Source organism: Nannospalax galili, unplaced genomic scaffold (assembly GCF_000622305.1).
Source record: "Nannospalax galili isolate Female #2095 unplaced genomic scaffold, S.galili_v1.0 scaffold298, whole genome shotgun sequence".
NCBI lineage: Eukaryota > Metazoa > Chordata > Mammalia > Rodentia > Spalacidae > Nannospalax > Nannospalax galili.
This window is the reverse complement of record NW_008344488.1, coordinates 2,865,025-2,923,371: the sequence shown is the minus strand read 5'-3', so window position 1 is coordinate 2,923,371 and position 58,347 is coordinate 2,865,025. Positions and strand designations below refer to the sequence as shown.

The window sequence follows — 58,347 nt, the reverse complement described above, 5'->3', positions numbered from 1 at the left end:
TAGATAGATAGATGATAGATAGATAGATAGATAGATAGATAGATAGATAGATAGATAGATAGACAGACAGATAGGTAGATAGACTTTTCCAGATTTATTCCAGGGCCTTGCCAGTGATACACAAATGTTCTACCACTGAACTAGAAACCTAGCCTAGCCCTCTATATATTTTTTCACACTCACTGTCCTAAATTCTCTGTCCTTATTCCCAAAATGCTCAGTAGTAAATATTTCAGTTTCTTAAGTTAACTTACATGGCTCTTAACAATTTTTTTTAGATAAACTTTCACAGAGGCCTCAAACTCACAGTGATCCTCCTAAGTGTAGGCTGGGATTACAGGCATGGGCCACCATGACTTGCTAACATTTCTGCTTTCTTATTCTATTTATTTGGGTTCCAAGTCTATATTTCACAGAATTCTACAGACTAATCATTCAGTTAACACTTTAGCTGTGTTTAGCTGCTGTTAGTACATTTGTCAGTCTTTTTGGTTTTTTGTAATTAAATTTATTCCCAGGAACTCTAAATGAGTTTTAGTAAGATTCATTTAGAATGAATACTTAATAAATGGATGTTATGATTACAGTCTTCATGTCTTTATATTTTTGTTTTTGTTTTGAGACAGGAACTCAACTATGTAGCCCTGGCTGTCCTGGTACTTTCTATATAGATCGGGCTGGCCTCAAACTTGCAAAGAACTACCTGCCTCTGCCTCCTGAATGCTGGGACTAAAGATGTGTTCCAGTTTTTATGTTTTTTAAAGTCTCTCTGATCTGTAAACTCTGTTGAATTATCATGGAATGAATAATCGAAAACATAATGAAGAAAACCTTAACTTCAGAACTCACCTGATTATAAGGTGAGCACCTTTAATCCTATCTCATGGGAGGCAGAGGCAAGTGGATCTCTGTAAGATCGAGGCCAGCCTGGTCTACACAGTGAGTTACAGGCTAGCTGGAGTTACAGGGAGATTCTGTCTCAAAAAGTTAAAAAAAAAAAAAACAGCACTTCACAAAAAAGAGTAAAGAATAGGTCAGGCGTGGTGTGACACACAGGCCTGCAGTCCCAGTACCTGGGAAACAGAGGTGGGCGGATCTCTGTGAGTTCAAGGCCAGCCTGATCTACATAGTGAGTTCCAGGCCAGTGGGGGGCTACAGGGAGACCATATCTCAAAAAGAAAAAAAAAAAAATTAGAGATCAACTTCAAATATTTGATAGATCTAGTGATCAGCTTGGCTTTGCAGCTGAAATCTCTCATTAGACTGTCAAGGAATGCCCTTTAGGGTTTGCTTCAGCCTGCCTTGGCGACTTAGGAGTGGTAGAGTTTGGATACGCCTCCAGTTAAATCTACTAGTGGCTTATAAACTATGTTGGGAATGTCAGGCAACTTCAGGCACCACCATACCATCACAACTCCAACAGACACACTTTTCTGGCTTGGGACAAAGCCCTGTGCCACTCACTGCCTGGCACACCACAGCACTCCAACTTCAGTCCAGAGAACAGTTACCACAGTGGTTACCTACCTCATACTCCACACTTTCTTGAATCCTCCATCTCTGAAATTCAAGAACAGTGGTATTCTAAACTCCAGACTCTACTCTCTCACCCCAAATTTTACCTTTAGTAAGTTTTTGATCCTTACAGTTCACAAACGTAAAATAAAGAAATGGAAATGAATGACTTCTTATATTTTTTTATTTCTACTTAGAAGGCTGCATTGAGTAGTGCCTATCAACTGAATAACAGTCAGCCAGCCAACCTGATTCAAATCTAGGTTCAACGATTTGCTTCCTGAATGACCTTGGTCAAATTATTGAATCTTTATGTACCTAGCACCTGTTAAATGTGAGTAATAAGAGTAACACTGTTCTCTGGATGACTCAAAAGAGTAAGTGGCCTAATGGTTCAGTGCACATGGAGGTCACCGACAGGAGCACACAGGAAGCACAAGACCTGTTAGGTGTCTTACACTCCTAATTCAGAGACTTTCTGGCTACACTCTTATCCTGAAAACTGAAGCTTTTCTCATGTGCAAACCCAATATCTGAAACTCTGAGTTCTAATGAGAAGAAGCATAGCTGCCAACAAGTTTTACTCATTGTGAAAATTCTAAATAGCTACTTTTTTGAGACAGGGTCTCCCTGTAGCCCCAGCTGGCCTGGAACATACTATATAGATCAGGCTTGTCTCAATCTCACAGAGATCTGCCTGCCTCTGCCTCCCCGGTGCTAGTATTAAAAGCATGTGCCACCACACCCAGCTTTGACGGTATATTTTTACTGAAAGAAAATCTTTACTGGATTTTTGAGTCTGCTGCTGCATTAGGGTCCACTCAAACAGCAATTGATTTAATTTTAATATTTCTGATGTTTGCAGCACGATGCCAGGTGCTGGGATTAAATTTATGCATGCTTATATACAAGAAATACATCTGAGAATAATTTTCTATTGACATATAAAAGTCAACTTGACTATGAAATTCTTTAATCATATATTTTCCCTTTCTACCTACAGAAGAGGTTCATTGTTCTCCAAAATTCAACACAAAATAAATGTTTTTGGCCCACAACCATTTTCTTGACTGTTTAGATGCTGATAGGATTGCTTTCTCAAGTTTTGTTTATAGTTTCTCATCCTATCTATTTTTTAACTCTTTTTTTTTTTTTTTTGGAAATCCTTTATAATCAGGTGACTTTCCAAGTTAAGAGATGGGACTTCCATTATGTTTTTGATTATTCATTCCATGACATTCAATCTGCTTTCTTCCTCAGGAGTATCACAATCCTCAGGTTTGCTCCCAGTCTTCTCCACATGTGTATTTGCGTGTGTGTGCGTGCGTGTGTGTATGTGTGTGTGTGTGTGTGTGTGTGTGTGAGTGTGTGTGTACAGTGCACGGGTGGAGGTCAGAAGACAACCTCAGATGCTAGTCTCACTTTTCATCTCCTTTTGAGACGGAGTCTCTTTGTCGTTTGCTCCCACATTATACCAGGCTAGCTGCTCTTGAGCTTCCAGAATTCTCCTTTGTCAAATGCATCCGCTTGCATGACCAGCTTCATATATGTTCTGGGGCTCCTTACCCTTGCACATGTACCTGACCCTCTAAGTCATCTCCCCAGGCTCCATTCTTTCTTTATATCTACAACTTCCCTCTTGCTAGTTTCCGAATGTTCTAAGAGGAACACTCAGATTTGTTTTGTTCCACTAATTTCATTTTCCAGCATGTTATTTTTGCTTCTTACCTACCTTTAAAGATTATTTTAAAACTTATATTACATTTTTTTATTTCTCTAGTGGTTGTCTTATATCGCAACACAGTTTATATTCGTGAAGTTGTTTTAATTCCATAGAAGTCATGTCTACTTAAATCGTATTAAGTATCCAAAATGTTTTAAAATTTTCTCCTACTTCATTGTATAGTTTATTTCATGAGCCTCTTTTCTTGAGTTCACAGCATAATGCACTCTTTCTTAGCAATATTTTTTCATGATCACATTCTTCTTCCATTGTTTTCAACTTGAACTTGAGATGATCTGTTCAGAACTTGTGTGTTAACAAAGGATGCGTGGGTTCCCCTCAGCTCCATTATTGTGTATCTAGGTACTTTTTAATCCTTTTCATCCATCTGTAGCTAAAACTCTGATTTACCTGATAGACAACACTATAGGGAAAACTTACTAAATTACTCTTAGGAGCTTATAAATAACTAAATCTAGGAAACTGGTATTTCAGTGAGATATATGCATGTTTGGGAAAGTATTTTATCTTTATTGAGTAAGAAAAAAGTTCTGGCTTCTTTGGAGGAGTAAAAAGAGAAGAGAAAGCAGTTGAGGAAACGAGATTACTCTGAGTAATATGAATGAAGAAAATGTTTGCAGTTGGCATTCAACTACAGAGCAAAGAAATCCACTGAGCCAACCACACAGCTTCCCACTTTGCTGCCCCAGTTAGAACTGTCTTGGGTTAATGATATGGTCATTTTTAAAATACTATGCATGCGAAAGAAGTAAACAGCAATTAAGTGTGAAGCAACACGTTCTGGCTTGCCTCAATTCAAGAGGAAAATTAGGAAGGCATGGGGTGGGGGCTATGTATCAGACAAAGAATGAAATCAGAAAGAGAACTTAACACAAAATAAGGCAAAAAAAAATGAGTGTCTAGAGGGCCTGTATCCTCTGTATCCATGGTTCTCTTTCTAGCCACCTCTTTCTAGCACCCTGAACTTAAAAACGAAGGAGTTCATTCTCGTGACAATTTTCATGATCTGCTTGGTTTTCTAGCAGTTAAGCAGCCCACTGAAGTGAATGTTCCTCCTTCCCCTGGTGGGCAGGCGGGTGGGTGAGTGTAAATCTTGTCAATGTAAGAGAAGTGAAGCTTCAGAAGCATCAAGAGCTCTTTCCTGCTCCAAGTGGCCTCACATTTCAAATTGTTTTATTGCATTAATGAGCTTCAAAGATGAGGAGACTGTATGCAGAGCATGCGGGGGTCACAGCAGAAAGAAGTCGCTAGGAAAAAAGGAGCATATCAACATCGGATCAGGTAGAGTGAACTGCTGCAGCCACCTTACCCCATGTAGTGGCAGCGAGGAGGACAGCCACAAGGCAGGGCAGGTCATTGGACACAACCAAGAAATGCACTTGTCAGAAAAGAGACTGACCAGTTCTTCCTGTCGGACATACTGGATGCCATTCCAGACATTCAGGTAGAGCAGAGATAATGAACTCTGATTGGTGTTTCAGAGACAAAGCTGCAAGGACCCAGAATTGAAACACATGGGCATCCAGCTGTTAGTAGCCTGGAAGTTGACAAGAAGCCAATAGTCTTCCTGAAAGGGGTTTCTATGTGTATCATATCCAGATGGCTACTATCAATATAGGAGAGGGAGGGCCGGTCATTCACAGTGGTGGCCAGTTTCTCCCTCAGCTTCAGCAGGCTGAGTATTTAGGAGCAACCAGCTACAGATGGGGATTTTTGAAGGAGAGTAAAGAGACAGAGGGAAGTGCTGGATTCAGTAGGGGAAACCTACAGCAAACTTTTTATACCCTCTTGATACTTTCCTGTATCAGGGTCAAATTCATAACACAAAGGTTGCTCTCCAGTGTAAAACAGGTATTGGCTGGGAGATTCATACGTCCTTGGTCCTTGAGCTATCACTTACATAAATGTCCAGTTTCTGACTTCTCTGTAGTGCGAATGCCTCACAGGACACCTTCAATACAGTAGAAGATACAAAGGATGGGGCTAAGCATCTTGCCCAGTGATGGTCATGTTTAATATTTCCCTGGAAATAGAGCCAAGTTTCCCCAAACACATTCTAATTACATTGTCTCTTCTCAGTCCTATTTAAGTAGATTCTGAGCTTTTCATCTCACGAGGTAATCTAATGACAAACTTACAGATTTCCTTCCTAAGGTAACAAGTAAGACCAATACCATTCTACATTGCATTGACCTCCACATCATAGAAGATAAATTTATATGCTTGAAAGTTTAGGGTAGTAACAATTAAGGAGACAGCAAGGCTACTTCATTTTTGACAGACAGGTGAGAATCAACTTTCAGGTAACAAAAAACATCAGGACAAAATTCAGGGTAGTCTGGAAGAATTGAGTGTACAGTTGTAACAGAAGACAGTCAGCTTTAGATACTAGCAAAAACCTAAGTGCCTGTGGTATACAAGGAGAAGACTGCATTGCCATTTGCCTCTGACACCCAAGTGCTAGACAGCATGTCCCCTTCAAGGAGAGTAGATCCTGCCATAGAAAAGAATTGTTTGGGTTGGATTGTGTCGGATAACAAACAGAAAAGGGTGGTTGGCATTAAACTCCACCCAAGATGGCAGTGCCTTTTCTGCGCCAACAGCCCCACTGGTTGCAGCTGCCTGGGTACCCATTTCATCCACTTCCACAAAGCTCTTGTGGATAACTTTGGACAAGTGCAGATTGGGGCTCTGAGAAATTCCAGTAAGGTCAGCCTTTGTTTCATCAAAGATATCGATAATGCCCATGTCTTGCAAAATAGAATTGAGATCATAGCTGTCTTCCAGGTTGAACTGGGGGAAGGAAATGGCCACAGATTCTTCTGACATGTTTTCTGAGCTACTCCAGGCCATTATTTTTTCATGGGTTATTTTCTTTTCAAGCTACAAGAAGAAGAAAATAATATTTAGGATCAGATTATAAGCCTGCAAAAAACAACTCCATTACCTCAGAGTGCCTCAGTCCATTTTAAGTTAGTTATATACAATCTTCAAGATCGTTCTCTAAATCTCTAAATAGTCTGACTTCATTTACATCTCCTCCAAGTAAACCTTTTCCTCTCTAGAAGTTAATGAATAATTTAAGTCCCAATGTTCTTTGACATTTGGCAGGCTCATGTTCAAAGACCAGCAAACTTCAGTCAGGTGAGCTCAGGTAAGCTCTCTTATTCTGAAGTTAAATTTCATCTTCTATGAAACAGAGAAATGATGATAAGGTTCTCCCAATGAATAAATAAAATAATGTGTATAATATACTTAGCATATATTAAAGTAATGCTGGTATATAAAAAAATTTGGATAATGGTTGTTACTGTTATTCTAACTACTATGGTGAGATATCTAAGTATCTATCTATACTTTTGCCCCCAGAATAGTGTGTAACTGGGCCTCTCCCACCTTGATTAATTCCTGACCTACAGTATCAGCATCTCCACTCCTCCTCCCAAAGTACATATACCCCAAAACAAAATGCAGCTAAGAGTCTTTAACTTAACTATAGCCAAATAATCTGAGGCAGGGCCAAAAACCTAGATATTTAAAGAAAAGGCAGAATTCTCAGGACACATGGCATCCAGATTCTTTGGTCTGGAAAAGTGACAGTGGAAAGCTATAAACTTGAGAACAAAACTGTTATTTCAATATTTTTGGTGTTGGTTCTTCAGATTTAAACAAACAAATAAATGTAGAGTCTCATTCAGACTCTTATGTGGTCTTCAATATGTCTAGCTGAGATATCACCGCTCCTCAGGTTGATGCGTGCTAGTGTTGCTCCTAGGGATCTAGACTCTGTACAGATGTGGAAATGGAGCTCTACCTCTTGCAGGCTCTTCACGTTGTCTTCTGAGCAAGATGGCAGCAGGACGAACATGCTGAGCGTCCCCGTGGTGTACTTCATTTCTAGGATCTGTGCCTGCAGCTCCTCAATGAAGCCAATTCTAAACTTACCCTTCTGATTCATCATCTTTACTGTCTTCTTCTCATTCTGCAGTGGACATGAAGGAAATCACAAAATCACCATGGAAAACTCAAACACCCACAGCCCCAACACCTCTGAGAACAAGGGTTCTCTAAAATAAGAAAGATCTATTCCAGAAGTCTAGAGCCATGCCAGTGACTCAATAGAGTTACCCACCAATCAGTCTGCCCTTGCTTTGCCAACACTTTATCTGCCCATGACTTTATTTTTAGCTCTCAAGACTACTTTTTGGTAGATTTTCAATCCAAACACTTCCCACATCCTAGTCGGCCAAAGCAAGCCCAGAAAGTGCCCCATCTTCAACATTTGTCACACCTCAGCCCCTTGACCTCACTTCTTTCTCTGGCTTAGATGACTCTCTGTGATAACAAGGGGAGCCTCAGTTAAATAATAATTATCTGCATGTTAAATAATAGCACCCATGCCACAGGCTTTCTTCAGAGGAAAGAACACCATCCTGGATACCTCCTACTTTACAGTAACCTTGAGATAGGGAGAGGGAGTTCATCAATCAACAGATGAAGATATTCAGCACTTAGGAGAAAAACTTGCCCCCAGTTGCAAACCTAAATGGCTAATAAGTTCACTGTGGTCTGATGCCTGCCCTTTCCTCCAATTCTAAACAGTCTGGTTTAGAATATGAGATTAGGGTCTAACACAGATGTGAATCCTAACCCATGGCTGGTTAGCTTAGCTTTTACATCTTTTTCTTCAAATCTCAACTAGAAATCATAATATCCATAGCATAGTGCTATTTTACAGAAAAACGAAATAGGGAAAGGGTAACATTCAGGGACTATCTAGCCTGTCTGCTGCTTTTATTACTGGTGACTGCTAATAAGACTCCAGACCACTTTCCCTAGGAAACGTGCAGTTGGGGTGTTTTGAGTTTTTGACAAGGGGATGGGGGGAGGATAAATCTAGAGGAAGATGGTCAAAGGGGAAAGAAAACTTAGAGGATAAGTTGACTCATCTCATTTGTTGACCATTTGAAATCAGAAGCAGATTCAAAATGAAGAAGCTGGTCTGTTTTGAAAGTAGATGCATTTGTTTTGTTCTATGACAGAGTTTCACTATATAGCTTTGGCTGGCCTCGTATGCCCTATGGAGACCAGGCTGGCCTTGAACTTGTGATGATCCTCCTGCCTCTGCCTCTCAAATGCTAAGTTTATAGGGATGTATCAACCACATCAGTATATATGCCTTTTAATTTGATTAAAGATGTATACTTAGCATGTACAACATGATGCTCTGAAGTACGTGTATATTGTAGAATAGTTAAATGTAAAATGCTCGGTGAGCTTTTTGTGAATCAAAAAAATGTTCTTACTGTAATTGTAAGCTATAGCTCATAAAACTTTAGGCTTGAGACTATATATTATGAGTCACTGTTAGGTGACATTAGTAGTGAATTATCTAGAAAAACACTGATCTAATACAGTACCTCATTTAGAGAGAAAGGTGCATCAACTGTGTTCTCACAGTCAAAGTTTTTTTCCCACTTGGCCTTGAAGTAAACAGCATTCACCAGCACCAGCACAGTTGCATTATTAATAGCCTCCTTGCTGAACAGTTCCTTAATTTTACCTAGAGAAAAGGTAACAGAAAATATCATGGCCACATGTTGTAGCAAAAGTATTCATGGAGGCAGAATTTTTTCTTGCCCTGGGTTAGAGAATGTTTCATTCAAAGCTTACCCATGAAACCTAAGGGATTCATGTGATGGGTGGATGGAACTGAAGGAGGGGTGAGAGATGAGTGGGAAGAAAGACTCTCATTCCACCTGAAGGAGGATCCAATTCAGAGCAATAGAACCAGGGCACTGATCCTCTGTCACTTTGGTTAGTACTTGTCTAATACATAATTTATCTTTCACATTATAGTTGTATTCATCTGATTTTTTATAATTTACTGGCAATAACTATGATATTAATTTACTCTCTGATTCATTGTAGTATAGCCTGTGCTCACATATAAACAGATATACATGCATATGTACTTGATTGTGATTTAAAACCCATTTTGTAGGTTCATCCACTGAAGCCTGGTCAACCCACTAAGAGTCTCGCCCTTAAATGAGACTAGATCTCCTATTCCCAGCAGTCATCATTTTCCAGTGGTTCCTCAGATAGGGTTGGGGGTTCTTACTCTCCAAGTCTATGTTGAGGTTTTCTCTAGCTTGAGATTACCTTACGTGGGACTAGCCCATGCTGTTAGCCCATTACTGTGAACTCATGTGAGTAAGTGACTAGCTGTCTAGAAAACTGTTTCTTCGTGGCCATCCACCTCCCCTGGCTCTTACAGTCTTTCTATTCCCTCTTCCATTTGGGGCCACAAACCTGACCCTATAGGCATGTATACTAGAAATTTGGTGAAGGGTCATGGGGGGGATATGGGAGAAGATCTAAATATATCAAAATATATTGTATGAAATTCACAAAAAATAAATTAAAAAAAAAAAAACTTTTCCACATGCTCTCGTTCATTTCACCTAAAGGCAGAGTTCATTTGGCTTTTAAACTCATGCATTCATTGGTAGAAAGGATCACTCCTAAGCCCTACCCAGAGAATAAAACATGAGAAGTAGATTTAATTTTCTTTACTTTATGGAATAATAAATTACAGGCAATCAAATGCCAAATAGTCAAAAAGCAACAAGGTTGACTGTTATCAGTCCTGGGGCCTACCATCTCTTGATTCAGCTCTGGGGCTCCCTCCACGATAACAGGGCACTAAGTACAACAGGAAGCACTTCTAAGGATGACAGGAAGTAGTCCATGCTGTCATCAGGCAATGGTCCACTTCAAGGCATATTCTTTTCCACCTTGAACTATCAGATCATACACATGGCTAGAGATGGCATAGATCCTACAGAAAAACCTACTTTTGTCACACCATTAGACCATTATTTCTTACTGTATTATAAATACATATCCTTATATCTACAGACAAGTGTACCTCTCATCTCTCATCAAAGAAGTTTCTTGTTGCAACAGATGGAGACTATGGCGCAGTTCTACAACTGGTCAAATGTAGAGAATAAGTGACTATGAGATATCCAGTCCTAAGTGACACATGCACAATACAACTTCTATACCTAAGGCTCAGTGAACACAGCAGATCAGGGGGTAGAAAAATGTTAATTCATCTCTCAATTCTCACTAGCGAAGCTTCCTCATGCAATAGATTAACTCAGAAAGCCACAATTGGCCAAAGTATGGAGACTAAGAGATTGCAGAGAACTCTTCCTTGAACAGAGCACCTATATTAATCCTCTGCTACCCAAGGCTCAGACACCATAAAAGACAAGGAAGTAGAAAGACTGTAAGAACCAGACGTGGTTAATAATCACAAGGAAACAGTTTTATAGACAGTTGGGAAGTTACTCATATGGACCTGCAGCAACGGTAACAGCATGCACAAGACCCATGCAAGTTCAATCCAGACAAAAATCCACTATACAGTGGAGAAATGGGTAAGAAATCCCAACCTTAGCCGACAAACTATTGGCAATTGATCACTACTGGGAGAAGGACAGTTGGTTTTCTTTAAGGGTGTGACATTATATAGGTTAACCACACTACAATGGATGGATGCTCATCGAAGGACATTGGGGACACCAACTTGGCTCGATAGGCCTTAACATATGTGACAGAGTACATGAAATCTGGCAGGGGAGCTATGAGAAGGGTGCAGATAAGGGAAATGGGATAAACATGATCCAAATATATTGCATGATATTCTCAGAAATTCAATAAAAAAGGAAAAATATATCAAATTACTAGTCAATCCACACTGAGGTCTTAATGAGGGATGATCCTTCTACCTCAAGAAAGGCTGTATTTATATTCCATAATAATATATTATGCTGACATCAACTATACTATACTTAAAATACTCTGGGAGAGCCAACTCACTGAAGAGAAACTAGATGTTCAGGTTCAGTCAGAATTTCTTCACCAAACTACTTTCCTCTTGACAGCTGAATGCAACCTCAAAAGAGTAGGAATTCTGTGGCATGTGGAAGAAGAGAGGGAAAATAATTTAGGGAACTGAAGATCTGAAGATTTTCTCTAAAGAAATGTCAGCCATAAAGCTGGCCCAAAGTCGTGTAAAGAGGACAAAAGACAGGAAGGGGAAGCCTCCAAATGGAAGAGAGGAGCAGAAGGCATTGCATCAGGTACCAGAATCAAAGCAGAATAAATCAACTACTGTTCTCAGACTGTTGGTTACTCAGAAGGTGTAGAAAGGCCCTGAGTCAAAGTCTTACTTTATGATGGGGCACATTATATGCATTATGAAATTCTCAATAAAGTTTTTGTTTAAAAAAAAAAAGTCTTACTTTACAGGCAGGAGATGCAGTGTATCACCTTTCTCTTTTCTTCAAATTTTTCATTGCACATTAATGCCTCCAATCCTACACTGGTAAAAAGCAAATGCCCTCTACCAACCTTTAGGTCTGAGAGGAAGAGCTCAGTTTTGTAAACATACTCATGCACAGATAGAAGGGAGCCCTCTCTAAGCACCACCTGGACAATCAGGGGCTTGTATTTTGCCTTCTTTCCTGACAACTAACAGAACTATAAACCAGTCCTCCATGAAACCTAGACTCAGGCTGATTTGAAACTCTATCATGGTGATGGTGGGGGGAAAGTCTAGGAGATGGGACAAAGGAGCAAGTACATTCAAGTAAAGAAGAAAATGGAAAAGCAGTTTAGGTTTTTCTCTCTCTCATTGGCTGAGTTCAGAATCAAGTTTAAAATGAAGATGCCAGGCTCTCCATTTAAGGTATTTATTGTTTTAATTAATGAGTAGAACCTTTATATATACATAATAGAGTTTTATTCAGCCATAGCAGAGATTATAATTATGTCATTGCAGGACAAATGATGTTTGTGACTGTAATGCTCAGTCACAATAAGTAATCCACCATCTATCCAAACAACTGGGTAGAATCCTTCTTTCCCACTTTGTGGTACATCTCCAATCCTCCTCTCACCACCACCTCACTGCTGAGCCACCAACTCCTCTGTCTTGTTCTTCTGTCATGGTCCCTAAATGCCTCCTGCAAGTCTCAACCACATCTGTCCATTGACACCTTTTAAAAACTCCCCTGCAAAAAAGGAACACTTCTAAACTGCTGGTGAATTGTACACTAGTGGAGCCACTATGGAAACTAGCACAGATATTCCCCCAAAAAATCTAAAAACAGAACTACCACGTGATCTAACAGTTTTACTCTGAAAAATATACCCAAAGGATTCTGTCAGCATCCTACAGAAATTTGTATACATCCATGTATATTACAGCACTACTCGTAACAGCCAAGGTATGTAATCAGCATAAGTGTCCAGAAACAGAAGAATAAATAAAGAAAAATGTGGTATGCATACACAACGGGGTTTTATTTAACTACAAAGTAGAGGGAAAATTGATAGAACTGGAGATCATCATGGTAGGTGAAATTAGCCAGACTCAGAAAGACAAATATTACATATTTTCTCTCACATGAGAAATCTAGAGTTAAATACACCACACACACACACACACACACACACACACACACACACACATATGTATAGGTGTGTGAGAGGAAAGTAGAAGGGGGACTAGGAGGGGACAGGGGGGGTTTTAAAGGGAGAATAGAGGGGAATTAGAGGGTAATGGGGAGAAAGAAAAACAAATATTGCCTATTTTTTCTCACATGCAGAACTAAAGCAAGCATCTCCCCAAGGTCATTGGATTAATTGACTGCCTTCATACCCAGTACCATTTAGTTTCATTCTTGCATTTAATGTGAGCATGTCTGCACTTGAACTCTTACTTAAGTAAGGCATAAGTACTCCACAAAGAACAATATTATTCCAAAGCAGCAATTCATATGCTGTTTGGAATGGCCATGCAAATGCGTGTCCTAAGAAAATATTATGAAGACAGTTTAAAAGGAGGGTGTCGCTGAAGAATGCCCTTGGGGGAGGGGTCCACGGCATGAAAAGACTGTCAACAAGCAAGCTGGGGCAGCAGATTTTATTTAAATGTGACTGAGAAGAGATGAGCACTCTAGGACCCCCATGTTCCAACCTCATATCCACTTTGAGACTTGCATTTGCTGAGAAACAGAGTTGGAAGAGTTTTATATCAAAATATTACTCCATTTATGTTAAACTCAAATTGTCATCTCTGTCACTATCTCTATATTTCTCTTCACCCAGAAAATATCATATATCTTGTAAAACTTTGATCAGAATATTGTGATGGTTAGTTTTAATTGCTCTTGACTGTGGAGGTGATGTGACCAGCTGCTTGAGTTCCTGCCTTGACCCCTTGAAACAATGGACTATAGCTTTTTTTTAGTATTTTACTTTTTTTAATTTTATGTGTATGAGTGTATTGCCTGCATGTATGTGAGTGCACCTGTGTCATGCAATACTGTGGAGGTCAGAAGAGGGCTTCGGATTCCCTTGGAACTAGAACTAAGGACGGTTCATAGGCACCATGTGGGTGCTGGGAATTGAACCCGGGTCCTCTGTAAGAGCAGTCAGTGCTCTTAACCGCTGAGCCATCTCTCTAGCCCCTGGACTATAGCTTTAAATTGTGAGCTAAAGGAACCCTTTCCTCCCTGTGTGGCTTTTTGTCAGGGTGTTTTATCACAGCAACAGAAATGGAACTAGGACAAGTAATTATATGATTTCTGTGTCCCTCTCAGATACTAGAATTGATTCATAATCATGACTTTTCACTAACCCTTTGAAATTAATGGAAGGAGTTAACAACCTGTTGGCATTATATTTGGCTGAAAGACATTTGGCCTTTATCTATGTTGGAACAAAAAAGTAATAACAAGCAATAGAGATGCCCAAGTAGTTTAACTGATGTTCAAAATGAACACAGTCCACCTACGTGAGCAGCCTGAACAGCTGGGCTAGCTGGTTTTCTTTGAGATGCGAAGGGATGCCAGCTACACTGCTTGATTTTCTTACCTTGGCATTGATTTTCAACCCAGAAGTTAATCTCTTGTCTCGACTTTTCAGTATCCTTCCGAAAATCAATACTTTCAACCGTCGTGTGGTAAAACTGAATCACACCATCTAAGTATTCCTGTACAATTCAAATACATGAGGAAGCTGCAAGAAGATACTATAAAGATGCTAATAAGAAGAGTGAGACAGTGAAAAGACTCCCCGTGAGGAAAACGCACAGCACTCAACTTCAGAGGAGCGCGCCTGCCAAGATCTGTCCCCTGCCTTTTTTCTTTAATTTTTTAATTTTTAAAAATGTATTAGTAAAGTATAATTATTACAAGGACTATAACATATTTCAGAGGCTGCATATCAATTCCATATGAGTCTCAGTCAGGATATACAGAGCATTATGTTTTAATTTAAATGTTTTTTTTTAATTTCATGTGTATGTGTGTATTACTTGCATGCACATAAGGGCACCTGTGTAGTGCAATGCCCGCAGAGTTCAGAAGAGTGTGGCAAATCCCCTGGCACTGCAGTTAGGATGGTTATTAGTCACCATCTGGATGCTGGGAAATGAAACGAGGTCCTCTGCAAGAGCAGCCAGTGCTCTTAACCTTTAAGCCATCTCTCTTTTTCCTCTTCTTTTCTTTTTATTTTTTTTATTTTTAAAAAATTTTTTATAAAATATAATTTTTTAAAGGGCTAAAAAAATTTTTAGAGAAAATTGGCCCTTTTTTTTTTTTTTTTTTTTTTTTTTTTTTTTTTGTCTTTTTGAGACAGGGTCTCCCTGTGGTCCCAGCCAACCTGGAACTCGCTTATGTAGACGAGGCTGGCCTCAAACTCGCGGAGCTCCACCTGTCTCTACCTCCTGAGTGCTGGGATTAGAGGCATGCACTACCACATCTGGCATTAAAGTATAATTATTACAAGGACTATAATATATTTCAGAGAGCGTTGATACCCATTCTTATTTTAGCATTTAGGATTATAAAATAGAATTTTTAAATGAAAAATATAAGGTTATAAGCTGAACTTTGGGTGCCTTTCCTGTAGCATCAAATAGGTGGGACACTTTGAACCTCATTTGAATCATTCTTGAAACAGTGGCTCAAGCAATTGTTAAGAAGAAACATAACAGATTCAGAAAAACTCTATCCCCAGCTGGAATTAGAAAGTTGTTTCAGGGACAATGTAAGACACAGAGCCTTATTCAAGGAGCAGTCTAGAGTTACAGTGGCAAGAGACACTCCTACATAGTATCCCTTTGTTTATTCTACAGTTCTCTCATGGAAACGTCACAGAACAAATACTAACTTGAGAGACTTAGTTGTAAAATGCATCCAACTTTTAGATATTAAAACCCCACTTAATGATGATAGAGGTTCTGTTTACATGATGAAAAAGTTTCATGAGCAGATAGCGTACTAGTTACAGGGTGAATGCAATTAATGCACTGAACTTCAAATGTCACAAGTTAAAACGGATACTTGAGCTATATGGCTTTTAGCATAATTTTAGTGAATGATGTATTACCATGTATTGTACCATGTATTGCACACTTTTAACAGATGAATTATATATGTGGAGTTATATCTCAAGAACCTAGGTTTTTTAAATCTAATATAAAAATCTCATCCCTCTTTTAAGAGAAGTTGTTTTGATGGAAGAAAGACTCTCCCCTTCCCTGACTACCCCAGCTGTGTCATATTTGCCTCTGGTTACATCCCTCACATTTATTGCCCAGTTCAGTTCACTTTCTAGAGACTACAGCCATAACTGAAGCCCATCCTACTCCAGGTAAAAGCCTCTTAGCTACAGAGACAAGGCTTGTGGCTTTTAGTTCTCAGTGGGACCCAGTTCTGAGGCACCAAACCCATCCCTCAGGGCAGAGTGAGCACATTTCCCATGGGAACCACCTGATCTGAGGCACAAGTGATTTTAGAGTAGTTCCTTTAGGGCAGCCAACAGGCAGAAAAGCCACAAAATATGCCTACCAGGCACCTTGATTGGGAAAGACAGTCATGTGGGTGCTTACCAGCCCACTCAAGCTTCAAAGGGCTTTTACACACATGATCTTTTCCATCCACCTTGTGATACCTCCAAGAGGTCTCCTAAACCCGAGTTGAAAACTAGGGAGAAGGAAACAAATGCATGGGACCAAAGAAGTTAGGTCCCAGGCATTGCAGCAGTTCACAGCATTCCATCCTGTCAGAGTTCCATCGACTAGGCATCAGGTGAGCCGTCCACCTACTCACTTTCCAGTAGCATGTTCTGTGGAACTTTCGTCACTGCTCACACTCACCGGGCAGATCGGGAATTCCAGCTCTCCATAAAGCCTGTTGGCCATACTTAGAATATAAGAAGATTTGTCTCTATCTAATTTAGAGAGAAGTTTCCCAAAGTAACAACTGAGCAGATCGTTCTCATTTGTAGATTCATCCTAACAAAAGAAGAAACAAAAAATGTGGCCTTGAACATGAGTATCAGAAAGCTAAGCACCACCATTAAAAGGTCTTTTTACAGAAGCGAAGCAGAGCTGCTCTGGAGAACCTGTGTTAGCAGGTCTGGGGAGTTGGTCGGGGAGAGGGCAGACTGGGATGAAGAGAAGAATGGAGGGGAAGAAGTGGTCTGGTCCCCCTGGCAGCTCATGGAGCCCACAGCTGTGTCAAGTTCACCCAGGGAAAGTAGGTTTGGGAAATTCACCGGCTTTTAGTTAGATGCCTGTGGTTTTCTAAGTATGCAAATAGATGCAAGCAAGCCAGTTCTCAGTCTGGAAATGTATTCCTGCTCCTGATCTTCTAACCATAATAGTTTTATGTGACAACGCAGCTTTCAGCACAGTGCAGAACAGGCAGAGATGCAGAGATTCGGGATCCCATAACAACTCCTGGTCCTTACTGCCATCTAAAAGTCTGTGACCTGCAGAGTCAGGTGAGTAATGAGACTGTCTTAAGTTTCTTTAACATGAGCACAAGATACCAGATCAGACTCTTTAGAAAATTAGCTCACAACCTAAGTCATATAAAAGGCATAGTCAGAAAGAAATTGCAGATGATATGAGGTCATCACTGTTTGTGACAGTGATAATATTCAGAGCAAGCATTCATCATCAAAAGGTGCAGGCAGAATGAACAATTTGTGAAGAAGTGCTGATCACCTGCTGATCCTGAGATGCTAGCATTTGTTTCTGTCCTTCCAGAGAGCTGCCAGAAACTTTGCTTTTGCTTTTTGTACAGGAGTCAGGTTCTTTGTCTTCTTTCTGGGAAAGTTCATTGAAATGTAATACCTGCATGATAATAGGATAGGGCCTTTCAGATAATATGAAGGGTAGGAAGTCAACAAAATAATCAACAGTAGTTGGAAAAGTGGATATAACTGAGTACTACTACCCAGCCCTGAGACTACATTTAGGAATAGTAATATAGCTCGATTGATAGAGTGTTTTCCTAGCATGCACAAAGTCCTGAGTTCCATCTCCACACTATATAAAGCCAGGTATGGTGGCACACTCCTGTAATCCCAGTGGAGGTAGGAGAAAGAGAAGTTCCAGGTCATCCTCAGCTTCATAACAAATTTGGACTAGACTATATGACACATTGTCCAAAGTCAAAAGAAAAAACAAAAAACCAGAGTGAATATAGCCAAACTAAAGCACAAAAGGAATCCATGGTTATGTGCTGCTATCAACCACTTACTCATTTTAATCAACTAAAAGTAGAAAATACACACAAGGTGATGAGGACAATATGAAAAACAATGTAAAGTCTCTCATTAACTTTCTATATTGATTATGTGTTGATAAAATATTGTGGAAAGGTTGGATTCACTAAAATTTATCATTAAACTTGGTCTTATCCTTTGAAACTTTTTATGTGGCTACTGAAAGTATTTTCAGTTCCTGTGTGGCTTGAATTATATTCATGTTGAACAGCACTGAGATAGTGTCACATCAATCAGGGGAGAAGTATAGCAGAAGAAAAGTTGCCTAGAACCTCAAAGGAAGTAGGGGACAAGAGCCATGCCCACACCTGTTGGCAGGTGACCACCAGCTGCTTAGATAAGGAACAGAAGCTGGGCCTTGAGGATGCAAACCCCATTCTACAGCGAAGTGTTGCTAATGGAACAAGGGAACAATGATAAACGGTCGAAGCATATGCATAAGGCACAATGAACCTAAATACTGCCTCAATCTATGAATTCAGTTCTTCCACATTCAGAGACAGTAGCCTTATTGATAGGATACCTAACTGGTTTAATTTGTTCTCTGTCGCTGTGATAAAACACTGACCAAAAACAACTTGGGAAGGGAACAGTTTATTTTGGTTTACAAGTTATAGTCCATCATTGAGGGAAGCCAAGGCAAGAACTCAAAGCAGGAGCTTGAAACAGAGACCATGTCTTGCTTCCCCTGGCTTGCTTAGTTACCTTTATTATATAACCTGGGCCCACCTGCCTAAGAATTGCACCACCCAGAGTGGGCTAGACCTTCCTGCATCAAATAGTGATTAAGAAAATGCCTCATAGACATGGCCCAATGGAAGAAATTCCTCAATTAAAGATCCTTCTTCCCAGGTGACTCTAGTTTGTGTCAAGTTGACAAAAACTAACCAGCACAGTAACCCTTGTGCTGTATGCTAGAGCCGAGGAAATACAAACTCAGCCTCAGGTGCCTACCACTTATTTGGAGAGTTGTTCTTGTCACTTACATTCAGGCCAAGTGCTGTTGTAGGACAAAGATTCCTGCCCTCTCAGATATTATATGGTACTGCAGGGACCATACAAAACAATACACATAGTAATTAATTACTGTATGCAGTATGGTGGGAAGTCCTGTGTGGGTAAATGTGGCTAGGCTCCTTTATGGGCTTGGGAGCTTGGATGGAGCATTGGATAGGGAGATTAAAGTGAGCCTTTTAAAGGTGGTAAACACAGATCAAAGTCTTGAAGGACAAAGTAAACTAAAGGATTAGGTATATGAGGGAAGAGCCCCAGGGTGAAAGGAACCAAACAAAGGTCCGAAAGAAGGAACTTACTTTCTTAAGGGACCCAGTTGACCAATGTGACAGGCTAAAGAAAGAGGGGAAGGTAAGAGACGAAGTCCAGGGTGGTTTGGAGATTCAAATCCCCAGAGCCCCAAGGGCCAATGTAAGGACTTGGGTTTCTCTTTTGGGCCTCAAGAGAAGTCTGGGTTTTCCAGCAGCTAAGAAAAGTCCTGTACCTTGGGCCGCTGTGTTTGGAACATACTGCAATGGGAGCAGCAAAGCAGGCTGTCACAGAAGCAAGTTAGAGAATCAACATGGTTCAGAACGCAGAGTCATGATCCAGAGAGCCTGGATTCTAGAAGTTTATCAAAAGAAAAGCCAATGGGATTTTTTGATGAATATGTGCAATAAGAAAGTCCAGGAGGATGCCAACATCTTTATCCACCGGTGAATAGCACAGTCCTAATACACATCCAGTTAATGGAACAGCAAGAGAGGAAGAAGAAACACATACACATGCTAAAAGTTACAAATAATATTGTTATTGATAATTACAGAGAGAAAGAGTGACAGGCATGAAGACAGAGATAAGATGAAAGGAATGAGAAAATCGGTCTGGCAAGGGAGGCTAAGAAAGCTCCATACGAAAGATGAAAGTTTCAACATTGAAGAACAGTAGAATTAAAGGGAAGGCAAAATGAGACAGTAGGGATGGCTCAGCAGTTAAGAGCACTGGCTGCTCTTGCAGAGAACCAGTTCAGTTTAAATCCCAGCACCCACATGGCAGCTAACATCCATCCTTAACTCCAGTTCCAAGGGATCCAACGCCGTCTTCTGATCTCCACAGGCATTGCACACATATAGTTCAATTCCATACATGTAAGCAAAACACTCATACACGTAAAATATAAACAAATAATCAATGAATAAATAAATTTTTAAAAAGGAAAAAGCAAGGTGAGGGAAATACAAATGAAGCCTTAGAGGCTTCCAACGCTAAGGTGCAGAGAGCAGTGAGCAACTCCAGTTCACCAGGTAGATTAGCTTCTGTTGGATGTGGAGCTACAGCTCAGGGCCCCAGTCAGCACCTTTCTGGATACATACCTCATCGATCTGATGTGCACTCTCACCCCTAGCTCCCAGGCGAACCATACCAAAGGCAGCTGAGAGGCTCAGAGGGCAGAAAAAGATATTTTTGTTGCTATCATCTTTGCTAATCTCTTGGAAAAAATCGAAGCAAAATTTGCTATTTGCTGCAATAAGGGAGTCCATTGTAAAATGGGTTAAAGTCTGAAACAAAAAGAGAAAGAAAAAAACTGGTAAATGGAGATGGATAAAAAACTAATTCCTATTTTTAATGCACAAGATATAACCATACACAATTATTCAATGTACCTATAAAGAACTGTAAAATTGGCTAGAAATGTAGTACAATGGTAGCCTATTGGCCTAGCATATAAATGGAGGGGTGGGGAGAAAGAGAGAGAGAGGGAGAGAGAGAGAGAGAGAGAGAGAGAGAGAGAGGCAGGGAGGGAGGGCATAAGAAATAGTAGGAGGGAAGGAAGGAGGGAGGCAGGAAAAAAGAGAAAGGGAGAAGGGAGAGGAAGGGAAGGACTAAGGTCACTGACCTTGGATATAAATACTAGAATCTCTATATGTATTGATACAGATGGAGGTCTATTTTCATTTACTGGTATAACAAAAAACAATATCACATGTCATGTGCCTTAAGAAACAGGAATGTATTATCCTACAGCAACCCTGGAGGCCAGAAATCCAGAAGCAAGGTCTTTGCAGAGTTGGTTTCCCTGGAAGCTCTCAGTGAAATTTTATTCTACTCCTCTGTCCCACTTCTGGTGATTGCCAACCATCTTTGAGATTTCTTGACTTACATCATTCTAATCTCTACCTCCACCTCACATAACATATTTCCTTATATCTTATAGATGTATGTGCACATGCATGTGTCCAGGTTTGTCTCTTTTTCCACTGAATCAGCGCCCGAACCAGCATGATTTCCTCTTGATTACATCTGTAAAGACTTCCTTTCCAAATAAGGTCACATTCACAAGTACAAAGGTTTAGAACTCAAACATATCTTTGTAGAACAAGAAGTGTGCTTACTTCATGTTGGAACTCCCTCTATTTAGGTAAAATAAAGCCAGAGGCTAGCATTCTCAGTGGTGGAGTTAGCAGTCAAGAAGACCTCTCCACCTCCTCATCTGAAGGCTACATCTGGTTCTGTTTAGGTTCTGTACCTATCCTCTACCCTCAGTGGACTGTGTCTGAAGAAATGTCCGGCAACTTGTCACCTGGCATGTCCTCTATTAATGTTTTCATTATCTTTTGACTCATTCCAAATGCAATCTGTAGAATCTGAGGCATTTTAGTTAGCCATTCAGCAATATTTTCCAAAAGATAATAACTCTCAAAAGCTATTGGGGTACAGAGTTAATGGCTTTAATGCCTTCTTTGATCATGTAGAATTATAGATAATAGAGAATTGAAGTAAAAGAATGACTTCCCTAAGAACAACTCCTTGCCTCACCCACAATCCACTCCACAAATAATATCAGAATCTTACTTAGGTCTCCTCCTGCCTCAAATGAAATGTTTTAGTTTTTGTCCCTTTCTTTTGGGATATTGCCTATTTCCAGGACAGAAATGTAATCTCTCTTATTTGTGTTTTCATCATCAGACAATGGGCACAGAAAAGTAGACATTCAGAACTAAACACTGCACTGTATGGAATGGTGCGTACTGGCTCTAATCTTCCTAGTCTGATGAGGCCTTTTTCTGCCTAAGAAACATAGGTCAAAAAGATATTAGCCGACTTAAAAAATTTACCTGGCCTGTGTTAAATACTTTACCTGGCTTAGCCTTAATCCTACAACTCTGCTAAGGAAATACCATCACTCCCCTTTAACAGATGAGAAAATCGAGGAACCAAATCACACATATACTTTGCTCCAAATTGATATTCATTATCCTATATCTACCATTTTAACTAGTCACCCCTCACTCCAGATAAGCTGCCTGTATGCACGCCACTCTGCACTGGTGCCTTTGACCCTTTTTAGGTGGCAGTCTACATTTGTCCTTAATTTTTTTCTGTTCAATTTGTACCTGACTTTTATTTCGCACTTTGTGCCTGTAAATCTGAGCTTGATATATACTTTGTACTTTAAAACTATTTGTGGTCCCAGAGGAATGTGCATACAGGCAACACTAACTGGACTCAGTAGGTTGTGTGTGTGTGTGTGTGTGTGTGTGTGTGTGTGTGTGTGTGTGTGTGTATTAGAAGAGGGGGACATGAATTTGAGAGGGAGAAGTGGGAGGACAAAGGAGGAGTTGGAGGGGAAGGGAGAGGTGGACATGATCAAACTGCATTGTGTACATATGAAATTCTCAAAAAATAAGAAATACTAATTTGTGGGCCTAATCTTACAGGCCATGACTTTTCAGGAGCAGTCTTCCCTGAAAGGTGGATGTTTTTCAGGTAATGGATGTTCTGGGTATATTTAAAAATTCAATAAACTGCCTCAGAAAACCAAGCACACATTTGCAGGAAACATCTTCTCATTGCACATATTTTCTTCACAATGTGGCTTTTATTACCCATCTTGTAGGAAGTCTACTACAGAAGTAAAGAAAACTGATTAATGATGGTCTGAGGGGATTTCACAGGTTTGGTTTAATCATAAAATTTATATGAAAGTAGTATAATATCTTTAGAGCTTTGATTGTGTAACTGAAGTTGATGTCATCAAAAGCTTCAGCATGGAAGGATGCAGTGGCCACTCTGGCTGCCAGTTTCACTAATCAACAAAGAAGACAGTGTTGGAGGAAAGGAGAGGGTTGAATGGGAAACTGAAAGATCTGAACCTGGCTCTCAAATGTCCCAACTTGGTGAACATATACTCTCAGGATTTGCCCTCAGCCACTGGGAAGGGTGTTTATTCCTGATGTGAGTACACACAGAACTAGATGATCTGAAGCTTGTCTGCTTTAGAAAGAACATCAACGCTTATGTAGGCCAACTTCCTTCTTCTCAGGATACAAATAAACAGAACAGAGGAAATGAAGTGGCTTGCACACCACCAAGAGAAAAGCCTGGCTAAGACCTTGCCCGTGCCCAGGCCTGCTCTCTATCTCAATACCTCTTATTACTAGTATTATTTATACTTTTTCTAATGATGGTACTACCTTGCTCACTCTTGTAAGCACCCTCAAACTCCCCATGCCTACTTCTGCAGAAAGGCTCTAGGGACTTTGTGAACTATTTTTTTGTGAATCTCCTGGCCTGGCTGCAACTACTGCTGTGTGTTCACCCTGGCAGCAGCTTCCTTTGCTGGGTATGAACTGATTACAGTACCACAGATTGACCTTAATCTCCTGCTATGGTTCTGGGTGGCTTTAACACTGCCTCCCCTTCCAAGGGAGATATGAGAACAAACCATAGTAACAGAAGATGGTCAAATATATATATATATATATATATATACAGCCTGAAGGCTTCTGTTCACATCACAGTAAGATGTGAGCATTTATACTAGGAAGACTCGTCATGGCTTTACAGAAAAGTCTAAAATGAACATTTAATAACTTGATTAAGATGTTTGATAACCAATTTCTGAAGGTTGGTTGATTGGTTGGTTGGTCAGCTGGTGGGTTGTTGCAGGGATTAGCTTTACATTAGAAACTATCCTAATTATTTGGTAAACATTTATGAGATTCTTCTACTGAGTTAGCCACTGGATACAAAGGATGAAATAAAGTAGACACAATGCCTGCCATAAGAAATCTTGACAGAGCTGATATAGTTCTAAAAGTTGCAAAAGATAACGATCTGGTTTTTTAAAATGAGAAGGTTATCTTTGAGGATGGGTTGGGGATGGTCAGCCCCAGGTGGAAACAGAAGTGATCTGGTAAACTGACTCATAAAATATAACAAACAAAACACCCATAATTTGTACTGTTTGCCAATTACTGTGGTGTAAATGCACCAACTGTGGTCAAGTTCAAACTACCAACAAGATGTCACTGCTCCAGAGTTGGGAAAAGAACAGAATCTGCTCTTTTGAGCAGGAGGGAATCAGTTCAAGGAAATCCTGGGGTCTAAGCATGAAGGAGACTTCTAGAAGCTGATCATGTTCTTTCTTGATCTGGGTATTGTTTGCTTGGTAAATACACATTTATATGAGTTTATATAATAAGATATAATTTGCATTGGCATGTATGTTTAATTTTAAAATGTGTTGAATGTATTACTAAGCATGGCAGTTAGTTTAAAACACTGGAAGTTTGTTTATGGCTGGTACCAGAACTAAGATTACATGGAAAACTGAAAAAAGTATCCCACAGTGAAATTTATGCTCCAGATGCAAATAGGATATATTCTCCAAGCATTACCAGGAAGCGTTTTGCTTTTACCCTGGACAGTGTTTACTGCACAAAGTCAGTTCGCCTAAGTCTAAAGGTGATTGCTAACACAGGCTGCCTCTTAAGCCACAACTTGAAAAACTTCATGATTTAGTTCAGTCATCATTATTTTCAAACAGATCTGAAATTACCTTTTAAAATAGTAAAGTCCCCCTAAGTTCATTCAGCTCAGGCCATTAGGACTACCCTCACCACAGTGACTTTAAAATCACAGCTAGAATATACCCAATGTTTCACAAATACTGATTCTAATTCTCAAAAACTCTTCCAAGTTAGGATTTTACACCCAACCACTAAGTGGCACAGGTGGCATACAAATCAGTCAGTTCATCTGATATCAGAGCCATCTTTCCATCTATACCACACTGCCCTCAGGAAACACTAGCTCCCTAATGCCACGGCCTGGATGACCCACCACCCACCTCTCTAGAATGACAGTGCCTCCTACAGTTAGGTGTCTCCTTTTGGTCTCTTACCAGGGCCACAGGTTTTGTAGAAAGAACTTCCCAGCCTAAAGTGTCCACCTCAGGAGTCCCCTGAATTCCCTTTCTGCCAAGGGGTGTCTTAAGCCCCAATTAGTCCTCCCAAAACTCATATTAACATTGCTCATAATTTTGACAATTTGACAATTTGGACCCTTTTCAAAATACTTTGAAATCTGTGTAAATACACTATAAATATAGATAGGTATAACAAGATTACAAATAACCTTAGCCAAAATTGGGCTACATAATTTCGTACTTACTGTCCCTTAATGTTACCTCTTTCTGATCCTAACTATATAGGGATTAAGTAATCGGTAACTTTCACTAAGAAAATAAGATAAACAATTAATCACGCCAATAGAGATACAATATTTTGCCAATATTACCAAATAAATGATTCACTATTTAACCTCTAATGAAATTTTTAAGTGTGATGAAGTAAAAGAAGGAATTCGATTTGATCAAATCATAACTCATTATACAGCGGGCAGAAGAATTATGAGATATTTGCTCTCATAATGTTGATAAGTTCATTGCCTTTATCTTCTCGTGTGCTTATAAATCTTGCAGTTGCAGTGTGTGTGTGTGTGTGTGTGTGTGTGTGTGTCTATGTGTGTGTCTGTATGTCTGTGTGTCTGTGTGTGTGTTCAGGTTCTCACTACGGATTGCTTCTTAACTGTTTGTCTACACTGAAACTGTCTTCAAATTTGTGCTTTTACTATCCTTACAATTAGATTAATATACTCTAATTTTAAGCTACTATCTTATTGCTGAGTATCTTTTATTATTTATATATTATTATTTTAATTTATTATTATTATTTATTCACAATGAGATTTCTAGATCAAATAATACAAGGGATTTTATCTTTCACAGTAGCAAGCAACCCAAGGCTAAGATGAAACACATGGATCATAATCTGTCTTCAGATAATGTCACTGCTTATCATTCTAGATTATTTGAAATTCAAAAATAGGACTGGCAAGATGGCCAAGCTAGTAAAGGTGCTTGCTGCCAAGCCTGAGGACCTGAGTTAATCCCTGGGACTGAAAGGGTGAAAGAGAACTGACTCCCGTAAGTTGTCAGCTGACCTCTACTCATACACCATGGCATATTTATACCTGCTCTACAGAAACACATATAAACAAACAAACAAATAAATGATAAAATACAAAAATAGCCTTATTACTTCTAATTGACATTCCATTGATACTTGCTAATATTTGAACGGTTGGCCATGTGTTCTTTTCTGTTTATGGATTATCTCTTCATATCCACATGTGAATTACCTATTAGAAGCATGATAATTTATTGACTATTATGAATACTTCATATTACATATACATTGTGTTCCACAAAATTGTTTTTAAATTTTTTCCCTAAATGGTGCGGCTTCTTTTCTTTTCTATTATGTTTATTTTATGTATATGAGTGTATTGCCTGAATGTATGTAAGTACACCCATGTCATTCAATGCTCATGGAGGCTGGAATAGGGCATCGGATCCCCTGGAGTTATGGTTGTTTTCTGTCCTGTGGGTGCTGGAAACCAAACCCAGGTCCTCTGAAAGAGCAGTCAGTACTCTTAACTGCCGAGCCATCTTTCCAGCCCCCCTTTATTTTCTGCTATTTTGTAGAATTATTTTTATTTTTATTTATTTAAAATTGTCAATATTTGGTATTATTTTGTATTTATTGGTAAATTGGTATTTGTTTCAAAACTGAAGTTATTGTATCTTAATGGGATTGTTAAATTTCACAAATTTCCAATTTTTATAAGAAAGAAACTTTCCCTTGTACAATTTTATCTTATGCTATTAGCTTTAAAAATAATCTTTTTTCCTTTGAGGTACAGCCTTACAACATAGCTTGGGTGGGCCTGGAACTCACTATGTTGCCCAAACTAGTCTCGACTCACAGAGATCCACCTGCCTTTACCTTCCAAGTGTAAATACCTCAAATGCCTAATACTTTTTTCTTTTTTTAAGAAAAGGTCTTTTTCTTTTCTTGTTCTTTTTTTCTTATTTTTATTTGATTTGGAGAAGGAGCTGTTATTTTTGCTATTTTATTTTATTTTGCTTTTTTGTCATACTAGAGGATAGAACCACAAACTAGACATGTGGTCAAGTCTGAGCTTTATTCCCAACCCTTCCTGATGGTTTTAAGGTATCTGGCCTGATTATTTTCTTTCTTTCTGACTTTACTATTTATGTGAGACCCTTTAACACTTTCCCTCACTGTCCACTCCTAAAGAGTTGGTCACCACTATATACTATAACCACACTGAATTTATGTCTCTATTGTTTTCCTTATTACACTGTAAGTACTTGGTTTTTGTGTTTTTTTTTATTAGAAGAAGCATTTCATTACAGTTTTAATGTACTCAATAACAATTTCCAGAGCAAAGATACATCTCTTTCAAAAGTGGCTATAAAATATTTAGGTTCACAGTTGAATTAACACAGTTATACAATCTTGAACTCAGTATAAAGCCTGTAAAACATAAAAATGAATACTTGGTTTTTATATTTCTATCTTCACTTGTAAATATAATTCTCTTGAGGGTGAACTCAGTGCTTTTATCCATCTCTGTACTTTATTAGGAAAGAACACAATGGCAGCACATGGAAGCATCTAGCTAATATTTATGCATTCATTTGCCTTGTTTTCATGGTAGACAGTCTTAACATCTAACTGTTATGTGGTATTATTCAAACAGAATATCTGCAGCAACTATAACCAATAAATATATTGCATAGTACACCAACCCTTAATTATTTTCTCCTCTATTAGAAACAGTTCATTTATTAAAATGTGCTTCCCTTTAGAGTGAAAAGGGGAAATTTAGACTAGGTAGAAATTTTAACAACTCGAAATATACTGAATGAAATTATTCTTTCCACACTGACAAGACGGCTCAACAGTAAAAGTGGTTGCCACCAAGCCTGATGACATGAGTTTTATTTCCCTGGATCCCACATGGTAGAAGGAGAGAACCAACTTCTGAGAGTTGTCCTCTGACCTCCACACATGTGCCGTGGCTTGCACACCACACACACACATAGACATAAATAAATGAATGTAGTTTTTTTAGATGTAAATAAATTGTTCTTTCCTAAACACAATAAAGAAAAACTTCCTTATACTCCCAAAACCCTCAGGTCTTACACATAGACATAAATAAATGAATGTAGTTTTTTTAGATGTAAATAAATTGTTCTTTCCTAAACACAATAAAGAAAAACTTCCTTATACTCCCAAAACCCTCAGGTCTTACAATTTCTTTAATATCTACAAATCTTATAATCTACCTTTATACAGGTACATGCTATTCTGCTGGAAAACCAGGTTATAATAAACTACATAGCAAACAATATCTAAAAATATATATACATATATATGCATGTGAAAGATGCCATCAAGAGAGTTTTCCAATTTGTGTTACAAAAATGCATTTAAACTCAAATTGTTTAAAATATAGACACTAAAATATCATGACATTTATATTAAAGGAATAATGCATCAAAGATGGTATACAATCTCAAGTATGTGAAGGTGAAAAAATATTCAAACAGCCACTTCTTTTAAAGACTCAATCAGATACATCAACTCCTTGACCAGGCAGTTGGGGCCTGAGGGAGACAACAGAGATTGTTACTATTGTCTGTGAGTATAGCTGTAGAAAATCCAAACCATCATCAAAATGCTGTTTTTAAGGCATTTGACTTAATAAAAATAGCGTATCCTTCCCACTTCAATTATACCCTTTGGTTTCTATTATTTAAAACAATTTTCCAATGAAGTGCTCATTGTTTAAAATTATATTAGGCATGCAAGCATTTACCTTCTTGCCTTCAGACTTGCTGTTGACAACCGGCCAGGGAAATTTCAATCCACACCCTGTCAGGAATGGAAATATATCAGTGTGGCCCCTCCCACGCTGGCACTTTCCCAAGTACCATGTTGAAATCTAGGGTGAAATTGTCAATGATTGATTGAGAGGAAAAGAAAGTGTGACAGATATTTCTTAAAATAAGTTCGCATGCCCTATGCTTTCAATTAAATTACATATTTAACACAATATGCTTATATTTTCCATTTCCAATCTTTTCATAAATCCCTAAAAATAACAATTAACCCTCATCTTTCACCCCAACATCCACAAACAAAGAAAAGCAGAGATCCTGTTCACTTCCTGTGTTCATTGTCTTGGGTGATATCTTATATGGAACTTGAATTAAACTGCTAAAATGTAGCACGTCGGAATTGCAAAGTGTGTTTTAAGCTATTTCAAAGCTTGGGATTTTCTTTCCTTGCAGTGCTAAGGTGGGAGGGGCCTACTATTTGATTATTGACCAAAATAACAATATCAGTAAGATAGAAATTATCAAGAGAAGCTCTCTGAGAGAGTATGAATGAGAGGCAGAGACAGAAAAGGGAAAAACACTATATATATTAGGAACCAAAGAAGTAATTTGGCATGCAGAGATAGCTCTAAAGGGTCTGTCTAATCTTCTTCAGCACTGTGGCTTGTTTGCCTGTTTATGCTATTTTTTTCCTCAAGGAGTTTCAGGGGTTCAGACATCCCACGTTTTTCTTGCAAGACTTCTGAAAAAGCTTTTGTGGGAAAACTGAAAACAGTAGTTTTAAACTGAACACAAAAAAATGTCCTGATGTTAATTCTAGTTCTGACACTCCAGAATCCTGAAAGTGTTCATGACTGTGAACCTGGGGTCAGCTGGAAAAGGCTATGACAGTTAAAAAAGAGTTGTGGACTATGAGGCGGGATAACTAACACTAAAGGCTTTTAGAGAAAGCCACATGAAAATCTACCACAATAGAAGCTGCTTACAGTATATACATTATAAAAAGAGATGAAAAGGAATTACCTTAAAACAGGGGTACATTGCCCCTACTAGACACCATAGCAAAGTAAAAGCACAATGCCAGGAATGGACTCCCTTTTTTGAAGCCATTCACTAGGCATCTCCTAGATCCTCAAACAATAGAGGCCCCTCTCTTGGTTACCCACCAGAACTTTACAGTAAGACTCTATTGCTGAAGACACTACAAACATGAGCTGTAGAACAAACAAGGTGAAATCAAGCTGGTGCTGACTTCAAAGTCTCATCTCTACTGTTTAGCTTTCATAGTGCTAGAAGGTGCTATGCAAGGCTACCTGAAGAGAAAATTTAGCATGAACTCTACCCAGCTGGGAATCCTGTGAACTACAACTGGCCTGAAAGACATGCTTACTGGTGCAATAGTGGCATGAATATGAAAGGAGGAACCAACTACTTTCTAACTGGATTTAAGGTCTGCTTCATAGGATGAAGTCCAAACCTGACAGTGATATCAGGCCTAGGAGCTTTAGGTTAAACAGCCTATGGGAGAAGACCTAATACAACTATTCTGCTAAATAGATATAGTATTAAACTGATATCTAATGACTTATTTTTATACCCATAGTTTAACAGAATATACACACACATACACACACACACACACACACACACTTGAGCAACTTAGGTACAGGGAAATTCAAATGAACTCTTATTTTTAAAAGAATATTACCTTTATAGAGAATATAAGCTGCTTATGCATCTAATACACAAACAAGTTAAAGTCATTTTTACAAAATTAATCCCATCACTCAAGAGGCAGAGTCAGGTGGATCTCTGTAAGTTCAAGGCCAGCCTGGTCTACATAGTGAGTTCCAGGCCAGCTGAGGCTACAGGGAGACCCTATCTCAAAAACATAAAAAAATAAACTATCAATCGGTTAGAATTAGTGGCTAACTTGTGAAAGGCTTTCTCAAGTCTCAACAGCAACAAAAGAAAACAAGTGTACTATTATGCTTCTTCCCTCTCTGATCACTTGAAAATATGTATCTGTTTCTTTCTCTAAACTTCTCCACAAAATTCTAAACACCCCGTAATTATTAGTAATTATTCACAAGATTGGAAAATTTAATATGTAATTCAATAAATATCTCACACTGACTGGTTGCTGTTCCTTTGTGCAGTTGTTCCTCCTTGCAGCCTTTTGCAAAGGGCACTCTGCCATTAAAACAAGACAGTTTCCTTCCTGGTGCCCTGGATTTGTGATGCTCACTTTTGTTATTGTTAGCTGATGATATTACGTTGAGCTTCTTCAGGCACCTCAGAAGATTAAAAGCTTATTTGATTATCTTGAATCTAAGACTGAATCTATTTATCATGTCAAATAATCCACCAAAGATCTGACTCCAGATGACTGTTCATATAAGCCTAAAAACTTGGGCTGGTCTGATTGTTCCAACAGTGATGACAGAATCTGCCACCTAGTATAGCTGCAAGCTGCTGCTCACTTGCTATGACACCAACAAAGAGGGAATAAGGCTGTGATCAGCTGTCAGTATGTGCCAAGCATCCTTGAGGATGTCACACGTGCCATCTCATTTGAGCAGCTGCAAGAAGACCATCTCTAATGTCAATGACCTTAAGTATCAGATAATTAATGATATTGATTCACATGTCAAATTTTCCTACATCTTATAAATCATAGCTGATGACTAGACTTGTTTATAGAATTTTATGGAAGCATTTAGAGAAAAAAAAAAACAGATATACATTGTCAAGTGATCAAGAAGTCTGAAGGAATTTTGAAAGTCAACCAACATATACAAGGCAAGGTATTCATCAAGTATAGATGAGGCCTCCCAGGTGTGTTACAACTCATTGTGAGTTCTAAGACAATTGATTAATCTTTTAGTAACTAATTGGACTTTTTCTGACTCAAATTAAAATTTCAAGGATGCCAGAATGATTCACCAACCAAAACCTTTGCCAGCTGTACATTCACAATATTCCATATCCAGAATGTCTCATTCTGTCTTTCCAGTAAGATGGGGAAGACATTACTATCCCAATATGACATGAAAAAACGAGGACACCGAGTTCAGTCATGCTGTTAGAAAGTCGCAGAATGATTGATCACTGAGTGTCTCCCTGTCTTCCCTGATTCCCAAGGAGAAAGACCGACAGCACATATGACTTCTATACAGGGTCAACTAGCCCCAAGAGGCATCACTACCCACAAAGGTTGTCTACCTCTCCGCACATACCTGCAAGCCAGTGAGGACAGTCCCCAGGTAAGATCTGTGCTCTGATGGAGTCAATTCAGTATCCCGCGAAGGAACAGGCAAGTCCTACAACCTACAGGAACTGGTAAGGAGAGGTATTGAGCAAGCAATTCTGTGACTTTTAAATAATGACCATGAATCAGATTCTTTTCAAGCTGACACACTGCCTTCTTATTTTCAGAAAGCCATAGATTAGCAGCTAGAGCCTTTAACAATTTGGCTAGAGCTTCATAACTCTATTCTTTGTTCTCTAAGCAACTTGCACAGCCCTTTGAGTACTGTGCTACATCACGAGTTCATAATCTGCAAATGGGATACACAAAATCCAAGAGCATCACTTTCTATAGCCTGTGCCAATGCACCACCATTGAACGAACTGGGGATGGAACTACATGGTTCTGAGCCAAGGGTAAAGCTGTGCTGTACTGTTCAGGTGCAATCAGCTCCTCTCCATGATTCTGCCACCTACTCAGTCACAACCACAGCTCCACAGCTGTCCAAGACAGTTCCCTAACCATCCTCATCAGTTCATATTTTTTCTTCTGTCATCTCAGATAGAGCCTAAAAAATAAGCCAAAGCTTCTCCCCCTCCCTTTCGATCCCCAGTTCCTTGTCTTTGTGTCTTCCTCAGCTCCTCCATTCCCTATCCCTCTAGCCCAATCCACCTAATTTCTCCATCTGTGTCTCCCTCTTTCCTTGGTATCTCCCTCCCCCTCACTCAGTAAGGCTACTTCAGATGAATTATTATAATTGCACAATTAAGCATATTGATCATAAAAGAACATCAGCTCCTTTTCAAACATAGCCCATATTTTGTTAAGGAAAACAATATAACCTTGGAGAATCTTCAAGATAATTGAGGTCTGCTTGGCATGGTGGAGCATGCCTTTAACCCCAGGACTTGAGAGGCAGAGGCAGACTCTGTGATCTCTGTGAGATCAAGGTCAACCTGGTCTACATAGCAAGTTCCAGGATAGCTGGGCCTACAGGGAGACACTGTCAAAAACAAACAAAAACAAAAAAGATATTTGAGGACATTAAGTCTAATTTTCAGTGTGGAAACAAAGCTATACCATTGGTTTTCTATAGAAAGGCTCCTGCTCTTTACCTAATTTGAGGACAGCACACTCTATGAAAACCCACACCAGGCCATGATTCAGCAGAATCATCATGGGGGATGGGGGGATTACATTGACTGTAATTGTATCAAAACTATAGGGGATTACATTGACTGTAATTGTATCAAAACTACAGATCATACTGCATGAGAAAACCTCACAGGCCTGTGGGCTATTAAAGATAAGAATTCTTCCCCTACAAACCAGAGAACAAAAGACTCTGAAAGTACTTAAATTAGCATACAACTTGTTTATAAAGCTGAGTTCCTGGGACTGGAGAGATGGCTCAGTGGTTAAAGAACACTGGCTGCTGTTGCAAATGACCTCGGTTCTGTTCTCAGCACCCACATGGCAGTTCCAAGGAATCCAACACCATCTTCTTCCTCCACAGGCACTGCATGCACATGGTGCACTCTTACACATAAAAACAATTTTAAAAATTAAAAAAAGAAAACTGCGTTTCCATGAACCAGATTTAACCCTAAGAATAAGAGTATAGTTAATAATATAGTTGTAAAAGCCATCAATTTTTGAATAAGGGAGACAGTGGAAAAATTGGGATAGTAGTGTATTGATGAATTTTGAATAAAGATGTCATTTGAAAAAATTTTAAATATCAAAAAACTGAAAATAATTTTTAAGTCCAGAAAAATCCATAATTTCCTTTTATCTAGATGCTCTTTATACATAGTTGAGCTCAGACATTTGTGGGGTTTTGTCCTTTACTTAATACTTCAATTTAAGTATTTCTTCATATTTTAAAATTCTATTTTGAAGAATCACTTATCAATTATTCATCCATCCCATTATTAAGCATATAGGTGACAATCCAAATTTACATCAGTAGTGTTATTAAAGGCCCTTGTTTTTAACCTTTTTCTCTGAATGTCAAATGCTCTCCTTTGGCATAGACAAGTGGGTGCTGAATTACTTAACAAAGTTTATGGACATTTGTTAACTGAACTACCTCATCAGGTTGCACTCCTAAGGAACCCCTCCAACAGTATATGAAAAAGGGGGCCTTTCTATGAGATTTTTTTAACCAACTTTCTCTCCCCAAACCTGGGAATCAGCCTTCTGTTTCCTAAGAGAAGTTCCTGAGAAAGGAAGGAAAATTATCTTTATGCCTCTTGTAACATAAATTATTGCTTTGCACAAATAGACAAGTTAGATATCCCATGATTCTCTCAAGTTTTAAGTATCTTTTAAACTACTGTGTGTGTCAACACTGGGGTGGGGATAGGGTGTAACCACCTAATTTTCTGAGTATTCTGAAGGGAACAAAGACAACCTGGAGCCTCCCTGTGACTGAAAAGATTGCAATACCCCATGTCCTTGAGCTGAGCTTCTCTACCGGCACTGGCCCTGATTTCTAGAAGACATGCCATGCCATTTTAACCTCCCAGGGATAAAGCTGCCTCAAAAGTGCAGTTTATCTGATTCCAGTAGTACACTGAAAGCTGAAAAGACCAGGGTGCATGGAATTGATCCATACAGCAAGTTGCCCAGCTCAGGCCCTGGCTCTCCACTCTACCATGACTGCTTCTGGGGAGTGGTCACACCTCAACACCGGGCTCCCAGAATGCTTGGGAAATGTAACTCATTTTGAAAACCCCTACAGTATAGTCAGCATGAGAACACACATTGAATGACAGCAATTTAATGCTTTTTATTTGAAAGTGATGAAAGGTGCTGACCAGTAAAGGGAAAACACTGGGAGGACATACATTACTTCTGGATGTAGATCCTCTCCCTGTCCCCTGCTCCAGCCTGCCAACATTTAAACACTGGCCAGAAATAAAGGGGAAACCTTCGAAGAGATGTCATTGCTATGAAATTGAACCCAGTTACCTTGGGCATGTGAGGAAAGAGTAAACTGGGTGCCTCATTTTATTCTTTTCTAGTGAACTTCCTCATTCCACGTAGTGTGGGGGTCCCAATAAATCTAAGGCATTGTGGTGATGCTTGAGACTCCGAGAAGGGTGGGAAATGCATGTATGTGTGTGCTCATTCGATGTAGTGATTATCCTCAAACTTAAGAAGCATCAGGATATCCAGAGAGAAAATTCCGAGACATTACAATTGTGTGACACTGACCTAGTCATTGAACCTGTTTCCTCGTCAAAACTTACTGGCCCTTCTGGCTTCTTCAAACCAGAGGATAAAAGAAATACACAAAGTATCACTCAAAACATGTGCACACCCAAAGTAAAGAATACATCAGATTCTATCATTTTGGAACTATACAACATAACTGATCAATTTGAATATCTTACATCCTGACTTGGTAGCTAAAAAATTTTCTAGTGGGTATAGTGGCACAAATCTGTAAGCACAGCCCTCAGGAGGCTGAGACCAGAAGATTGTGAGTTCAAGGCCAGCCTTCTGGGCTATATATTAAGAGTCTGTCTCAAAAAAATAAATAAATAAAAAATAAAAATTAAAAAAAAGAAGACAAAACAAAATCAATTCAGGAAGCTTTTAAAAATAGAAATTCATATTGTAAGAAGAAAATTTATTGAAAGATAACTGAATAACAGAATTTTGGTTTCATGTTGTGTTTTTTTAGAACTTTCTAATGGGTCATTTTAGAAGATTCATTTAAATTCAATACATTATTTAGAAAAATCTTCAATTTATTCAAATAAATTTTTATAAGGACAACAGAATTTTGCCATCCATTTAAAAGCCAAAAATGGAAGAGGAGGAGGAGGAGGAGGAGGAGGAAGAGGAGGAGGAAGAGGAGGAAGAGGAGGAGGAGGAGGAGGAAGAGGAGGAGGAGAAGATTTTAGCTTTGTCTGACCTAAATTACTCTTCACAAATTCTTGGCGGTCAGTGAACCACCACTTCTTTTCCTAAAGGCAAAAAAATACCTTATCATCTTTTTCACACATGTTTTGTGAGTGCATAACAACCTTATTCTCCTGCCATTATTCAAGCTCCATTCTGACTAAAGGCATCCTGGAATCTGTGTAGTGTTCACTTTGGATGAGAGAAGCCGCCCTTTTTGTGCCATGCACAGTGATCTTCTGAGATGATCAGCACTCTCCTTTGTAGAAGACCCATTTTTAAAACATGTTTCTTTTCTTTGTTTCATATTTCCTGATTACTATGGGGTCAGAATTTTAATTTCAGCCCTCTTCTGTTCATTCTAGTGTCTCAGAGCAAAAGATAATAATTTTTGATCTTTGATTGTTTGACAGTTTCACACATTTATATAATAAATATTAGTTGTTTTCACACCCCCTCCCATTCTTCTCTCATCTCCCTCCTCTACCCCAGGAACTCTTCAACAAGTCTCCCTCCTACTTTCTTGTCTTCCATTTATGTGTGGCCCACTGAGTCTAATTAGAGTTTAATTAGAGTTATTAATGTACTTAAAGGTGTATTGTAATCAACAAATCCTTGTATTATTCACCTTTGATCTCAGGCTTTTGTCTTCACATTCCTAAAGCTTCTCTCATGCCAATTAGCCCTTTATGTATTAGTCAAAATTACATCCAGAGGATCAGTTCTCCCGTGTTTACTCATTTATTCATTGCATTCGAAGCTCCAGCAATTTCAAGTCATAATGTATCTTGTAAAAATTTAACCTTCTAAGGGCTGGAGAGATGACTCAGCAGTTAAGAGCACTGGCTGCTCTTACACAGGACCCGGGTTCGATGCCCAGCACCCATATGGCAGCTAATAACCATTCATAACTCCAGTTCCAGGGATTCTGATGCCCTCTTTTGACCTCTGTGGGCATTGCACAACATAGGTGCACTTACATACATGCAGGCAATACACTCATACACATAAAATAAAAATAATAAATAAAATACATAAAAAATTAACCTTTTAAAAGATTGATTCATTTATCTTTAATGCCAGTAAAAATGTCTCCATTATCCCAGAGCCTTTGGTTGAAAAGCTATCGTTAGGTATTGCTACTGCTAAAAAGCAACTGACAGTGAATGTAAGGATTTACATCTGGATTCTCAATTATATCCCATTGATCTCTATGCCTAGCTGGATACCAGTACCTCCCTGTCTTGATTTCACATACAAAACAACAAAGATGAATCCTCCCTGACATCATGCACAGAAATTTACTCAAAATGGATCAAAGGCTTATAGAGCTAAATTTTATTTTTATTACATTCTTATTTGTTGTGCATTATATGTATGTGAGCAATTGCATGCCACAGCAAGAAATTGAAAAGGCCCACAAAAAGAGAAAGACATTTGCAAGTCACAGTTTCAATAACAAATTTGTATCAAGAATGTACAGCTCTTGCTGGTGTGGTGGCACATGCCTTTAATTCCAGTACTTGGGAGGCAGAGGCAGGGCGATCTCTGTAAGACTGAGGCCAGTCTGGTCTCCATAGCAAGTTCCAAGTCAGCTGGGGCTACAGGAGACCCTGTGTCAAAAAAATAACAAAACAAACAAGAAAAAGGAATGATAGCTCTTACAATAAGAAAAAGCAAACAATCCAATAAAAAATAGGCAAATAAATAATTTCAATAAAAAATCTCTCTAAAGGAAACACAAAAATGACTAATGACTACATTTTTAAATGCCCAGCACCATTTATCAGAGAAATGCAAATCAAAACCACGACGAGATATTACTTTACACCTAGAGATGATTATAGCCAGAGACAGACAATATCAAGTATTGCAGGGACATGGGGATATTGGAACCTTTATACATAGCCATTGGAACTATACAATGGTACAACCACTTTGGAAAACAGTGTGGAAGATTCTTCAAAGTTAATTCAAACCTGATTCATGCCTTTAATTCCAGCACACAGGATGCAGAGGCAGGCATATCTCTGAGATAGAAGCCAACATCTACATAGTGAGTTCCAACCCAGCTGAAGCCACAGGGAGACCCTACCTTAAAAAGACAAAAAAAATTTTTTTAACTTATATATGAATGAATGTTCATAGTGGTATTATTCACAATAGCCAAAAAATAGAAACAACTAAAATATCCATCAACTCATAAATGTGTAAGTAAAATGTGGTATATCCATTCAATAGAATATTACTCCACTTCAAAAATAGGAAACATTCACATAAGACACAGTGTTAATGCATGAGCCATAGCAGCACTATGCTAAGGGAAAAAAGCAAGTCACAAAAGGACTCATATTTCATTATCCCATTGGCATAAATGTCCAGAATAGGCAAAACTATAGAAAAATAAAATAGCTTAGTGGTTACCAAGATGGACACAGGGGATCTTCTGAGAGTGCTGAAATGTTCTAATTTGACCATAGTCATGCCTGCACAACTCTGTAAGGGCACTGTACACTCAGAAGGGATGAATTTTCTCATATAAATATTATATCTCAATAAATAAGCTTTCCTCAAAAAGTTTCAGACATGTTGCTTACAGCAGATCAAAACTTCAGTAAAGGTCCCTAACCTACTGCCCCATGTTATTTCCTTATTTCCAACTTTCTCTTTTTTTTTTTTTTTCTTTTGAGACATTGTCCTTAAACTTGCAATCTTCCTGCCTCAGCCCCCCAAGTGCTGGGATTATAGGCAAGCATTACCTTGCTTGTTCGACTTCATATTACTTTTATTGTCAATTATAATTAAACAGATAATCATTGAGAATAGATATTATACACTAAGGCAGATGTTTCTGGACATTAAGAAGACTGACCCAAAGGTATCATCGATGGAACTTCCATTATCTAATAGAAGTCCATCAGTAATTTCCCCAGTTTACTACAATGCCACACGTGTCCTGGTTTCCTTTCCATTCACCCCAATATATCCCCACGTGCTCTTCACTTTGTCTCTAAGTGCAAAATAATGCCATTTTTAAATAGTCATTTGATCAATCAAAACAGAATAGAATTATTTCTAAGTATCAATCATTAAATATAAATTGATAAATATGGCCTGTTTCCATGAGATATTTTTAACCATTCACAAGAAACTTTCCATATGATATCTGCTTCAAATAATATAATAATTGGTCATTTGTAATTGGCCCCCTCAGAAAATCAAACATCTTTTGGTTTGTTTTAGTCTCTCAAGCATCCAGTAACAATGACTTTGGCACATATTTGTAAAGTTCATCCACACTCCTGATGAATTTAGAAATATGGGTGTGGATGTCAGTAATCAAATTGTCTTTCAAACATTAAACACCACAGCTCTGTTATTACCCACATGGTTTCATCAGACTAGGGAAATGCCTATTGTACCTTCTATTATTTTCCTTTGGTCATACTACATATTATTCTTTTATTTACTCAGCCAATCAAAACAGAAAGCAGAATGCACAAAGTGTTAATAGCTACAGGAAAATATGATCCTTCCTGGAGGAGCATGTACTTTGTTGGAAGAGAGACATAGTGTGAGGATATAAACCTGCAAATGTTTGCACACCAGCTCTCCAACACGATCCCAAATGATTCCAAGACAACACAGCTGGCAATGGGTCTGTAATGTAGATATAGGCTCACTAAGTAATAAATTTAATCTTTCTTTTATCATTTTGTTCATTATTTTCTACTGATAAAGTTTTCTCCCTTTCAGAGAATAGGCAATTATTCATTTATATTTTCTAGACTATATTTGTCACATTTTTTTAGTCTACCAATAATTTATTTTGGAGCCAAGCATGGTGAGTGCACTCGTATAACCCCAGCACTTGGGTTAGGTAAAGGCAGAAGGGTCATGACTCTGAGGCCCAGCCTGAGCTATATAGTGAGTTCCAGGCCAGCCTGAACTACATAGTGAGGACCTATCTCAAAATAAATATAAATAAACAAAAAATAAATAAATAAGCTAATCAAATTATTTATTTTGATCTATGATGTGAGGTAGGGGTTTTAATCCATGTTTTTATCTAAACATTTAGTCGGTGCTCCCAGAACCAAGTGTCAAATTGCCAACTCCTGTCGTTGGTGTTGCTGCTGTTATTCCACACTGGTAAATTATGAACACTGATACCCCTAACTTTATGAGCTTCCCACTAATTAGCCTAGTCCAGTGGAGATCAGTTTCCCTAAGCAAGCCATCCTCTTTGGGTGGAGCAGGTAGAGACTGGAAAGATGGAAGTATTAGTTCAGCTGTGCTTCCTTCATGGAGATTAAAAGAGAAATCTTTCTTCTTTCCATGAGAATGACTTCTCCATATCTCAAGTTTACTGACACTGGCCAAAATGGTGAAGAACAGAGTTTTTGTTTTGATTTGCATTTCTTTGATTAGTTATCATTTAAATGCCTTTTCATATTCTTTAATATTTGGATTTTATTTCCTTTTCTAGTAAATATTTTTTAATCCATTACCACTTTGAAAAATTGCATAATTTGTATTTCGTTACTGATATGTACTTGCTTTTGATGTCAAATATATCAACCGCTGTATGGTTGTGAATATTCTATTTCTGTCATTTGGTCTAAAAATCTATTGCTTTATCTTTAAGATTATAGACTTAATTTTTAATCAACTTTAAATCAAGTCTCCTTCATGAGTTTTCTGAGAGAATTTTGGTTTTTAAATTTTATGTTGGGAAATAATCTCAAATATACTTAAAATTGTAAGAATATTACAAAGTATTACCATATACCCTTTATCCAGATTTACCAATTGTTAACATTTTGTCTCATTTGCTTTATAATTATCTCTCTCTTTGTACACACACACACACACACACACACACACACACACGTTTGTGCATATTGAGAATTAATTGACTACATTGTGCTTTTACCTTTAAATATTTACATATTCCCTAAGAAAAATGAAATTCCATCAAATAGCCATAGCACAATTATTTAAATCTAGAAATTTTAACAGAGTTCACAGTCTATATCCCAGATCCCTTTATATGCATCATTTTCAGTCCATGACCCAATCCAGGATTGTGAGTTGCATTAAGTAGTCAGTTCTCTCTAGTTTTCTAATCTAGAAAAATTTCTCTACCATTCTTGACTCATGGGATTGACATTTAGAAGTATACAAGTCAAGTATTTTGTAAAAGATCCTTTAGTTGGATTTTTTTTTTTAAGTCTCCTTATGATTAGGTTCAGGTTATATATTTTGGACAGATTATCATGTAGAAAACTCTGTACCCTTCACAGAACTATGTGTCAGCGACATATTGTGTCATATTCCACAGGGCTGGCAATATTGCCCTTCAGCGTCTGGCTGGGTGATGGCCTCTAGCTTTCTCCACTTTAAGTCTTTATTGTCCCTGTTATCATATAAAATATAAAGACAAGGCCTATTTAAGACTATATAAATATCCTTGTCACCATCAAACATTTTTTAATTTTAGCACCCTGTAATAATTCTTATTTAAATCTAATTGTTGCAAAGTAGTAAGTTTTAATCAACATTCCATTTATATTTATTAATTGGTAATCAAGAATTCTGTCCTTAAAAATAACTCTGAAACTTATCTTAGTGTAAGAATTAGAGGTGGTAGATGACCACAAAGAAACAGAATTTCCCAGCCAACTAAGCAGTTACTCAGTTAAACTCACAATGGTAACAGTATGCACAAGTCCTATGCAAATTCAAGCCAGACAAAATCCCAGCATAGAAGTGGGGAAGTGGGGAAGAAATCCCAACCCTAGCTGAGGAACTAGTGAATGAGCCTACACCGAAGGATATTTGGGGACACAAATTTTGACCTGATAGGCCTTAATATATATTATATATAATACGCACATGAAATAGGGCAGGTGCAGATAGGGGAGGTAATCTAAATGTGTTCAAAACATATAATATGATAGTTGCAAAAAGGTCAATCAACAACATGTGTGGTGCACTTTAATCCCAGCATTCAGGAAACAGAGGCAAGTGGATCTCTCTGATATCAAGACTAGCCTGGATCCACGACACCTGGGGCTACAGGGAGGAGACCCTGTCTCAAATAAGCAAACAAAAAAAAAAATGTTTTTCAATTAAAAAAATACTTTAAAAAAAAGAAAAGAAAAGAAGAATCACCTCATTTTTCTAACACATTGACTCTGCTCTGCTCCTGGAAAATCTAAAGATGCCCTACATAAAGCCAATTTGTTGGTCATCATATACTGTGAATGAGCGCATGTTAGGCAACCTCAGTTTCTAAATGTACTGGATCCCAAGCATGCAGCTTCCTCAGCTACCTAGTCATTAAGCCAACAAAAGCAGGGAAGACAAAAGTGCTGTTGCTGCAAAGTGTTACCTCCAAAAAAGCAACTGGTTGGACAAGTCCAGATGACTGATGGACAGAGACATCATATTAGCATATGAATGGGTGCAAATCACTGGGATTCTAGCCGATGGGTTTCTCCTAGAAGTAGGTTCTTCCTACTGAGAGAAAAAGGAAAAAAAACCTTTGTGGCTTTCTGGTTCTTCCCACTTCTGTTAGACTAAAACCTCAGAATCCACATGCAGAGACACAATCAGCAGTGCCTAGCTCATGTTGCCAGCTGGTACCACGCTTCTTCATGAAAAGCTCATGGAATAATTTTCATGGATGGAAAGTAACTTGGAAAACAATAGGACAGCAAGACTATTCTGTGACAAATTCATGGCCTTCTGACTTTAGGATAATAAATTTCTATAGCCATCCACAGAAAAAAGTTAAAGTTAAAAAAAAAAATGTATTGAGTCAACAGTTGCTGTTGATGACACATTTGGACTACTTCGCTATTGGACTACATTCTTGTTTAGATTCTGAGACTGTGATGAAAACGCAGTGATTTAAAAATATTGAGGAGGAATTCCTCAGCAGGGCCTGTGAGTCTAGTGAACAGAGGTCAAATTTAACAATCACGCAGCAAAGCAAAGGTGGAACAAGCACGGAACAGGCAAACCAATGATTCCAGAGTTGGAACAGCAGTCTCCCTCTGCATTCCAAGACCAGTTGCCTCACAGATCTTTTCTATGGAGGAGATAAACATTATTGAAGAATTCAGCCTATCTTCATTCAATCAATATTCTCTTCATCAAAACTTATAGCACAGCCACCAAATGACCGAAGGCTGTAAAAGTTCAGACCTAAAATGTAGCAAGGAGAACGAAAACCCACCCCTACTCCTAATACGTGCATTCCCCACATGCCTGCACAGATTTACCCAGTTCTGTCTTTGTGTATATTTTCTATAGACTATGAAAATACAAGAGTTTAGAGGGTATACTGTAAGGGGAGGAAAAGGGGGTGCTGAAGTAACAAATGGGCCATAATGGGTGGAATTATGCAAACTAATCTCTAAAACCCAAACCCTGGATCAGCAATGACAAATCAGAAACTATTCATTGCAAGCCACCAGGGAATCTGGATTATCATGTTTTCAAAAGGATTACTCTCCTTCTGTTTCATTATCTGCGACATTAAGGATTTAGATAAAGGAAACTGTGATTCCTCCCAGCTATGACATTCAGTCATTCATGACTTGGTGGAAAATATAATAGGTGCTATATTTGTTCATTAAAAATTGAATGGATGGATAATGGCTGGATTAGCCAATGGTTGTATGACGATGTCACGGTTAAAAGACTTCATTAAATACTATATTCATATTAAAGCTTCTCATATATCCCCCCCAAGTTAGAACTTAACCTTTGATTCATTCAGTAATAAACACATACTGAGTGCTTACTATATGCCAAAGATTTATGTAACACAGAACATCTGACACACCGAAGATCAGTTTTTTTTTCAGGCTTAGAAGGTTTAAGAGTACCCTGGAAACACACCCTGGAGACAAGAAAGGAGATGGGGGTCCACCATTCTGGCTGGTGTTGCTATCGGTGTGCTTTTCAGTCTTCTTTCATGTCAAATGTTATCCAGAAGACATAATTTGTACAACCTAGTTTTGCAGACTCACCCTTAAAGGCAGCAGCTCTTTAGCAAACTCCAACTGAATTTCAAGAACCATTTGCATGCACCATGGAAACAATCTCTTCTATCTTTAACAACCCTGTTCTTAAAGATGAGTACAGGGCGGGATGAAAGACAGAATTGTTGAGTAGGAGAAAAGTTTCTGAAGTTTATATCTCCACCTCCAACATCCCTACCACTCCTATGAATACTTGGCCCAGGATAACATCATGTGATAGTGATCCCCTAATCAACATTCCCTTGCTGACTCTCTAACCCCCAACATTCAGGCCCCAGTGAGAGCCTGGTCTTTTCATTATTTCCAAGGAGGTGGAAGATGCAAAGATCTGATTTGATAAGCTATGGCTAAATAGCACTTTCCTGTAATATATATGGCCTTCCTCTAGAAACCCCTGACCTTAGTGGACAGCCATTGTTGTATGAAAATACTGATGAGGGAGTATTTTTAGTCATATGCAAGAGAATGGCAGGGTCTTAGCAAACTTGTAATCAGAAGGCTAATGGTAAGCAACCCTGTCTTTTTGAGCTGAAATATATAATGTGTCCTGTCTGTGTGGAGTTCCAGTACTAAAAGGATATCCTCAGCTTTACCCACTAAGACATAAGGAATGGGCAAAAATACAAGCTAGAGTCCCAAGGGCCTTGAAAACCAGTCTATGGATCAGTATTAATTACAGTGTTACCATTGCCAAGATCTTGGAAATAACCTTGAAACCAATAGGAAGTATATGAGTACATGGTCGCTTCATCACATGGAATTGCAGTCACTAGTTAACCACAATGACTGGAGCTTGCCAAGCTATGCTTCCAACATGTCCTGAGTACTACAATTTAGGTAAAACCCTATCCACTATAGCTATACAATAACTTTCCTCAAGAATGAAATCCTAATAGATATAATAGCTTCATTTAAATAATCTATTGAATCTTTGGTATTTATTGCAAGTTATCTACATCAGGAATAAATATAAAACAGTATACCATTTAGAAAAATGGAGGGAAAAGAAGCAGAAGCAAATATTTGTTGAAGGTCTGCTAATCCAGGCACTAAACTGGGTATTTTATTAGTTGACCTCACGTTATGCTTAACAGAAAACAGATAATCTCGATTTTACAGATCAGGAAATAGAAACTCAAGAGGTTAAGGAACCTGCTCCAAAGCACTACACTCAAATGCACATGATTTGAATTACATTTTTCTTATCTGAAGTCTGTATTGACCCATAAATTATGTCTATGTTTGTAATTTATATTTGACAATGTTTTTGTACCTCACAGTGAAGACTGTGTGGGAACCCATGCCTAAACAAGAGTGAACGTTATAGACTTGTCCTATGTCCGACAGTTTCTCCCTTTCCCTTGGAGGATTACTAACCCATATGTTTGTTGACTATAATTTAAGAAAAGCTTCAGCAATTCAAAGAGTAGTAGAGAGGGGGAGCTAAGCAACCCAACAATTCAGTAAACCTTCTTAATCTGCTTGTGTGCATAGATTCATGATCAACAAATATTAATGGAGCTCTCCAGAAAATATGAGATTTGGAAAACTGCAATTATACCCCTGGAAGAATCCATGAACATTTGGGCTCTCTTGGGGCTGCAATGCTATGAAAAAAAGTTTAGGTCCGTAGTGCCTTAGGGAACCTTGGGATTTTAAGGAATTGTTCTTCTTTGTCAAATATTACTATATTTTTCTATCTAAGTGTGAATTCTATTTCTCAGTGAAAAAATAATGTACATAGATATGCCTATAATTTGGTTGCAGGTCAGTAATGAAATCTGACTTGCTATATACTGTGCAAAATCTACCGTCTCTGTAAAACTTTCCCAACTCATTGAAGCCCTCTCAAGTCTACCTCTCCCATTTAAGGTTCCTGTTCTAATTAATATCTTTTTATGACACACTTTACTTAATTATATACTTGTCACCTATATATCCTTGGAAGACCAAAGTTTGTGAGTATCCTGTGTTAGATAACTGGAATGGTTGATAAGTACTTGCTGACTGTGTTGACTGATAAAATTTGATGCCAAGCATTAAAGGCAACTCTTTAAAAAATAAAACATACCATGAAAGCATAATTTCAGAACTTGTGACTTTTATCCACATTATTTTTATTGCTGGCTTATGGTAGAACAGAGAAGTGTCATTCCTTCTAGGGTGAAAAATAAAAGTCCTGGATCCAGGAAGGGTCAAATAGATGAATAAGACAGTTTAGGTACTATATTATCTTTATAATTGCATACTTCTGTTTTTACTAATTTGAACTTCTCCTATACAAGGCATATGCACACACAAGCATGCATACACACGTAAATACATACATAAAACACTCCAGAAGTTCATGTAATAAACCACAGCCTTACTGGTTGTTTTCTCTAATGAAGGAATATTTCAAAAATCTGAGTTCATATGGAAGCACTGAAATCTGGGACAGTAGAAAACTGTCACTACATTGAACTCAACACAGTCAAAATCAAATTCAACCTAGTTCCTCCAAACTGGCTTTCTGCTCATCAAGCTTGTTGATTTTTCCTCCTGTTTTGCCCAGTCTCTCCTTCCAATGGGCATGAAGTGCTTTGCTTTTTTCTGCCAGCTTTCTCTGTCTCTCTCTCTCTCTCTCTCTCTCTCTCTCTCTCTCTCTCTCTCTCGGTGTCGGCCCTCCTGGCACTCCCCTGCATGAAGTCTTCCTAGTCTTTATTCTATATATGACCGCCCATCAGCCTTTCTATCATAACTGAGGCTGCCTGTTTCTGTTTCCCAGACTTTCTTGGCACATCCATTTGCAAAGGCGGGCCATCTCACACTCCTAGCCGGTCTGAAGGAAGGCTTCCGGGTGTGGCTTTCTAGACCCATCACACAGGCACCTTCCCTCACTCTTCCCCACTTGTCTGCTTCAGCCTGACAGGCCCCTTCCATGCTACCAAACGCAGTTTACCTTTTCACCGTTCTTGTCGTCCTCTCCCAGAAATAGATTTCACCCCACCCTTACCCTGCCTGAAAACTCCTTAATCTCCTCCAGGGCTAGGCGGGAACACGGCTTCTGCCACCATTGTCCCATCCTGGAAACTCTGGTACTATGTGTGCTCCACAATTAAGGCATTAACTCACTCAGAGCCTGCACAGAGCGTAAGGCCACGCCCTTCTCAAGGGAATCGGTCTAACCTGCAGAAGGAGGTTCTTCTAGGCTTTGATCTCTAGGGAAGAGCGGGAACCTCACACTGCAAAGCGGAACTGAGCACCGGGGTCTTGCTGCTCTCTAAGAAGCCTCCGGGGCTCACAGGAAGCTCTATGACTGGATGATTTGTGTGAACCTAAAAACACAGACACCCACAGGGGCGCAGGCGTCAGTCTCTGAAAATGCAGCAGCCCCGTGGGACTATGAGTTTCTTAACCTGAGACTCTTGGAAATTGCTGCAAAATCACCTGTGATGCTTGCTTCAGAATGCTTATTCTTGGGCCTGACCTTAATAATAAACCATAACTGACGGGCATAGGACTTTAAAATACACATTTTAATACAATTTTTGAAAGAGTCTAATGCAGAGAGGATTTCCTGAACTCCTAGAATCAGAGCTAAGGAATCTCAAGACTGCGAATGAATCTAATCAAAAGACACTGTATGAAATCTATGAATCAATAAAAATATTTTAAAGAAATAAAATAAAACTACAGACACCCAGCCTCCAGTTCTGGATTCCGGCCACAACATCTTGTTTCCTAATATAAAAAGAGACTCATAGTCACTTTTCTTCAGAGATGCCGGTGCTGAGAGGCTACCCACGCTGCAGCTGATGGTCTTATACCTCTGCATGTATGGGCAGCACAAAGTGAACTCCACGGGTTTTAAAAAATAAAACATTAAAGTGGGAGGGAATGGTAGTGGTGGGGATGGGGAAAATTGGAAATTCTCAGTCAGCTGGTCAGTCTGGCTGAAAGGGACAGCAAGAGAGGAGCTGAGAAGGAAGAAAAGAACAGTTAGCTAAGATCCAGGAAACAAAGTACTTACCCCATCCGGAGGAGACAGTCCCGACCTGACAGGGGTTCGGGCAGAAGGTAAATGCAGAGTGGAGTTAAAGCATCTAATTACATGTGTGGTACACAGAGGATAACAGCAAATATCACCTGACCTAGAATTAATTCCATTGGTCAAATTGTTCTTTCATATTTTGATGATTCTAAGGAAACCAACACAAGATAAGAATTGTTTTCCAGCCCACACACATAGTACTCACAGAACCACACCAGGTAAGTGGGGCTCAGCTCTCTGGTCCCCTGGCGAGTGGATGTGCACGCAGATGTAGGTGCTCTGGAGCAAAGCATTTATCCTACTTGTTGAGGCCCACAGCCTCACTTATATATTCTGATCGCCCCACACCAAGTTGTAGGGATAGCTCATCGTGTTACAGGATGCTAGGTAAAGTCCAGAAAGAATAAAGAAGCTGTGAAATCAAAATGAATATGCAAAAACACAAAAGATGGTGATGGGGTTGGAAAGATGGCTCAGCAGTTAGAGTACTGGCTTCCCTTTCAGAGGACCCAGGTTCAGTTCCCAGCACCCACAGGGTAGTTGACAACCATCCCTAACTTCAGTTCCAGGGGATCCAATGCCTTCTTCTAGCCTCCATGGGCATTGCATGACATAGGTGCACTTACATACATGCAGGCAAAACATTCATACGCATAAAATAAAAATAAATTAAAAACAATTTAAAGATGATGACATCAGTCAGAGAACAATTCTGGAACTGTCTTTCCAGGTTCCTCTATATCAAGAGGCTCAAATATCATAGCAGGCAGTGAGGTGAAAGTACAGGGCTTCACTCCTCTCCTGGCATGCAGTGCTTGTCAACTGCCTTTGCACTGTCATAGGGGACTTGCAGGACTTTCTATATATTACAAAAGTGTCTCCAAATACTACAACCTGGGTATGAGCATCTCGAACACAGTGTCTCAAGGCCAGCTGGTATTTTTGCTCTTTTTCCAGTATTACCAATTTAGATTTAAAGTAGGTGCTTCTTAAATTACAAGATGCAGAATCCTGGGATTCTAAAGAACCAAGCAACCACCTTGCGTTCAGAAGACCTGAGGGAGGTCCCCTCTTTCCTGCCTTTGAGTCCTGCTACAGTGCACAGTTGATAAGACCTCCCTGAACAATATTTAATTTGTTCCTCAAAAAGAGACAAATGAAAGCTACCAATTTTACAGGCTACTTATGAGGTTTCATCAACTTTCATGTGAGAAAAGTTTAATATTTTACTTATTATTTTTATTTTATGTGTATAAGAGTATTGCTTGCATGTACATAAGTGTACCTGTGTCGTGCAAGGCCTGCAGAGGTCAGAAGAGGGTGTCAGATCCCCTGGAATGGAGTTATGGATGGCTGTCAGCCATCAGGTGGGTGCTGAGAATCAAACCCAAGTCCTCTGAAAGAACAGCCAGTGCTCTTAACCACTAAGCCACTCTCCAGTCCTGAGAAAATGTTTTATAAACTATAAAAAATAGCATATGAATGTAGAAGACTGTTGTTAGTCTCAGAAGTTTGATTGTGGTCTCAAAAGGCATGGATCAGTGAAGATGAAACAGGCCACTAAGACTTTTGTTTGAAAGGTTGCTCAATGGTTATTCCAGTTAAAGGTGAATTTACTCAAACTCTAAAACTAATCCTGAAGCATAGCTCAGAGATAAGTAGGCATTGGAACAGCTTCACACATCTCTGTGTAGCCTACTTAGGGTCCATTAAGGTCAAGGATGTTTCTAATGTTCTGAGGAGACCAAGTCCAAGAGACCAAGAATTGTAACATCGGGGTTATGCACGTCCAAAAGGAGAAGACCTTCATTCCACCAGAAAAAATTAATAAATTAACTATAACATACATTGAAAAACAGGGCTCTAACCTGGAGAGATGGCTCAGTTGGTAGGATTCTTGCCACACAAAGATGAGATCCGTAGTTAAGATCCCCAGTCCCCATGTAAAAAGCCAGGCACAACAACACACAACTGAAATCCCAAGTGTTGAGGAGACAGAGACAAAAGCATCCCTGGGACTTGCTGGCCAGTCTAGCTCAATCAGTAAACTTGAAGTTCAGTGAGAGACCCTGCCTCAAAAAGTAAATGGAGAGTGATTGAGGAGATACTTGATGTAGACCTCTGGCCTCCACAAACATGTACACATGCACACACACACATACACACACAGACATGTAAACACACATATTTACATGAAAAATAAGGTCCTTTCTCAAGTTCTACTCACAATGTAAAAGCCATTCCAGAAGTTTACAAAATCTTGAAATGGGGATAATGATCTGTTGACTAGTGAATGGACAGATCAGACTCTCAGAAAAGATAGCATTGAAAGAATTCTAATAAAATCCCATAAAAATGTGAAGAGATACCAGCTGTGAGGGAAGTGCCTTGTCCACTGTGTCCATTGCTGTTTTCCACATGCCTAGAATAAGTTCTTGCTCATGACAGTATTCTTTTAATGTTTGCTAAGCTGAATAAATTGAACTGAATGATTACAATCAATACCTCATTGTTTGCTTTGTTTACCTTCCTTTCCTATGACAGTAGCCCCAATTTTTATTTTAAATTGCACATTATCCAATTCTCATTTCATGTTTTCTGCTGAAGATTTTGCCCCCAGTCCTACAAAGAGCACATAGGAAAAAGATATAGGCCAACCAACACCCAGCATTGCTCTGGCCTCATCATTCGTTCAGCACAGAATTCAGCCATTCAATAAAGTACTTACCATGCATCAGACACTGTTGTAGGTACTGAACTGCTGCACACAAGCAGAAAGCTTGAGGCTTCTGCCCTCATGGAGCTTCCAGTAGAGCAGGAAGGAGACATAAAATATATATGCATAGTCATGTGTTTTTCATAGATGAATACATGTATGCATGGATATATATCTCCATCTGTATGTTCATGTATGTACATGTGTAGCTGTAATGTAGGAAGAATAGAAGGAGGAAAGCTAGATATGAGGCCATGCAAGAATCTGTTTAGGTGATCCACAAGTGTGATCATGGAATTTAGATCAAGAAGTGAAAGTTTCAGGAAATTATGCATACAAAAACTAAGGTACTGGGCTAGGAAAATGGCTCAGAAGAATGACTCAATGGGTAAAGTGCTTGAGTTTGGATACCCAGATCCCACATAAAATCCAAGTGAGATAGCACATACTTTAAACCCCATAGTTGGGGAGTCAAAGATAAGTGGATGCTTGGAGCTCACTAGCCAGCCAGTCTAGCCAATCAGTGAGCACCAGGTTAGGTGAGCAAACTTGCCTCAAAAAATAAGATGGAGAGTCGTAGAGGAAGATGCCTGACTTTGACCTCTGACCTTCCCACACACACATAAGAGCATGTATAAAAGCCCAAAGTGGGGATGGGGGCGGGGAGGGGGCATGAATGTGGAAATATATGTATTGTAAGAGTGAAAACATTCTTAAAAATTATTACTACACTGTGGGCATCTAGGTGAATGATGTTGCCATATCCAAATAAAGGGAAGTGAGGAGGAGGCACAAGTATGTGAGAGGGACTGGGAATTCAGTATAAGTTTCAGAATGTAATGTGTTTGTGAGACAGTGCAGGCAGGCATCCACAATCTGTTGACTATGTGGCTAGAACTCTAAAAGGACACCTAGAAGATAAAGATTTGAGAATGATCAACAAACTAGTAGCAGAAACCAGGGAATTGTATCAATTGCAAAAAGGCCAATGTTTTAATCTCTAAACTATATGACAAACTCCTGCAACTCAGTAGTAACAATCATAACCTGATTTCAAAATGTGCTAATGACTTGAATAGATGTTTCTCCAAAGAACACACACAGATGCCCAACAGGTATATGACAAGTGCTTATCACCACTAATCACCTAGGAAATGCTAATCAGAGGCACATACCTCACACCTGTTAGGATAGTTGTTATTAAAAGGCAAAAGAAAACAAGTGGTGGCAAGGAAATAGACAGAACCCGTGTAAGTAAGAATGTAAGATAATGTAGCCAATATGGAAACAGTCCAGATGTTTCTCAAAAATTTAAAATAGAACTACCACATGAACCAGCAATCTCATTTGTGGACATATATCCAAAATGACTGAAATGAGGATCTTGGAAAGACATTGTAATGCCAGTGTTTCCTGCAACCCCTATTCACAGTAACCAAGATGTGTGAACAACTTAAAAGCCAGTTGGTAGAACTGCAAGACATCCATGCAATTAAAAAAAAAAAAATTCAGTGAGAATAACTAACCACTTTCTGATTGGACTTAAGGCGTATTCCACAATATAAAGTTATGCCTAGCACCATTATTGGGGTCAAGAACCTGTGCTGGAGAGATGGTTCAGTGGTTAAGAACACTGAATGTTCTTGCAGAAGACTCAGGTTTGAATCCCAGCACCCACATGGCAGCTAACATCCATAACTCCAATTCCAGGGGACCTGATGCCCTCTTCTGACCACCACATGCATTGCACAACATGGGTGCACTTACACACATGCAGGCAATACACACATACACATAAAATAAAAATAATAAATAAAATATATTTTTAAAAAAAAGAACCTGTGCTAGATAGGTTGTGGGCCATGGTGAGAATCTACTATTATTTTCCTGATAAATGGACATAGTTTTAAACTGACTCCTAATGACTTATGATTCCTGACTTATCACTATACTCGTAGATTAGTGCATCTCTCAGCCCTCATCAGAGAATCAGTTTTCTTTTGCATTCGATGGTGATTAACACAGAGACCCACAACTGGTCAATGTGCAAAGAATAAGAAACTGTGGAGTGATCAGCCCTATATGGGACATCTGTGTCACAATCTTCCTCCCAAGGCTCAGGGATCATCCTGGAAGAAGGGGCAGAAAGATTGGAAGAGCCAGAGATGGTGGATGACTACAATGAAACAGTGTTTTCCAGAAACAACAGGACAGTTGCACATATGACCTCACAGCAGTTGTGACAGCACATACAAACCCTGCATGAGATCAAGCCAGACAAAAATCTTTGCATCAGGGGCGGGGAGTAAACACAAAGTCTCTCCCCTAGCTGAGGCACTACTGACAATTGATAACTACTGGGAGAGGGAGAGTCACTTCTCTTTAAGGGTGGCCCTGGTAGGTGGACCTGCAGTTGATGGTCTACCATCCAGGAGTATATGGGAAACAGAAATTGGCCTCAATGTGTTTTTTATTTAAAAATAAAAAAGACAGCACATAGTTGAAGGATAAGGCCATGAGGGTGGATCTGAGAGGACAGGGATGAATGTGATCAAAATACATTGTATGAAATTCTCAAAGAATTGATAATAAACATTAAACCCATTCAGTACTTAAAAGGAAAGAAAATTCTAGCGTACTAATAATATCATGGATGAAATAAAAAAGTTATCGCAGTGATGTAAGCCAGTTCAGAAAGACAAATACAACAGTATTCAGTCACTTGTATGACATGTCTAAAATAATCAAAGTTAAAATATCCATGTGTATACTTCAAAACACCACATAGTGCCTGCCTCATAAATATGTGCAATTTTAATGTGCAAATCAAAATGTAAATAATAATAAGAAAAACAATCATAGAATCTTAGGGTGGGTGTTGTCAGGAGCTTGAAAAAAACTGCCAAGCTTGTAATCAACAGCCATGAAAGTTTATTTGGATGAGTTTGATCCAGAGGTCTGTAGGGCAACATTGTGCCTGCCTACATACTGTTTTGTTGTACATTTTAAAATGTTTGAAGATGTCTTAATTAAAACAATAGGTGGGCTGTCTGCCGCCTAGAATAAAACTTCAAGGAATTTTATCACTTAAGAAGCAGAGGAAGAGATGCAAACTGTCTTTCTCGCTTGAAGAATATTCTCCAGAAAAACAGGACAGAAGGTCTAAGGCATCCCCAGCGCTGACAGACCTTAAAGGAAAGTAATTAAAACTGATGAGACCCTGGACAGTTCGCTGATAGCGTGATAAATGGCGCCATCTAGTGGAATATAGTATGAATACGCACGAGATCGCAGATTTTCTTCATAAACACATTGAATTTGAGCTGCAATAAATCTTACAGTACACTATATAGTGGTCTCAGACTTCCCCAGGTTACAAGGATCCTTTCCCATCCTGGATTGGCAGCACCTCGTCTTGGAAGAACAAGCATACTTCTCACCACACATCAAAGAAGCTTCTTTTTGAAACAGTTGACTATTACAGAGTTCAGATGACCAACCCTAAGTGACACATCTACAACGCAACACATAAGGCTCAGGGAACATAGCAGAACAGGGGGCATCTCTCAACTCTTACCAGCAGAGCTTCCTCATGCAACAGATGGTAACTAACATAAAAACCCACAACTGGCCAAAATGTAGTAAGACATTGCAGAGGGTGTGTCCCTGGATAGGACTCCTATATTAAACTTCTACCACCCAGGGCTCAGGGACCATTGTAGAAGAAAGAGCAGAAAGACCCTAAGAGCCAGGGGTGGTGAATGACCACAAGGAACAAAGTTTTCCACATGGCTGGTAACTTGCTCATATGAACTTACAGCAATGGTGACAGCATTCACAAGACCCATGCAAACTCAAACCAGTCAAAAATCCAGGACAGAACCAGCGAAGTGGATAAGAACCCCTAACCTTAGCTGAGAAAATATTCAAAACTAATCACTGCTGGATGAGGGAGAGCTGGTCTTCTTTAAGGGAGTGACACTAGATAGGCTGACCAGGCTTCAGTGGAAGAACTCACACCAAGGGACATCTGGGAACAGAAACTTGACTCAATGGGCTTTAACATATATGACAGAATGCTTGAAATATGGCAGGGGGTGATTATGGGTGGGTCCAGATAGGGGAAGTTATCTAAATATGATCAAGATGTAGTGTATGAAATGCATGAAAATTCAATAAAATGTTTAAAATAAAAATAAACACTATATAGTGGAAACAAAGGGCACAGAGACAATTTTCCTACAAGTTAGGCGGGTTCTAAAGTTATACAGAGCTAGACTTAATACCCAGATCCCAAGTACTGCCTCCCTGAGGCTTTACATCAGGAACACTCAGAGTAGGACTGCTGCAGCCTGTGAATGTGGGTTGAGTCACTGCCTCCTTGAAGCATATACAAGGTCTCATGGTCTACTTCTGGCCCACAACCTTCTGTGAGTTTCTAGACACCTGTGCTCAGAGTCTTCCCAGAGTGAATTCTCATCCTCGGCCCTGTCTAAGGGCCCTTTACATGCCTTGGGGTCCACCAAACATGGAAACAACCCTGTCTGTGGTGTTAGGGCAGAGGTAACAGTCCCAAACAAACAATGCATCTCGGAGGAGGCCAACACCAGCACAAGGGGACAAAACATTTAGAAGTTCCAGTTCACCACTCCCACAGATGGCCCCAGTTAAACCAGATGAAACATAACCAAAAATCATGAACCTGGGAAAGAGGCTGGCAGGGATGAAGTGTGGGTGTGATAGGGCTTGGATGGAGATGAAAGTAGGAGAAGTCAGAATAGTATATGTATTCATTAAATTGGCAAAGAACAATGTAATTAATAGAAGCCCTTTTCCTGACAGTATGTTGACTATTTCACCGTATCATGCAAAAGTTATGACAATATAATTATTGACCATATATCACCAAACCAAGATGCATTGAAGGTGCAAAGAGCACAAAAAAATAAAATTATAGGTAAAGGTAGATTCATATATAGATGGTATCGTTACTTAACTGACAGCTGATTTGATTTTATTAGTCAACCTCTAACATCATTCCCTACAAAAAAATTCAAACTTTTCAAAAACAAAAATCTTTTTTAAAATAGCATATATCTGTATTCACCAAGCAAAGCATGAAAATCCTGAAATTAAGTGTTAGTGCAAACAAGCAGAATCATCGTTTTTGCTATTTCAGTAACATTTTGGAAACACTGGTTTCTGGATCTGTCACTATTGTTTTTAATTTATGTATTTTTATATTATGTGTGTGAGTGTTTTGCCTGCATGTATGTAAATGTAATGTAGTACAATGCCCACAGAGGCCAGAAGAGGCCATTGGATCCCCTGGAACCCAGAGTTCCAGGTCTTTGTTAACTGCCATGTAGGTGCTGGGAACCCAACCCATGTCCTCTTGTAAGGGTAGCCAGTGCCATCTCTCTAGCCCCTCTATTACAGTTTTTAAGTGAAGTATTATTTTAATAAAATTTCCAGAATTATTCTTTCAAGTTGCATTTCATAATTAATAAAATTGAAGTTGTTGAGAAAACAGTCTGCAGCCCTTATTTAGCTTGAAGCAAATTCTGCTTCTGATTCAAGTTTCTCTTTAATACTTAAAGAATTCATCTCCAATATTGTTGTAGATAGTTTCTTCAACGACCTAGAAATTGTCAAATAAATTATCTCTGAGATTCTTTGGAGGGGCTGGGGAGATGGCTCAGTGGGTAAGAGTGCTTGCTATGCAAACCTGAGAACCTCAGTTTGGATTCCCAAGAGGATCGCTGGGTGGGCTTACTGCCTACCAGCCCAGCTCCAGGATCATGGAAAGTGTGTCTCAAGGGAATGAGGTGGAGAGTGAGCGAGCAGGACATGCTATTCCTCTGACCTCCACCAACACATATATTCATCTATATTCATCTCTCTCTCTCTCTCTCCCTCTCTCTCTCTCTCTCTCTCCCCATTTCACTAATTTTAGATTATGTAAAACTGAAGGTCTTGGTTTCGTTCTCCTCTAGCTAATATTAATTACCTAAAATACAAATTATCTAAAAACTCTTGCTTCTAAATGTGCTCAGATTCTTCCTTTAATTTTCATTAAGCAATTTTAATGTCTTCCTCTCTGGAAGTTTTGCTATTGATAATTATTATAAGCATGGAAATTATACGAGGTGCTTTGTTCTTGAAATGTTTTGGTATGTCTAACCTGTGGCCATTAGGCTGCATGCAGGTCAGGGACACTATGAATGTGGTCCAACACATTTTTTTCTACAGTGAGGATATATGAATTTCAAACAAAATGAAATCCTAAAGTAAAGGATTTATTTAACAAAAACTGCAAAAACTTATACTACTATAGGACACAAATTCTTTTACAATATAGTTCACCAATGATTCACATTCCTAAAATCCAATTAAGGATGGCTTCATTAAAACCCTCTGGTTACTATACAAATTTTTATAGCAGTAACTGCTATTTTTGTTAAATAACACAATGTATTTAGATATAGTTATGAATTTTATGAGCCCTACAATTAAGTCCATGTCTATTGTTAGCTTGTAGATATTTCCTTTTTTTAAAATTTTATGTGTATGAGTGTATTGCCTACATGTATGTAAGTGCACTCATGTCGTGCAATGCCTGCAGAGGTCAGAAGAGAAGTCAGATTCCCCTGAAACTGGAGTTATAGACTGTTGTTAGCCACCGTGTAGGAATCAAACCCCAGTCCTCTGCAAGAGCAACTAGTACTCTTAATTGCTGATCCATCTCTGCAGTCCACTTGTAGATATTTTTTAAGCTACAAAATTCTTTCCAGTCTAACATTGAAATTATCAAAGTCTCTATATATGCTTGTGATGGCTAATCCTTGGTGTCAACTTGATTTGATCTGAGATTAACTGAAATGAAAGAGATCTTCTTGATTGGATCATCACACACCCGAAATGTGGGCGTTACCTTCTGATGGCAGCAGGTATAAAAGACCAAGGCAGAGGAGAATGCGGGGCTTTTTGCAGCTTGCCTTCTCTCTCTCTGGTGAGTTCGTCTTGCTGCTGTAGACTGAAGACTAGCTGATATTTTGGAATTTGTCAGACCTTCAGCACCAGATTGGGACTACTGAGACATCCAGCCTTGTGGACTGAGCGACTACAGTTTCTCAGTCTCTCCAGTGTGGTGCAGCCGTTGTTGGACTACTCAGACTCTATCCTGTGACCTAAGCTGACAAATCTCTATACACATTCATTCTACTGGTTCTGTTTCTTTGGAGAACCCTGACTAATACAGATTGTGGTACCAGGAGTGGTTCTAGAGAAACAGAATTGAAAGGATGAATTTCTTTAATGGGCTTGTTGGTATTTGGAGCAGGCTCTCCAAGTCAGTCTTCAGATAGCATGGAGAGTACTGAAAATCCCTGGTATAGACTATT

At 39.0% G+C, this 58,347-nt stretch overlaps 1 protein-coding gene across 1 annotated transcript; it reads right to left on the bottom strand.

The window, feature by feature from the left end:
* Positions 1–5,737: 5,737 nt before the first annotated feature.
* Serpinb12 (serpin family B member 12) lies at positions 5,738–28,964 on the bottom strand. The gene is made up of 8 exons (XM_008840659.1): positions 28,952–28,964; positions 20,287–20,472; positions 17,358–17,486; positions 16,503–16,640; positions 14,216–14,333; positions 8,680–8,822; positions 7,074–7,241; positions 5,738–6,142 (listed from the first exon to the last, which is right to left on the bottom strand). The coding sequence occupies exons 2-8, from the start codon at positions 20,452–20,454 to the stop codon at positions 5,738–5,740; spliced, it is 1,269 nt and encodes a 422-aa protein (XP_008838881.1). The 5' UTR covers positions 20,455–20,472; positions 28,952–28,964.
* Between the last annotated feature and the right edge of the window lie 29,383 nt (positions 28,965–58,347).

Excerpts from the sequence above, each read along its gene's own strand:
- Serpinb12 (XM_008840659.1), bottom strand. The coding sequence starts at position 20,454 with ATGGACTCCCTTATTGCAGCAAATAGCAAATTTTGCTTCGATTTTTTC. Across the intron at positions 16,641-17,357 it reads TAGCATCTCAGGATCAGCAG|GATGAATCTACAAATGAGAA; the intron begins GTGATCAGCACT and ends TTCTTTTGTTAG. Across the intron at positions 8,823-14,215 it reads GGTTGAAAATCAATGCCAAG|GTAAAATTAAGGAACTGTTC; the intron begins GTAAGAAAATCA and ends CCTTTTCTCTAG.